Here is a 72,089-nt window from a genome sequence, read left to right as displayed (position 1 = left end):
ATAAATAAGCACATTCACTAAATTATTTTGTGTAGTGGTGTTGTTTACTGCAGACTCTTTCATGCATAGTGTATGTATGATCATGTACAGATGCTTGCAAACATTCAAGTATGTCTTTGTACACACGAATGTTTACAGAGGCGGCACATTTTATTTGAGTGCGGCTAGCTCCGCAAGCCTGGCGATGCCCCGGCATGCTAGCCACACTCCCTCGGCGTGCCGCGCGTCATCGGCGTGCCGCGCGTCATCGACGCGCGGTCACGCATCATCGGGTGCCTGCGCCCCTGCACGCGCGTCCAGGGCTCCCCGAGGGAGCCCTTGTGTCCCGCGATGTGGGGGCCGTCGGCAGGGGGTTCCGGGGGACCCGGCGGACCCGGCGAGCGGAGGGAGAAAGCCCCGATCGGAGGGCGCTCCTCCGCGGCTTCGGCGCACGCCAGGCACATCCCGGCGCGCGCCTGGTTACTGCTGTGGCCGAGACCGGGCAAATGCTCAAATAAACTCGGCCGCAGCAGTATAAATGCTAATTCACTGAATGAGTGAAGGCATATTTTAGAACATATGAATATCTATTAATCATCAGTTGATTCATGTTAATCCCTTATGACACACTTTGCATGGAAATGGAAGATGACATTCACTTAGCTCTTGTTCAGTATGAGATGTTTCAGGTGTATTATTGTAATTTAGATTGTCATTTCATGCTAATATTATTTACATACAAATTAATGTAATTACCCATATAACAGCCTACATTTTAATGTTATGTTTTCTTGTGTCTTAACTCTGTAAGACATTAAGTACCTTAATCTTCATTCATAGTTCATCATATTGGCATGTGATAATGTATGATTTTTGGTTACAATAACAGATCTGTAAGTGTGTATGAATATATCTGTAGTCTATCTCTGTATCTCTATCTATATATGTATACACACACACATTGTCTATCTTTCTGTGTGTGTGTGTATATATATATTTACTGATATATATATATATATATATATATATATATATATATATATATATATATCTCTGCCAGTGTTGTCTGCAAACAGGCCTTGTGTTAATTATATAGAAATGTTAGGACACTTGCTACAATTATTGTATCAGTATGAGTGAGCACCTAATTCAGTCAGCTGTATTGAACTTTGAATATGATTACAACAAGGCCTGCTTACAACCATCAATGCCTTCAGTTTTGCACTCTATATATAATATATATAATCAGGGTCAACATTACAGGCCTTAATGGCTGCAAAGAGGCCTTGTTTGCTGTTAAATACAACTTCTACACAGCTGATTCAATTAGGCCCTCAAGTATACTGACCCAGTAATGTTATAAACTTTAATGAACTTTGAATATAATTACAACAAGGCCTGTTTGCACACATCAAGACATTGAATTTAGCAGTGTATGTATATATATATATATATATATATATATATATATATATATATATATACATATATACATATATATACATATCAGAAGAAGAAATATATTAGCGCCAACCTATCACTATATAAAATCTCTATAGAGTAAAAATATAAATAAAAGTGAAATGGAAAATGTTATTACAAATAAAAGTAAAAAACCTATGCTGAGCACAGTGGATGTAGTAAAAAATTAAAATAATGAACCAATAAAATATATAATAAAATATCAAAAAAGAAAATGTCCAGATAAATATATGTACAAGATATACAAATCCCAAAATGTTCCAATTGCTATCCAAAAGAGTCTCTGCAGCCCGAATGAAGGGAACACCACTTCCTTAGGATATCTACAAAAACACAGAAAAAACAGGCGCACTCATAGCGTAAAATTGTATAACAATAAATTTATGGAGTAAGGGATAAAAATGCACACTCACAAACAAAGCTGAAAAAAATGCGTTTTTGAGAACAACTCAGCCCGTTCAGACGCAGGAACCCAAGGAGGAGGACTTCGGTGTGATGTCCGCGGTGTGTCTTGCCACAATAGCCCCTCTAGGTCCTGGCAGGGACCGAAAAAAGCCATGAGGGACACCGCCTTCCCCTCTCTCCGGTGCTACACAGAGCATACACTGAATAGAGTCTCGCGTGAATACATATATACATATACATATATATATATATATATATATATATATATATATATATATATATATTTATATATATAGCCTATAGGTAACCATGTTAAAAATGGTTATTGAGGCAAAAAGTGACACTGTGTGCTCATTTGCATGTCATTTCCCAGAATCCCTTGCTGCAGTGGAAGTGCTGTATGCTGGGTGATAATGGGGAAAGGCGGTGTTGCAGACCTGCCTAAGACATGCAGATGAGCATACAGCTATATTTGCATATATATATATATATATATATATATATATATATATATATATATATATATATATATATATATATATACATATATACACACACACATATATACACACAGTGTGTGTGTGTGTGTGTGTGTGTGTGTGTGTGTGTGTGTGTGTGTGTGTGTGTGTGTGTGTGTGTGTGTGTGTGTGTGTGTGTGTGTGTGTGTGTGTGTGTGTGTGTGTGTGTGTGTGTGTGTGTGTGTGTGTGTGTGTGTGTGTGTGTGTGTGTGTGTGTGTGTGTGTGTGTGTGTGTGTGTGTGTGTGTGTGTGTGTGTGTGTGTGTGTGTGTGTGTGTGTGTGTATACCATAATACTGCGTTAAGTTATAGTGAGTAAATAAAGTGACAAAAACCCTCCACAGGAAAGCAAATATGCAAATACAACTATATGCATGTCATTTCCCAGAATCCCTTGCTGCAGTGGAAGTGCTGTATGCTGGGTAATAATGGGGAAAGGCGGGGTTGCAGACCTGCCTAAGACATGCAGATGAGCATACAGTTGTATTTGCATATTTGCTTTCCTGTGGAGGGTTTTTGTCACTTTTTTTACTCACCATAACTTAACTCAGTATTATGGTATAGTCTATCCCATAGCCTCTTTGCATACCCAGTTAAAATCAACCCCACACTGATGAGACCCATTAAGGTCGAAACAGCTGTCTGTGGGTGGTTTTCTGGGTATGCACCTTAACCCTGGCTGTGCTCAAAGCTGTGACCATGCAGCAAGCTTAAGCCTATAGGGAACCATGTTAAAAATGGTTTTTGAGGCAAAAAGTGACTCTATGTGCTCATTTGCATGTCATTTCCCAGAATCCCTTGCTACAGTGGAAGTGCTGTATGCTGGGTGATAATGGGGACAGGCGGGGTTGCAGACCTGCCTAAGACATGCAAATGAGCATACAGTTGTATTTGCATATTTGCTTTCCTGTGGAGGGTTTTTGTCACTTTTTTTACTCACCATAACTAAACTCAGTATTATGGTATAGCCTATGCCATAGCCTCTTTGCATACCCAGTTAAAATCAACCCCACACTGATGAGACCCATTAAGGTCGAAACAGCTGTCTGTGGGTGGTTTTCTGGGTATGCACCTTAACCCTGGCTGTGCTCAAAGCTGTGACCATGCAGCAAGCTTAAGCCTATAGGGAACCATGTTAAAAATGGTTTTTGAGGCAAAAAGTGACACTGTGTGCTCATTTGCATGTGATTTCCTAGAATCCCTTGCTGCAGTGGAAGTGCTGTATGCTGGGTGATAATGGAGAAAGGTGGGGTTGCAGACCTGCCTAAGACATGCAGATGAGCATACAGTTGTATTTGCATATATATATATATATATATATATATATATATATATATATATATATATATATATATGACAAACAAAAAAGAAAAAAGCAGCGCCTCTATTAAGCCAAAACCATAAAGTGCATGAACTATATAAAATAATTAATAATTAATAAATTATAATAGTATATATTAAATAAACAATATAAACTATATAGTATAAAATATATATATATAATCAATTCAATCAAACTATAAACCATGAACTAATTAAATAATTATATGAATATAAATATGCAACATAAAATATCAAAAACAGAGAAAAAAGAGTATAAAAACCAGTCCTCAAAAATAAGTCCAGTATTGATGTGGGTTCCGGTATGGAGGGTCTCCGGCAGCTCTCGGTGTGGTCAAACCAAGTCCACAGTGAATCTAGGGGGAAAAAAGGAGGAGAGAGCGCACGCCCATAGCGTAAAATTGTATTTTAATGAGGGGAGGGGGAAAGGGAGGGTAAAAAATGCACTCACAAGGGTACAATAAAATAAAATTTTATATCACAAATGCTTGATTTTATTGTACCCTTGTGAGTGCATTTTTTACCCTCCCTTTCCCCCTCCCCTCATTAAAATACAATTTTACGCTATGGGCGTGCGCTCTCTCCTCCTTTTTTCCCTATATATATATATATATATATATATATATATATATATATCTATCAAGAGAGAGAAAGAGAGAGAGAAAGAGAGAGAGAAAGAGAGAGAGAAAGAGAGAGAGAAAGAGAGAGAGAGAAAGAGAGAGAGAAAGAGAGAGAGAAAGAGAGAGAGAAAGAGAGAGAGAAAGATAGAGAAGGAGAGAGAAAGAGAGAGAAAGAGAGATGTGTGTGTATGGTTAATTGAAGCTAAGTGTATGTAGAAATCTGTTCATTATAGCACTGTTGATGATTTCACACAGATTGTTATTATAATTAAAAGAGTAAACTTGTTTTTCACATTTTGATTGCCTAAGCAGAAAGTACAATTTCGATTCCTGTGAAAAGAGGGTATCTTAGACAATGAATCTCAGCCAATTATTGTAACAAATTTCTTCTCGGAGAAAAACTAGGTGTATAAATGTTCGGTTGTATTATAACCTTGGAAAAAAACGCAAAGATAACATGTAACTATTCACACATTCATCAGACATCCTTATGCGTTCAACTTAGACACTGTACACTTGAAGAGAGAAGAAATGGCAGGAGCTTCCACATTGCACAGCAATCCACGTAAATCATACAAATTTATGATTTATGAAGCAATCGAGTCAACGCCACAGAAAAAAGCTACCGTGGGGGAAATTTATGCCTTGATCATAAACAAATATCCATACTACAAAGAAACAGCCAATCAAAGAATTTTAAAACTTCTGTATGTTTCACTTTATCCGCAAATGAATGTTTTTAGCCTGTCCCTCATCGTCAAGGTCAACGATATGGCTGCTGGCATGTTGCTTCATCATTTAAACTTACCATGGAACCTGGAACATATCTTCTGTTAAATAGCATATTTTTGCCTAATACCAGTTACATTGAAGGCGCACCGACTGTCTCGTCTGCTGATATACCTGCACCGTCCATTCATCAAGACCAGATGCAAGATGGACATAACTACTATGATATGTATCAAAACTTATATGGCCAATACGAATGTGGATGTGAAAACAACCAACAACTGGACGTACCTCCGGACGTCTTGTTTGAACAAGCCACTGCAGATCCATATGACGGCCTCACAGAGATGTGTCTGATTCAGGATTCAACGGTTGCCTCAACCATGGATGATACTGTTGTGCCTTCCTGGAGCGAGTTGTTGCAGCCAAATCAGTTTTGACTTCTACAATAATGGTAAATATAAATTTCGTTATGCCTTTACCCAAATTATATATGTGTACATTAATAATATACACAATTTGTTAGCCAAATGAGTGGATACAGCTTAACATTGCGGACAGCCTTACATGTAGCGTGCACAAAGACATTATTTCCTATAACAATATACTACATGACGAACCATTAGTACACATTGGTGACGGAGTCCTAAATCATAGATTATAATCGCTTTTAAAGTATCATTTCAAAATTTTACACTAACTTTAACACACACACACCTCATTGTTTAGCATTCAACATATAAAAACAAAGTGTCGCCCACATATGACGTGGGAACGTGGTCATGTCCCAAGGCGTCCTTAAAAAGGTTACCAATGCAAGCCCCACCCCCCACCGATGTGCACGCGTGAAACAGTATTGGCTGTGCCCGTAGCTTATTGTTACGGTCAGTGCAGTGTGTCATGCGCGTGCGTCGGTGGGGCGGTACGTGCACAGCGCTGGAGGCCAATGTTCATTCAGTGGGAGGGGTGTTTGCGTGCATTTCACGGTGCCTTAACATGACGTCACACGTATTTTGTACGCTCATTGGCTGATCGTCCATTTTTTCCGTGGGCACACGTCCGTTTACAAAGTTTAGATATGTACGTGTGTAGAAGTGAATTTATTTCGCTTCCATATCATAACTTTCAGCCATGATATGCATACTGCTAGCAGCACCATGGAGGGACATGTATTGAACGCACAGCGTACACATCGTTTTGCGCATGCGCTAAGACTTAGTCCACACATTCGTGACGTGCGCACGCAACAGACGTTGTGCGCGCACATTATTATGTATACAGGCACCGGAACAAACATATCAGTAGTAATGCCAGCAACGCCATTTGAAAAATGAGATAGTTCTGTATCTTTAGTTTTATCCTTGCAGTTTAAACATATGCGTAACTTATGCGTGAATATCCACAATCATATAGAAATGTGTTAAGCGTTGTCATGCTGAAACATAGATAAATGTGCCATCTTTGAACATCATGTGTTTGCTGTATTTCACAGATGTCGAGGATGAATACATGGGACCAATGTATGATTTCAGATGGGCCAATCGTTATATTAGGTGATTGTGACAACTAGCGAACAACTATTATAATAAATATGTAACAATGCTTTCAATGATTGGTGCGCAGATTAACAATCACTACATAATGTTATCCAATTGTTCAAATATTTACTATGCACTTAATTATTATAACAAGAGACAGGGGGTGCCCAATGCTGCATCCAATTGACAAAACATATAAAGTAAAATACTTCAATAATAATAATTGGTTATTTAGTTAACCCTTTGGCCAAAGGCGTCATAAGCCTGCATACCAACGTCAAGGTATAACCAAAATAATGCAGGTCCTACACTACACTGTGAAACCTTTCCTTTTACCTCTGTGAGAGGGGAAAAAACCATAATGGGTCTTGTTCCTGCAGCAAGTGAAATGACCTTCCAAGTTAAAAGGGTGAAGGAGGAGGAGTGAGCTCTGGGGGGAGGTGCCACAGCCTCCAAAGAGACATAGGTTAACACAGATACCCAGCAAGCTCAAACTCCCCCACCCACCACAAATTGAATATATATTTATGTCAACCAGAGAGCTACTGAGCGTGGCAATTGTATATAACAAGAGACAGGGGGTGCCCAATGCTGCATCCAATTGACAAAACATATAAAGTAAAATACTTCAATAATAATAATTGGTTATTTAGTTAACCCTTTGGCCAAAGGCGTCATAAGCCTGCATACCAACGTCAAGGTATAACCAAAATAATGCAGGTCCTACACTACACTGTGAAACCTTTCCTTTTACCTCTGTGAGAGGGGAAAAAACCATAATGGGTCTTGTTCCTGCAGCAAGTGAAATGACCTTCCAAGTTAAAAGGGTGAAGGAGGAGGAGTGAGCTCTGGGGGGAGGTGCCACAGCCTCCAAAGAGACATAGGTTAACACAGATACCCAGCAAGCTCAAACTCCCCCACCCACCACAAATTGAATATATATTTATGTCAACCAGAGAGCTACTGAGCGTGGCAATTGTATATAACAAGAGACAGGGGGTGCCCAATGCTGCATCCAATTGACAAAACATATAAAGTAAAATACTTCAATAATAATAATTGGTTATTTAGTTAACCCTTTGGCCAAAGGCGTCATAAGCCTGCATACCAACGTCAAGGTATAACCAAAATAATGCAGGTCCTACACTACACTGTGAAACCTTTCCTTTTACCTCTGTGAGAGGGGAAAAAACCATAATGGGTCTTGTTCCTGCAGCAAGTGAAATGACCTTCCAAGTTAAAAGGGTGAAGGAGGAGGAGTGAGCTCTGGGGGGAGGTGCCACAGCCTCCAAAGAGACATAGGTTAACACAGATACCCAGCAAGCTCAAACTCCCCCACCCACCACAAATTGAATATATATTTATGTCAACCAGAGAGCTACTGAGCGTGGCAATTGTATATAACAAGAGACAGGGGGTGCCCAATGCTGCATCCAATTGACAAAACATATAAAGTAAAATACTTCAATAATAATAATTGGTTATTTAGTTAACCCTTTGGCCAAAGGCGTCATAAGCCTGCATACCAACGTCAAGGTATAACCAAAATAATGCAGGTCCTACACTACACTGTGAAACCTTTCCTTTTACCTCTGTGAGAGGGGAAAAAACCATAATGGGTCTTGTTCCTGCAGCAAGTGAAATGACCTTCCAAGTTAAAAGGGTGAAGGAGGAGGAGTGAGCTCTGGGGGGAGGTGCCACAGCCTCCAAAGAGACATAGGTTAACACAGATACCCAGCAAGCTCAAACTCCCCCACCCACCACAAATTGAATATATATTTATGTCAACCAGAGAGCTACTGAGCGTGGCAATTGTATATAACAAGAGACAGGGGGTGCCCAATGCTGCATCCAATTGACAAAACATATAAAGTAAAATACTTCAATAATAATAATTGGTTATTTAGTTAACCCTTTGGCCAAAGGCGTCATAAGCCTGCATACCAACGTCAAGGTATAACCAAAATAATGCAGGTCCTACACTACACTGTGAAACCTTTCCTTTTACCTCTGTGAGAGGGGAAAAAACCATAATGGGTCTTGTTCCTGCAGCAAGTGAAATGACCTTCCAAGTTAAAAGGGTGAAGGAGGAGGAGTGAGCTCTGGGGGGAGGTGCCACAGCCTCCAAAGAGACATAGGTTAACACAGATACCCAGCAAGCTCAAACTCCCCCACCCACCACAAATTGAATATATATTTATGTCAACCAGAGAGCTACTGAGCGTGGCAATTGTATATAACAAGAGACAGGGGGTGCCCAATGCTGCATCCAATTGACAAAACATATAAAGTAAAATACTTCAATAATAATAATTGGTTATTTAGTTAACCCTTTGGCCAAAGGCGTCATAAGCCTGCATACCAACGTCAAGGTATAACCAAAATAATGCAGGTCCTACACTACACTTAATTATTATAATGATGTTTCTAAGCACTGAAGTTAGATCTTATATTCATAAATTTTACATTTCTACTAACATTATATGTATTGTCATGTGATATATACTACCCACATTATCACTCAGCAAACACATTAATCTACTATATATTATATTCTCACGTGTGACTTGTCAAAGAATGTAAATGCTACATAACAACTCGTAGACATTGTATTTGAACTTACACAATAACAATAGGGAGGTGATAGAAACTTTTTAGTCGTGTGAATGTTATATTATCACCTAGGTTGTAGTGGTAAACTAAAAAAAGGTATACCCTATAACTCAGCGCAAAAAAATATATAAAGTGTAAATACAATATGTGAATAATAAGCTTATTGCTAAGTGAAAGCTGCCACGGGGTCTCTGCCAAACAAATTCCTCACAAACTCATTACAGACAATTATACAAAAAAAGCAATGACCCGGCGCTTCAGGCTACAACAATACCCCAGTCCAATGATTAGTCCATATAGATATGGAAAGTTCTTTTCAATATTCCAGCTGATGGAGCGATGGTGATCCAATTGCTGGCTGCTGGTTCCGAACTCCTCCTAGTATGTAATGGACAAAAAGGAAAAGACCAGTTACATTGAAGCCTCACAGACTATCGCGTCCGCTGATATACCTGCACCGTCCATTCATCAAGACGAGATGCAAGATGGACATAACTACTATGATATGTCTCCAAACTTACTGTATATGGCCAATACGAATGTGGAGGTGAAAACAACCAACAACTGTACGTACCTCCGGACGTCTTGTTTCAAGAAGCCACTGCAGATCCATATGATGGCCTCACGGAGATGTGTCTGAATCAGGATTCAACGGTTGGCTCAACCATGGATGATACTATTGTGCCTTCCTGAAGCGATTTGTTGCAGCCAAATCAGTTTTGACTTCTACAATAATGGTTAATACAAATTTCGTTATGCCTTTACTCAAATTATATATCACAAATGTCACAAATATTAAAACATAATCTGCATAATATACACAATTTGTTAGCCAAATAAGTGGATACAGCGTAACATTGCAGACAGCCTTACATGGAGCATTCACAAATAGATTATTTCCTATAACAATAGACTACATGACGAACCATGAGTACACATTGGTGACGGAGTCCTAAATCATTCATTATTATCGATTTTAAACCATCTTTTCTAAATGTTACACTAACTGTAACACACACAAACACCTCATTGTTTAGCATTCAACATATAAAAACAATGTGTCGCCCACATGTGACGTGGGAACGTGGTCATGTCCCAAGGCGTCCTTAAAAAGGGTACCGATGCAAGCCCCCTCCCCCAACTGACGTGCGCGCGTGAAGCAGTATTGGCTGTGCCCGTAGCTTATTGTTACGGTCACTGCAGTGTGACATGCACGCGCGTTGGTGGGGCGGTGCGTGCACAGCGCTAGAGGCCAATGTTCATTCAGTGGGAGGGGTGTTTGCGTACATTTCATGGTGCCTTAACATGACGTCACACGTCTTTTTTTCGCTCATTGGCTGATCGTCTGCTTTGGCTGTGGGCGCACGTCAGTTTAGAAAGTTTAAATATGTACGTGTGTAGAAGTAAATTTGTGTCGCTTCCATATCATAACTTTCAGCCATGATATGCGTACTGCTAGCAGCACCATGGAGGGACATGTATTGAACGCACAGCGTACACATCGTTTTGCGCATGCGCTAAGACTTAGTCCACACATTCGTGACGTGCGCGCGCAACAGACGTTATGCGCACACATTATTATGTATGTAGGTACCGGAACAAACATATCAGTAGTAATGCGAACACCAGCATTTGAAACATTACATTGTTCTGTATCTTTAGTTTGATCCTTGCAGTTTAAACATATACGTTACTTCTGCGTTAAGATCCACAATCATATAGAGATGTGTTAAGCGTTGTCATGCTGAAACATAGATAAATGTGCAATCTTTGAACATCATGTGTTTGCTGTATTTCACAGATGTCGAGGATGAATACATGGGACCAATGTATGATTTCAGATGGCCCAATCTTTATATTAGATGATTGTGACGCCTAGCGAACGACAATTATAATAAATATGTAACAATGCTTGCAATGATTTGTGCACAGATTCCAAATCACTACATAATCTTATCCTATTGTGCTAATATTTACAATGCACTTAACTATCATAATGATGTTGCTAAGCACTCAAGTTAGAACTTATATTGATAATTTTTTAATTTCTACTAACATTATATGTATTGGCATGTGATATATGCAATCAACATTATCACTCAGAAAACACATTAATCTACTATATATTATAATCTCATACATTTATACATTTATACATACACATTTGACAATGTATTAATGAACATGAAGATGAAGTGAGAGAATAAATAATGACATACATTGCAATGTTAATGATGTTTACCACATTTGGGTCATTTCATACAAACATGCATTGAGTGTAAACATCGCTCATGTGCATGAATGGATGTTGTTACGTTTTAATAATGACATGTTATGTAATGTAGGTAATGATTTTTCAACACACTGTACAATAACCAAAAAGTTTAGATAAACGCACGGACACAATACACAAAGGACATATTTCAATTGTGACAACTTGTTCATTACGTTCTCTTTAAACATCCTCTAACTATACCTGTATCGAGGTTTGCACATCTTAATACAGATGTGAATTCAAATAAATACCATGAGCAGTCCTTGGAGTGATATACATTGAAAAAGAAAACATCAATGAAATAAATCATTGTAATGACATGTTAATTAAGGTAAGCAACACACAGAAGTGACACTTTTCTATGTGATATTAAACCAAATATAGAAAACGTCAAATATGATCTTAAATACACAATAGTCTACACATCATTGTGACACACATGTCACACTACAAATGAACATTTGTATGTAACCATATTGCACTAGCTATTGACTATCAACATAGTAGTTTTCTTGTTTTTGCATAACAAAAAATAGAATGTACAGAAAATATAGATTTTGTACACATTATTCCCTCATGTACATACAAAACCTTTTAGTGGTAAGAAGTAGAATACAACCTGTTGCTGAATGACATACCGGTGCCACATGCAATTGTCCACACAGCAGAGAACAGAAAGGTGGGAGAACCATATTCATCTGTTTCCTAAGTGAATGGTATTTGGACACATGTATTTATCAGTAAAATGCATTAATACTTATATGTAGTACTATGAACATATAGGTAGTGGCTTACATGAAAAATATGTGTTAATCACATTACGACATGTCTCCACACCACAGGCTGTTTGCTCACTGTCAGCTGCTAAATGTACGGGATGCTCCTCCTCCAAGCCGTGACGTATGTCGCTTTCCAAATTATGGCGGAGTGCCAGATTGTGCAAAATGCAGCAAGCAATTACAATATCTGAAACCTTTAGCAGGCTTATATTGAAGTGCCCCACCAGTTCGATCTAAACACCTGAATCTTGTTTTAAGCTCGATGACCGATCTTGTAGATATGTGGGCTACATTATAACGTTCCTCTGCTTCTGATTGAGGCTTAGCCAACAGTGTCAAAAGCCAAGGCCTAATTCCATATCCTGAGTCACCTATAATGAAGCATGCACAAACATTCAATAACATTATATAATGTGTAAACATTAACTACGACATTTGCAACATACACATTACTGGTTTCTTAACACTTCATAATATGTACTCACCCACCAGCCAACCAGGTCCAAAATAGCCTTGTTCAAAAGCATGGAAAACTGATGAGTTTCTCAGGATAGAGGAATCGTGGCTGGAACCAGGGAATCTGGCTACCACATGCATAATCTTCATCGTGGCATCGCATACCACCTATACATTCAGGGAATGGTAGTGCTTACGATTGCGGTAAGCATGCTCATGCTGACTAAGCGGGATCAAGGCAACATGGGTGCAATCTATTGCACCTATCACACATGGTATCCCGGCTATGGTATAAAAGTCTTTCCTCACTTCCAGCCACTCTGTGTGCTCTGTAGGAAAATGAATATAATTCCTAGCGCGTCTATTCAGTGCACATTGAAACTGGGTAAAGGCCCGCGAGAATGTAGATTGCGAGACCCCGTCCACTATGCCCACAGTTGTCTGGAATGACGCGGAAGCAAGATAATATAATGAGCACAGCATTTTAACAAGGCCAGGGACTGCACGACCTCTGCCTGTTTTAAAATCTAAATCTACCCGTATCTCTTAATAAAGTGATAGGATTGCTGCTCAACTCAAACGATTCTGACTTATGATCTCCTCCTCACTCATCCCATCTAACATGGTTCTCTCTCTGTACAAACTTGGATGAGGCACAACTTCTCTCCTCTCTCTTCTCCTCTCATCTCCTTGCCCTCTCCCACTCCGCGTCCCTGTCCATGTCCCTGTCCCTGTCCCTTCCTTGCCCTGTGACATCCTGTCCCTCAGCTATCCTCTCCTACAATGGAATCCTCCTCTATCTCATGAACAATCGTATCATCTTCAGGTCTGTAGCTGTCAATGCGCAGGTAATTGCCCTCCTTTAAATACCTATGTGATGATGTCACGTGACTTGATGAAGTGCAAGGTGTTAAATAAACATATCCAAGTTGTGAACTCCAAACAGGTATAGAGTACGAATTGTACGGATAAATTATGTGTGTTCATCAGGCATCATGATTTTTAACTATGATGTAACGTTAAGCTTTGTACTACAATTTATTCGCAAGTATTTATGGAATGTGTAATGCATGTACCACTTATGAACGCAACACTCAGTCATCTCATTATGATACAATATGGAAAATAGCTGAAGCGCTCAAATGCAGGTATATCTCAAAATGATAATAAGCCAGACCACTGTACCAGGGTACTAACAATTGATATAGTACCTATTGTGTCATATAATGGGTACTATCCTCCTGAAGACATGTGGTGTGTGGTGCAACCCACTCACCATATGTCTCATTGGCAGGTTCCCCTGAAAAATATGCAAATACTCACATCCTGGTAGGGCAGGCAGGCAGGCTGTGCAGCTACTCAATGCAATACAGGGAAAAGGGAGACCAAAAAGCGCACCAGCACAAACGGAGCAGGAAGAAACCAGAACAAAAAAATGATTAAAAGGGCACTTTAATGCGGCAAAAGACCCATCCAATGCATTTCGAACGTCGCAGCGTTCTTTTTCAAGGATCCTTGAAAAAGAACGCTGCGACGTTCGAAATGCATTGGATGGGTCTTTTGCCGCATTAAAGTGCCCTTTTAATCATTTTTTTGTTCTGGTTTCTTCCTGCTCCGTTTGTGCTGGTGCGCTTTTTGGTCTCCCTTTTCATTATGATACAACCATGACATTGACGTTGAAAAACTACATTGCAACATGTCTAATTTAGCATGTTATTGTCACATGTTCACATGAACTAATTATTTAGTGCATATGCATAATTTCATGCTATCAGGATAATTGCTATTGATTATGTTTCAATCGTCTAAAAATGAGGTACTATTATAGATCTGTGTATAACTTTGCATGTTTGAGGAGGTACCCGGGCGCTATCTCTGTGGAGCTTGTCGGATATACAGAAATGTAAAAATGTAAAAATGTAAAAAAAGGGGGGTATGATACTGCCTGAGAGTGGTTTTCATGTGATGTCCTCCTGAGACTCGAAACCCCAGCAGGATCTATCCAGGACCCTTGTAGGCAATAAATACAAAAAAGGATGGGGGAGCACAGTTGTGGGAAACATATTACATTGCCTGTTTCCCACAACTGTGCTCCCCCATCCTTTTTTGTATTCATATAACTTTGCATGAACTGATTATAATGCATCGTGTACAATGTAAACATGCAATGTTATTGAGTGTCCAATTGCCGACGTCATAAAAAGAGGGATGTCACAAACAACATGTAAACATACAAAATAACAGCTATATTTTCGTTTGATCATGCGTTACACATTAAAAGCATTCTATAATGTATACCAACATTAATATTCGCTGGATCTGTTAGATGTGTCAAATCTGTTACATCATATAATAAATTGAAGCACACTTAAGTAACATGTTTCATATGATGTGACCTCTTCCTTTAAGAGTTTACTATAGGAGTTTCCCTTGACACATCATAACATTAAGACTAATGTGACACGCAAAACATCATAACATACTGCACCGACACACTTTATTCGAGCAAATACCCAGTATGTACCTGGCAGATACCTGGAATGCGCCGCTCCTCACCTCTGACAAGCCCCGTTGCGTTTGCCTCCCCAGCCTGGGTTCATGCCTGGCTGACGGGCGGCTGATCTGTTAAATGATAATGATTAGGATTTAATAGGCTGCAATGCTTCGCGTGTCTACCAGATGGCATAAATTCATGAATTGTAATGCAGTATATATATATATACTGTGCAGTATTGCAGCCAGCGGGAATAAAATGCTTCAATCCCTGCCTGGAAAATACCTCAATGCACTCGGGCAGAAAACAGTCACAAACCTCAATACACCCGGGTATACCCGAATTCGTGGGACTAACCGAGCTCGAATAAAGTGTGTCGCCAGTGTAGACAAGTACAATGTTCTGCCAATAATAAACGTAAGCGGTGACACGATGAAGTGAATAACATCGACACTAATGCCAAACACATTTTTATTTGGAGCAATAGCACGTAAACACTCCTATAAAGTTATAAGTCCCCGCTCCATTGACTCCATTGATGTAGAGATGAGCTATTTTTTCAAAGTGCCGTCCCGGCAACCTTGCCGATCCTTCTCCCCTCCAACTTGCCAACTTTAGTTGGCGGGACAAATTGCCATAGAAATCTCCATTTTTGAGTGCCGATCAGCACCGATAAGCTGATCGGGGCTACTAGAATCCAGCCGATTTCAAAAAGTGGCGAAAAGTGCAGATAAGTAGCTTATCGCCACCCGGCTGCCAATAAATTTTTATCGGGAAGACAAAATGCCGATTTTGGCTACTTATCGGCGCTTACTGAATCGCAAATGCAATTTTGGTGGGAAAATGGCGATAAAAGCCTTATCGGCGCTTACTGCATGAGGCCCTAAGGCTCCTGGCCTGTCTACGCAAACTACCACACTCCGGACACGCTTCTTCTGCTGCGGGTGCGTGTTACTAACATCCCACCTCAGTAAAGGGATGGGTCTGGTCTGCGGGCAGCACTACCGTGACATTATGCAGAGCCCAACCGACACAGACCAGACTGGCACAGATCAGCCCACGCTAGATCAAATCCTGTTTGCCCTGATTCTACAGAATCAAACCATGTCTACTCAAAACACTGAATTGACCCAACAGATAACCACTCTCTCTTTCTCCGGGAGCCTCCTTCAAGTACTGCTCCGCCGTTCCAGCCTGAACCTGCAGGTGCTGACGCTCCGGAGACCAAGATTCCCGTGCCTAAGCCCTACGATGGAGACCCTCAGGCCTGCTGTGGTTTTCTCAACCAGTGCGAGTTCAAGTTTGAGATGGCTCCCCTGCAGTTCTCTTCAGGTCGTAAGAAGGTAGCTTATGTATATTCTCTTTTGACTGGTAATGCTTTGGCATGGGCGTCCCCTATCTAGGAGTTACGTCATGAAATAACCCAAAATTATTCCCGCTTCAGACAAGAGTTCCAACAGGTGTTCGACACTCCTACACGTCAGGACACAGCTTCCTCCTCTCTTCTTCATTTATCACAGGGACGCCGCTCAGTGGCCATATGTGCCCTGGATTTCCGGACTCTAGCGGCGGAGACACGTTGGATCGACGAGGCACTCATCGCCGTCTTCTGGCAAGGCTTAACAGATTCTGTGAAGGATGAACTTGCCGCTCAACCCAGACCAGGAGTGTTAGAGGAGTTAATTTCTCAAGCTACTCGAGTAGATCAACGCCTCCAGGAACGACGCTTAGAACGTTAACGACCTCGCTTTGCACCATTTTTCGCCCATTTTCCGAGGGTCCCTTCAGCTCCTAGACCGTCTTTTTTGGTGTTCCCAAGCGTTGGAACCACCCGAACCCATGCAATTAGAGGTCCAACAGACGCATTCCCCGATACAACAACACTGCAGGAACCGAGGGCTCTGTTACTATTACGGATCTCCGGAACACCTAATCAAGAGCTGTCCTCTCTGTCCGATAAACGACCACACTCAGTGAGTAGAAAGGGGCTCTCCCTGGGTGCTATCTCTCCTCATCCCCTTCCCAAAGAGGGTCTTCCCAAGAAACTTAGAATTCCAGTTTCACTCTCGGGCCCACTTTCCACACCTACTTACGCCTTCATTGACTCTGGAGCAGGAGAGAACTTTGTGGACCAGAACTTCTCTGAACTTAATAACGTTCCACTTACCAGGAAGAAAGTTCCGATTGGATTAGAGGGAAACGACGGGTGACCCCTGAACCCTGCATTCATCTCCCTAGAGACGATTCCTCTCACCAAGTCTTCGCTCAACAGTCATACACTGGCGACACACTTTATTCGAGCTCGGCTAGTCCCACGAATTCAGGTATACTCGGGTGTATTGAGGTTTGTGACTGTTTTCTGCCCGAGTGCATTGCGTTATTTTCCAGGCAGGGATTGAAGCATTTTATTCCCGCTGGCTGCAATACTGCACAGTATATATATATATATATACTGCATTACAATTCATGAATTTATGCCATCTGGTAGACACGCGAAGCATTGCAGCCTATTAATTCCTAATCATTATCATTTAACAGATCAGCCGCCCGTCAGCCAGGCATGAACCATGGCTGGGAAGGCAAACGCAACGGGGCTTGTCTGAGGTGAGGAGTGGCGCATTCCAGGTATCTGCCAGGTACATACTGGGTATTTGCTCGAATAAAGTGTGTCGCAGCAGTATGTAGACCCTGACCATGGATGTCATTCATTCTCCCGGGACTCCAGTTACCCTAGGTTTACCTTGGTTACAACAGCACAACCCCTGTATTGACTGGAGGTCTCGCCTATCCAATGGAGATCAAGGTCGAAGGAGTCAAATACACTGGTCATTACCTCTCCTACACTCCACGCAGGAGTCTCGGTGCCACTTCTCTTGAGATCAGCCCTTACTCCGATTTCTTAGACGTCTTCAACAAGACCCAATCCGAAGTGCTGACATCCCACAGGCCTTACGACTGTCCTGTTGACCTAACTCCAGGTGCTGTACTCCCCAATTCCAAATCGTATCCTCTCTCTCTCCCTGAGACTAAAGCTATGGACGAGTACATACTGCTGCGGCAGACTTTATTCTAACAAATCACCTGTTTGTCCCTGGCTTGTTCCTGGAATGTGACGCTGTTCACCCGGAGCATGCCGCGTTCTCAGCCACGGGTCATGCGCGGTTGATGTGTTAATTGAAAATCGTTCAGGATTTAATAGGCTGCAATGCTTCGCGTGTCCGCCAGATAGCATATATTCATGAATTGTAATGCTATATATATATATATATATATATATATATATATATATTGTATAACAACAACCCCTATAACCCCTAACATACTGTACACATACAGTACTGTATATGCACATCAATGATACTATAGGCTGGCGGGGGCGAGATGTGTTTGCAGCAGAGAGAGATCCGCTACTCTCTCTGTGCAAACATCGGCACATTAAAAATTATTTAAAATACATTTTTATTCATAGTGTAGATGTGCAGGGGGTCTCCGGAGCTAAACCGCATTGGACCCCCTGCTTCCTGAGATACAGGCCCCTTTAGGAGGTGCCGGTATCCCTATGCATTTAAAGGTCCCGATCACGTGACCGTGGAATGTAAACAAAGCAGAGGGATACCGGCACCCCCTAAAGGGGCCTGTATCTCGGGAGCAGGGGGTCCCCGGACCTAAAACCAAAGCGGTTCCGCTCCGGAGACCCTCTGCACATCTACAGTATGAATAAAACACACACATCAATAAAGAATCGTTCCTTACCTTTGCGGCTATGGGCTATGGTAACGAAGCAGCATGAATGTATTTTTAATAATATTGTACAGTGAGCAGGGGGTTCCCTGAGCCAGAAATCAAAGCTCAAGGGACCCCCTGCTCCTGCACAATATTATTAAAATACAGAAATGCTGCTTCATTACCATAGCTGATAGCAGCAAAGGCAATGAAGGGTTAAGGCAGAATAGCATGTTTATTGGGGACATTTGCCCCCAATAAAAATTGCAATAAACAACATACAGTACACGCCCTGTGTATTTAAAATACATAAACAACAATAAATACATTAAATGCATATTTTTAATGTTTCTGTTAAACCTCCCTGCCTTGACTGTAATCTATGTAAGGCCCCCTCCCCCTATTGTGTCTGTTAAACTTCCCTGCCGTGACTGTAATCTGTGTAAGGCCCCCTCCCCCTAATGTGTCTGTTAAATCTCCCTGGCCTGTGTTTCTGTGAGTGCAGTGTATGTAAATGTGGGAGGGGGATCCCGATGTGCATATAATGCAGCGCCTCACTGCCAATGGCCCACCCCGTGAGGCCTAACCACCCACACCCACTACCCACTACCCACCTGCCCATGGCCCCTCCGCTGCTGCAAAACAGAGAAAAAAATTAAAACATCCAAAGTAATGTCCCCTAACCCCTTAATCACCATAGCGGATATTAACCGCTAGAGTCAATAAGGGGTTAACCCACCCTCACCCACCACTCCGGATGCCTACATACCCTCCCACACTAACCCCCCACCCGTGAGGCCTAACCACCCTCACCCACTACTCACAAGGGAGGCCTACCCACATACCCCCCAACCCCCATTACCCACGATAAAAACAATACAGTGACCCACAATAAGCATCATTATATTTATTAAATACATTACCCACCCTCTGTGCCCCCCCATAAATACAAGATTTATCCTTTTACAAACAGGGCTCATAACGCAGCCCCGGTGGGCTGGCGGGGCACCTGACAGACCTACAGGGTACAAGCAGCCCTTTTCAAACAGGTTCTGGAGGCCTGCTGGTTGGTCCCGCCAGTACCATGGACCCCAGGTGGTCTCCTTGGGTCACCATGGGCCACAATTGGGTCCCCACGGTAGGCCCACAGATGTCTGGGAGCCCCGGGTCAGACCCACAGGTGTCTGCGGGGCCTCGGGTAGTTCCCACGGGGGTCTGGGGAACTCACGAGTGCTCACTACGGGTCCGCGGTGCCCCCACAGAAGTGGGACCACACATCATCATCCCCGCACCTTTGGGTCGGCGGTTCCTCCACAGATGTGAGGCCACTGCTTCATCCCCGCAGACTACGGGTCCGTGGTGCCCCCACAGATGTGAGGCCACTGCTTCATCCCCTCATGTGTCACCCGTGAAACCACCAGCCTGATACCCGTGAGATACCCGAGGAGACCCACAGGCTGTCTCCAGAGGTCCCACGCAGAACCACGGAACAAACCCTGAATGTAAAAAAAATAAACCTGGCATATACATTCAATACATACACCCCCCCTAACACCTACAGTACAATAATGTGCAAAATAACTATTATCCAGATATGGATAATAGATTATGTGCCCATTATTAAAAACATTAACTAGCATATTCAACTAAATAAAGTACTACTGACCTCATCAATAAGAAGTCTCCATCGCCAGCGACATCCTTGTTTTGCCCACAAAATACATAGCAAATACAAAGCCAATACATTGCAAGTACATTCAGATATCAATTAACCCCTTAAACACCTTATCAGATAATAACCGCAAAGGTAATTAAGGGGTTAAGCCACACTGGCCCGATACCCACCCTTCACCCATGAATTTGTACAGTGGCTTCATCATGCAACTTTATATACAGTATATATATATATATATATATATATATATATATATATATATATATATTCACACAGAGAGAGAGATATAAATATATATATACAGTATATACACACACATGATGAACCAATATACAAATAAATGTAGAAGGGTTATCAAAACCATACTGTACTACAAAAAACTCTTCTCCATACAGACATACTACATTACAATGAATTTCCTTTAATAAGTAACTGATCTTACAATCTAAATCATCAATTGCCAATGAAAAAACTCACATTCCAATCAATACATTGCATTTACATTGTATAAATGATGCATAAAATCTATGCACCATATACATTCTGCAAATGAATGTTAACAATATCATTGCAAGCAAAATACAAATACCTCCAAACAAGTAAACTATTTTAACCAATCAAGTAAACAAAAATCAATTAGCAATCATTATTTACATCCCTAAACAATTGACATTCCAACCCGAACAATGAAACAATTAACTAATTCACGCCTGGAGCAGAACAATTTAGCATGTGAAAAAATATAAGTACCAACCAGAATACAAACTTTAAAACCAAGGCTAACCCTGAACACAAGCACACAATACAATATCAACAATTACATCTATCTAATTTTAAAATACTTTAAACACACAATAAAGCATAGCAGCATAGACAAATTAATTTAAAACACATCAAATCAAGCTTTTAAAACAACATCATTTCTTACCCTGTACTGCACCGACACACTTTATTCGAGCAAATACCCAGTATGTACCTGGCAGATACCTGGAATGCGCCGCTCCTCACCTCTGACAAGCCCCGTTGCGTTTGCCTTCCCAGCCTGGGTTCATGCCTGGCTGACGGGCGGCTGATCTGTTAAATGATAATGATTAGGAATTAATAGGCTGCAATGCTTCGCGTGTCTACCAGATGGCATAAATTCATGAATTGTAATGCAGTATATATATATATATACTGTGCAGTATTGCAGCCAGCGGGAATAAAATGCTTCAATCCCTGCCTGGAAAATACCTCAATGCACTCGGGCAGAAAACAGTCACAAACCTCAATACACCCGGGTATACCCGAATTCGTGGGACTAGCCGAGCTCGAATAAAGTGTGTCGCCAGTGTATGTATATATCTCTCTAGACATACATACATACATACATACATACATACATACAGTGGCAAGAAATGATATACCACAAAAAAAAAAACACATGTTAAAAAAGCTTTAAAAAAAATTAACAAGTTAATTAAAATAAATTTCTTAGTTCACTTACCATTACTTGGCCCCACCGACTCCCGTTGCGCACCTTACTAACGAACCAATCCACCAGGCATAGGAACCCATAAAATAATAAACCATAAAAAAATAAACATTACACTAAAAATCCAAATCAATCCACGGGTCTTCTAATTGTAATCCATCTTCATCTGTATTTTTCTTTCTTCTATCTTCTTCCGGGCGGGGTCTTCTTCCCGTCTTCGGCCACGCCCTGGCCTTCTTCTTCTGTAGGAGGTCCTTCCTCCTTGGCGTCTGGCTTCAAAATGAGACAACATAGGCGTTTAAAGGCCTATGACGTCACATTTTCATCATATGGTTCCCATGGCCCTGATTGGGCTGTGAAAACCATGTGTTTTGGCCGATAAAAATAAAAATGATGACGTCACTTAAAGGCAATGAAAGCACAGCCAATCAGAATGGCTTTGCTTCAATTGCCTTTAAGATGACGTCATTAAAAGAAACATGGCCGAGCTCACATGGTACGGTAGCCAATCAGAGTGTGGGAACTCCATCCCTACTCTGATTGGCTCTAGTATACCATGTGACAGAGGCTTGGGGGAGAAAGGATGTGACGTCATTGAAAGCCTGTCACAGGGTACTACAGCCAATCAGAGTAGGGATGGAGTTCCCACGCTCTGATTGGCTCTAGTACCATGTGACAAGCTTTCAATGACGTAACATCCTTTCTCCCCCAAGCCTCTGTCATATGGTATTCTAGAGCCAATGAGAGTAGGGATGGAGTTCCCATGCTCTGATTGGCTCTAGTATACCATGTGACAGAGGCTTGGGGGAGAAAGGATGTGACGTCATTGAAAGCCTGTCACAGGGTACTAGAGCCAATCAGAGAAGGGATGGAGTTCCCACGCTCTGATTGGCTACCGTACTATGTGAGGCCGGCCATGTTTCTTTTAATGACGTCATCTTAAATTCAATTGAAGCAAAGCCATTCTGATTGGCTGTGCTTTCATTGCCTTTAAGTGACGTCATCATTTTTATTTTTATCGGCCAAAACACATGATTTTCACGGCCCAATCAGGGCCGTGGGAACCATATGATGAAAATGTGACGTCATAGGCCTTTAAAAGCCTATGTCGTCTCATTTTGAAGCCAGACGCCAAGGAGGAAGGACCTCCTACAGAAGAAGAAGTCCAGGGCGTGGCCGAAGACGGGAAGAAGACCCCGCCCGGAAGAAGATAGAAGAAAGAAGAATACAGATGAAGATGGATTATACTTAGAAGACCCGTGGATTGATTTGGATTTTTAGTGTAATGTTAATTTTTTTATGGTTTATTATTTTATGGGTTCCTGTGCCTGGTGGATTGGTTCGTGAGTAAGGTGCACAACGGGAGTTGGTGGGGCCAAGTAATGGTAAGTGAACTAAAGAAATTTATTTTATTTAACTTGTTAATTTTTTTAAAAGCTTTTTTAACATGTGTATTTTTTTTTGTGGAATATCATTTCTTGCCACTGTATGTATGTATGTATGTATGTATGTATGTCTAGAGAGATATATACATACAGGGTAAGAAATGATGTTGTTTTAAAAGCTTGATTTGATGTGTTTTAAATTAATTTGTCTATGCTGCTATGCTTTATTGTGTGTTTAAAATATTTTAAAATTAGATAGATGTAATTGCTGATATTGTATTGTGTGCTTGTGTTCAGGGTTAGCCTTGGTTTTAAAGTTTGTATTCTGGTTGGTACTTATATTTTTTCACATGCTAAATTGTTCTGCTCCAGGCGTGAATTAGTTAATTGTTTCATTGTTCGGGTTGGAATGTCAATTGTTTAGGGATGTAAATAATGATTGCTAATTGATTTTTGTTTACTTGATTGGTTAAAATAGTTTACTTGTTTGGAGGTATTTGTATTTTGCTTGCAATGATATTGTTAACATTCATTTGCAGAATGTATATGGTGCATAGATTTTATGCATCATTTATACAATGTAAATGTTATGTATTGATTGGAATGTGAGTTTTTTCATTGGCATTTGATGATTTAGATTGTAAGATCAGTTAGGATTATTAAAGGAAATTCATTGTAATGTAGTGTGTCTGTATGGAGAAGTGTTATTTGTAGTACAGTATGATTTTGATAACCCTTCTACATTTATTTGTATATTGGTTCATCATGTGTGTGTATATACTGTATGTATATATATATATATATATATATATATATATATATATATATATATATATATATATATATATATATATATATATATATATATATATATATATATATATATATATATATATATCTCTGTGTGTGTATATATATATATACTATATATATAGTTGCATGATGATGCCACTGTACAAATTCATGGGTGAAGGGTGGTTATCGGGCCAGTGTGACTTAACCCCTTAATTACCTTTGCGGTTATTATCTGATAAGGTGTTTAACGGGTTAATTTATATCTGAATGTACTTGCAATGTATTGGCTTTGTATTTGCTATGTATTTTGTGGGCAAGACAAGGATGTCGCTGGCGACGGAGACTTCTTATTGATGAGGTCAGTAGTACTTTATTTATTTGAATATGCTAGTTAATGTTTTTAATAATGGGCAATTAATCTATTATCCATATCTGGATAATAGTTATTTTGCACATTATTGTACTGTAGGTGTTGGGGGGGTGTATGTATTGAATGTATAGGCCAGGTTTATTTTTTTTACATTCAGGGTTTGTTCCATGGTTCTGCGTATGACCTCTGGAGACCACCTGTGGGTCTCCTCGGGTATCTCACGGGTATCAGGCTGGTGGTTCCACGGGTGACACATGCGGGGATGAAACGGTGGCCTCACATCTGTGGGGGCACCGCGGACCCGTAGTCTGTGGGGATGAAGCGATGGCCTCACATCTGAGGGGGCACCGCCGACCCATTGGTGCGGGGATGATGATGTGTGGTCCCACTTCTGTGGGGGCACCGCAGACCCGTAGTGAGCACTCGTGAGTTCCCCAGACCCCCGTGGGTACCACCCGAGGCCCCGCAGACACCTGTGGGTCTGACCCGGGGCTCCAAGACATCCACGGGCCTACCGTGGGGACCCAATTGTGGCCCATGGTGACCCAAGGTGACCACCTGGGGGCAATGGTGCTGGCGGGACCCACCAGCAGGCCTCCAGAACTTGTTTGAAAAGGGCTGCTGTTACCCTGTAGGTCTGTCAGGTGCCCCGCCAGCCCACCGGGGACTCACGTGGGGCTGCGTTATGAACCCTGTTTGTAAAAGGATAAATCTTGTATTTATGAGGGGGCGCAGGGGGTGGGTAATGTATATAATAAATATAATGATGCTTATTGTGGGTCACTGTATTGTTTTTTTTGTGATACTGGGGGTGGGAAGGTATGTGGGTAGGCCTCCCTTGTGGTTAGTGGGTGAGGGTGGTTAGGCCTCATGGGGTGGGGGGTTAGTGTGGGAGGGTATGTAGGCATCCCAAGTGGTGGGTGAGGGTGGGTTAACCCCTTAATGACTGTAGCTGTTAATAACCGCTGTGGTGATTAAGGGGTTAGGGGACATTACTTTGGATGTTTTCATTTTTGTCTCTGTTTTGCAGCAGCGGAGGGGCCATGGGCAGGTGGGTAGTGGGTAGTGGGTAGTGGGTGTGGGTGGTTAGGCCTCACGGAGTGGGCCATTGGCAGTGAGGCGCTGCATTATATGCACATCGGGATCACCCTCCCCCTCCCACATTTACATACACTGCACTCACAGAAACACAGGCCAGGGAGATTTAACAGACACATTAGGGGGAGGGGGCCTTACACAGACTACAGTCACGGCAGGGAAGTTTAACAGACACATTAGGGAGAAGGGGCCTTACATAGATTACAGTCAAGGCAGGGAGGTTTAACAGACACATTAAAAATATGTATTTAATGTATTTATTGTTGTTTATGTATTTTAAATACACAGGGCGTGTACTGTATGTTGTTTATTGCAATTTTTATTGGGGGCAAATGTCCCCAATAAACATGCTATTCTGCCTTAACCCTTCATTGCCTTTGCTGCTATCAGCTATGGTAATGAAGCAGCATTTCTGTATTTTAATAATATTGTGCAGGAGCAGGGGGTCCCTTGAGCTTTGATTTGTGGCTCAGGGAACCCCCTGCTCACTGTACAATATTATTAAAAATACATTCATGCTGCTTCGTTACCATAGCACATAGCCCCAAAGGTAAGGAACGATTCTTTATTGATGTGTGTGTTTTATTCATACTGTAGATGTGCAGAGGGTCTCCGGAACGGAACTGCTTTGGTTTTAGGTCCGGGGACACCCTGCTCCCCGAGATACAGGCCCCTTTAGGGGGTGCCGGTATCCCTCTGCTTGGTTTACATGCCGCGGTCACGTGATTGGGAACTTTAAATGCAGAGGGATACCGGCACCTCGTAAAGGGGCCTGTATCTCAGGAAGTAGGGGGTCCCCGGACCTGAAACCAATGCGGTTCAGCTCCGGAGACCCCCTGCACATCTACACTATGAATAAAAATGTATTTTAAATTTATTTATTTATATTCATGTATTTAGATTTATTTATTTATTTAGATTTATTTATTTATTTTTTGGGCGGCTGCTGTGTTTGAATTTTTTTTATTGTGGGTAGTGGGGGTGGGTGAAGGGAGTACTAGCCCCAACGGTGGTTGTTTAGGGCTTGCGGGGGGGTAGCGGGAGGGGTTAACCCCTTCATGACCGTAGCGGTATTAACTGCTACGGTCGTGAAGGGGTTAAGTGCACCCGCAACCTCCCCGCAAGTCCTAAACTCACACCAAGGGCCAAATACCCCCTTCACCCACCCCCGCTACCCACAATAAAGCGGGCACGGTGGGTTAACCCCTTCATTGCCTTAGCGGCTATCAGCTATGCTAATGAAGCAGCATTTCTGTATTTTAATAATATTGTGCAGGAGCAGGGGGTCCCTTGAGCTTTGATTTCTGGCTCAGGGAACCCCCTGCTCACTGTACAATATTATTAAAAATACATTCATGCTGCTTCGTTACGATAGCCCATAGCCGCAAAGGTAAGGAATGATTCTTTATTGATGTGTGTGTTTTATTCATACTGTAGATGTGCAGAGTGTCTCCGGAGTGGAACGCTTTGGTTTTAGGTCCGGGGACCCCCTGCTCCCGAGATACAGGCCCCTTTAGGGGGTGCCGGTATCCCTCTGCTTGGTTTACATGCCGCGGTCACGTGATCGGGACCTTTAAATGCAAAGGGATACCGGCACCTCATAAAGGGGCCTGTATCTCGGGAAGCAGGGGGTCCCCGGACCTGAAATCAATGCGGTTCATCTCCGGAGACCCCCTGCACATGTACACTATGAATACATTTTTAATGTGCCGATGTTTGCGCAGAGAGAGCAGTGGATCTCTCTCTGCTGCAAACACATCTCGCCCCCGCCGGCTTATAGTATCATTGATGTGCATGTACAGTACTGTATGTGTACAGTACTGTATGTTAGGGGTCATAGGGGACGGCTTCAAAGACAACAGCTCGCAAACGCCCCCATGAGTTTTTACACGGCATTGCAGTATTGCAGACAGCGGGAATAAAATGCTTAAATCACAGCCGCGAAAATAACGCAATACACCCCGGGCGAAAACGACACAAAACCGCGCATAACCGGGATATTCTGAAATTCGCGGAGCTAGACGAGTTAGAATAAAGTTGGTCGCCACTGTACGTGAGAACCTCAAGAATGGATTTATACGAAACTCCTCTTCACCCGCTGGGGCCGGGTTCTTTTTCATCAAGACGAACGATAATACACTTACACCTTGCATAGATTACTGGGGCCTCAATCGGATCACGATCAAGAATTGGTATCCACTTCCCCTCATCTCAGAATTGTTCGACCGACTTCAGGGAGCCAAGTTTTTCACGAAACATGAACTTCCAGGTGTGTACAATCTGATCCGTATTCGGGAGTGGGATGAATGGAAGACCACCTTCAATACGCGCACAGGTCATTATGAGTACCTTGTGATGCCCTTCGGTCTCTGTAACGCCCCGGTGGTCTATCAAAATTTTATAAATGAATTTTTTTGCGATGTACTTAACGCGTTCATAATTGTTTACTTGGATGACATCCTCATTTTTTCAAAGAACCTCCAAGACCACATCAAACATAATACGCTCGTGCTCTCCAGTCTCCGCGCCAATCATTTGTACGCCAAAATGGAAAAATGTCTCTTCCAACAAACTTCCACTTCCTTCTTAGGATACATCATCTCGGATAAAGGATTCTCCATGGACCCCGAGAAACTTAAATTCACCACTACCCAATTCCCTCAAGTCTATTCAATGCTTCTTAGGTTTTTCCAACTATTATCGGAAATTTATTCAAGGTTTTTCGACTATTATTGCTCCCATTACAGCTCTTACCAGAAAAGGATCTGACCCTTCATCCTGGTCTCACGAGGCAGTCTCAGTCATTCTTCGCCACCCAGATACTAGTCTTCCCTTCGGTTGACACATCGGATTGTGGAGCAGGGGCGGTACTCTCGAAAAGATCTTCCCCTCAAGATAAATTACACCCTTGTGTTTTTTTTTCAAAGAAATTTTCTTCGGCCGAGAAGAATTATGACGTGGGCAACAGAGAATTACTGGCTATCAAGATGGCTCTTATGGAATGGAGGCACCTGCTGGAGGGGTCTAGGGAGCCTATTTCTATACTTACCGATCACAAAAATCTTTTATATATCATGTCGGCACGTCGTCTGGGTCCCTGCCAAGGCCGCTGGGCACTATTCTTCTCTATGTTCAATTTCACCCATTCTTATATACCTGGAACCAAGAACATGAAAGCTGATGCTCTCTCCAGACAGTTTTCTCAGAGGAAAAGTCTGAAGCAGTCCTCGAGACCATTCTACCCAAGAGACTTATCATCTCAGCGACCACATTCGACATTCTGGACAAGGTCATCGAGGCCCAGAGATACATACCGAGTGTTCTAGAGGTACCGGAGGGAAGGCTCTATGCTACTTCCAATTTTCACCCCAAGATATTGGAATGGAGTCATTCTTCACATTTGGCAGGACATCCAGGCTTCAAGAGGACATTTGACCTTATTCAACGCACCGTCTGGTGGCCTAATATGGCAAAGACCATTCAGAAGTTTAGCAGCGCTTGCCCCATTTGCGCCCAATGTAAAGCCCTTCGACAAAAACCCTCTGGATTGCTGATGCCTCTCCCTATTCCTGAGTGCCCCTGGTCTCACATCTTGATGGATTTTATTGTGGAACTGCCCAGATCCAAGGGCATGAATACCATCTTGGTGGTAGTTGATCGCTTCTCCGAGCAGGTACACGTCATTCCCCTCAAGGGTTTGCCATCCTCACCCGCCCTGGCTGATATCTTTTCGAAATACATTTTTCGCATTCACGGGATTCCCAGTTTTATTGTTTCCGTCAGGGGTTCCCAGTTTGTGTCCAGGTTCTGCCGAGCCTGCACCAAGAGTCTTTGCATTTCTGTGTCTTTTTCTTCAGGCTATCACCCACATTCGAAAGATCAGACTGAGAGAGCCAACCAGACCTTGGAGCAGTACCTGCGCTGTTTTGTGTCCGAGACTCAAGATAAATGGTCTGAATTATTACCTTGGGCTGAATTCGCCATCAATTCCTCTAAAAACTAGTCCACTCAACAGTCCCCTTTTTTCATAAATTGCGGATTCCATCCCAGCCGTTTTCCCATCTCCATTCCCTCCTCTGGAGTTCCGGCTGCTGATGAACGGATCACCATACTTCAGTATTCTTGGATCAAGATTCAATCAGTTCTCCGGAAGTCTGCCGAGAGGTTCAAGTTACAGGCGGATTGACGTCGCCAAATACCCCCCAGATATAAACCCGGGGATAAAGTCTGGCTCTCTGCCAGAAACATCCGACTGTAGACTCCGACTCCCAAACAAGCTCCTAAATTCCTTGGCCCTTTCAATATACTGGAGCAAATCAACCCTGGGCTTTCCGTCTCCAGCTTCCTCCTGTCATGAGGATACCCAAGGTGTTTCATACTTCCTTATTAAAGCCATTTGTGTGAAATACTCTCTTTCCAGGTAAACTCCGTAGACCCAATCCTGTGTCGGTCCAAGGACACGAAGAGTACGAGATGCTACGGTCCTGATGAGCGCACTTGGCTTCCTCACGGACACATCCATGCTCCGGTTCTTCTGGATCGTTTCCGCAAGAAGTTCCCGCTGAAACCTTGGAAGGATCGTCCTGGGGCCGACACTCAAGGTAAGGGTACTGTAAGGAAGCAGGGTTCTCTCACCCACTCTTTACCTGTGCCAGGTACTGCTCCTGCTCCCCCTTCCTCCTCTCAGCATTACCCTCCCCGATGCCGGGCTCTGTGTCAGCCGAAACACTCACACGCGGCCGCCATTTTGGCCGTGAAGTGCGCAGGATGGTCTTGCTCTGCGCGTGCTCCCGGCCATAATTTATTCACTGCATAGGCAGTGCAGCCACGCCCCTGGCACTTTCTCCAGCCATACTCACGCCCCCCTGCTTCCCAGCTGATGCCGCTTCAACATCTCAGCGTGCAACTATCAGCTCATGTTCCACGGCACACCTTTGCTCCACCTACCTCTCTGATTAGCTCTCCCACCTTTATTACCCCAGTCCTCCCCTGGAGTCATTGCTCTGCATAGCCTCAGCTTACCTGGTGTGGATTGTGTTTTTGATTCTAAGGTTTTGATCTGGCTTGGCTTTCGACTCCTCTCCTGGCTCTCGACCCCGGCATCCTCCTCACTATGCTGTTTCCCTCCACCCTCGACCTCGGCTTGGCCTTCTACTATCCGGACCTCTCCTTGACCCTCAGCATTGGCACCCACTATGAATACTCTCACTCCGGATACGACAGGTACCACTATACCAAACTAGGTCTCCTGGCCTGTCAATGCAAACTACCACACTCTGGACACGCTTCCCCTGCTGTGGGTGTGTGTTACTAACATCCCACCTCAGTACAGGGATGGGTCTGTGACACCGTGATTAACTGTGTGATTTGTGCAGTAGTTTGCAATTAGTTTGTCTTTTGTCCATGTCTTCATATTTTTTTGTGGCCACAGTCTGTTTGGAGACCAGGCAATTTACACCTTTTTACCAGAATCATTCATTAAGCAAAACGAGATAATGAAATAAATTGTGGTTTATTCACTTAAAATAGGGAAACACACAGTGGAACACAAAATACATAGGAAATACACACTTACTGGGGATCTGGGCTACAAAACTAGACTTTCCATTTTTAAATGAACGAAAAAACAAAGTCTTTAATTGACTGAACTTAGCCCGAAATGTCCTGAAACTCAAATCGGCATGAAGTTCCTGACGCCACCGCTCTCTTTCCACCGTCCGATGTTGGTCCGGGGTTTTCTTCCAAATTTTTGTGAATCTTGGTATTGATGTTCATTTATTCTCACTCTAAGTGTTCTGATGGTCCTTCCTACATATCCACTACCACATGCACATCTAAGCAAGTACAGTAAATAACAAAGTTGGTATTACTGTACATGTTATAAAAGAACCAATCTTATATTTCTGTTCTGCGTGTATATTTCGAATGTGTATAATGGGTGTCACATATCTTCAGAGATTGCAATCTCCACACTTGAAGAAGCCCTTTGGTATATTTATAATAGTATCTTTGTTGAACAAAAAAGGCTAGTTGAGACATGACTACCTATAGTCTTTGCCTTTCTAAATATTATCTTAGGGTTGGATTTGGTATATAAACCTAGAACTTTGTCTAATCTAAAAATTTCCCAGGGTCTATATAAAATAGACCTAATTTGTTCAGCTTGTCTTAGAGTGAGAATAAATGAACATGTGAGAAGTATCAGAAACAGAGATGAGAGATTCCCTGTTGCACGCCACTTTATGAGCTGTTCTCAAGGATAACTGATTACATTCTCATTTAGTGCCATAGAACATGTGCACACCAGTATTAGAGAAGGGGACAGGCCATCCTCAATTGCAGGGAGATGCATTGGATTTTTGCCCTTGGGACGTTGGCGCTCAAGGGCATGAATTTAGACTGGGAACTGAAACATTTTCTGAAATAATGAGACTACCCCACCTGCTACTGTTTATTAGTCACTAGCAGACTTGGTCGATTAGAGATTGTTTCAATTTATCTTAGATAAATAATCTCTAACACATATATATGATATGACCTTCTGGACTGTTTTTCTAATGGGTAAATCAGACCATGATTATTATCATGTTTATTTGTTTAAGGACCCATTTTGCATATTCTTTATATTTATTTTTATTTTATTTTGATTATTTTTATTTTTTATTGTGTATTTTTGGTTATTGTAACACTCTAATAGGGCTCATTGAAAAACCAACTATATACCAATTTGATGCGTAGTCTATTCTTTAAATAGATTAAGGCAATATATTTAATAAATATTTTGATTATATGTAGAATTGGGATTATTATAGGACTTAGTTAACTTGCCCTGTTGAACTATATTAACAAATATCATATATAGAATTTATCATTATTAATATCATGTTTAATTCAATATATTTTATTGTTTTTTATTATCTATTGGAGATTCTGGTGTCTGGTTGGTTCTTCATTAAATTGCCCCTCAATTTTGATTTTACAGATGAGATACATCCTTTATCTGTATGCATGTGGATATATATTTGGTGACTTATTTTACCATTATGGCAGTAATATTTTCATATATGTATATCATGGGTCACATACAGTAAAGAGAGGTTTTATTGATTTATCTCTGTTATCATACCCAAATTCTAGATAATATTATGTATCTTATCCCTTGTTTCATAATCCTTGATATCTCCATTGTTTGTTTTATTGGTGTTGATCAAAGAAAGATCAAAAAGATTCCTCCTACTAATAGCACTCTATGCCATATATCAACTAATGGACCTAATAGCCCGACAGTGAATTACTGCAAGTCAGGTCTAGTGACCCAGAATCACCGGAGAAACCAAAAAATAATACAATTTTATTAATTCTAAATTGAAGTTAAAAACACATATACATTATTAAAAAAAAAAATCCCCATAGTAGTGTGGCAAAAAGAGCAGTTCATCCAGGTAAATATATCTAAATAGATAATATCCCAAAAATACTCAAAATAAACATCCAAAGTATTTATATCAATTGTTGCTCAGGCTAGCCAAAAGTCTGAAACAAGTATGGCTTGCAAATATCAATGAACTCTATCAGATAAATGTCATCATCGGAGACAGACATAGAATATGTCCAATTGATCACATGCCTCAGGGATATCACTCCAGAGATTAACACACATTCCCAGCTAGCTCAAACTCCCACACCCACCACATGATGAATATATATTTATGTCAACCAGAGAGCTACTGAGCGTGTCAATGGTATACAACAAGAGACAGGGGGTGCCCAATGCTACATCCAATTGACAAAACATATATGATGAAAAGTATAAAGTAAAATATATCAATAATAATAATAATATTAAATACTTGGTTATTTAGTTAACCCTTTGGCCAAAGCGTCATAAGCCTGCATACCAACATCAAGGTATAACCAAATTAATGCAGGTCCTACACTACACTACACTGTGAACCCTTCCTTTTACCTCTGTAAGAGGGGAAGAACCATTATAGGTCTTGTTCCTGCAGCAAATGAAATGACCTCCCAAGTTAAAAAGGTGAAGGAGGAGGAGTGAGCTCTGGGGGGAGGTGCCACAGCCTCCAATTGACTGCTACCAGTCAGACATTGATTAACACACATTCCCAGCCAGCTCAAACTCGAACACCCACCACATGATGATTATATATTTATGTCAACCAGAGAGCTACTGAGCGTGTCAATGGTATACAACAAGAGACAGGGGGTGCCCAATGCTACATCCAATTGACAAAACATATATGATGAAATGTATAAAGTAAAATACTTCAATAATAATAATATTAAATACTTGGTTATTTAGTTAACCCTTTGGCCAAAGCGTCATAAGCCTGCATACCAATGTCAAGGTATAACCAAATTAATGCAGGTCCTACACTACACTACACTGTGAACCCTTCCTTTTACCTCTGTAAGAGGGGAATAACCATTATAGGTCGTGTTCCTGCAGCAAATGAAATTACCTCCCAAGTTAAAAAGGTGCGTTAATTTGGTAACACATACAATACAGTAATGGGCAAAATTACTATTATCCACATATGGATAATAATGCATTTGCCCATTTTAAATACATATAACTTTCAATAAATACAGTAAATACATATTACACTTAACTTTTCCAGGCACCCACGATGAAGGCCGTCTTCATCCTCATCTTCATCCTGCCCATGTCCCTCCAGTGCTGCAAAACATACTGTACAAGAATAAAAATAGCCCCTAACCCCTTAATCACCTTAGCGGTCATTAACCGCTACAGTCATTAAGGGGTTAACCCACCCTCACCCACTAACCCAGGCGGGAGGCCTAAAAACCCTCCCCCACTACCCATCCCATGAGGCCTAACCACCCTCACCCACTAAGCCACTAACCCAGACGGGAGGCCTACCCACATACCCTTGGGGCCAATACCCCATTCCCCCACCCCCAGTACCCACAAGAAAAACAATACACAGCCCCACAATAAACATCATTATATTTATTCTATACATAACCCACCCCCTGTGCCCCCCCATAAATACATGATTTATTATTTTACATACAGGGTTAATACCCCAGGCCCACGGGAGTCCCCGGTGGGCCTGACGGGTCCCCTCACAGACCTACAGTAGCCCAGGACCATGTTTCAATCAGGGTCTGGAGGCTTGCGGGTGGTCCCCGCAGGTGCCATGGTCCACCAGGTGGTCTCCGCGGGTCACCGTGGGCCACAATGGGGTCCCCACGGGTAGGCCCGTGGCTTTCTGGGGGCCCCCGGGTCAGACCCACAGGTGTCTGAGGGGCCTCGGGTAGTTCCCACAGGGGTCTGTGGGCCCACGAGTTGTCCCTACGGGTCCGCGGTGCCCTCAGGTGAGGCCACCGGTTCTTCCCAGCAGGTATCCCCCGTGGACACCTCCAGCCTGCTACCCATGGAAAGCCCGAGTAGACGTCAGGTGGTCACCAGAGGTCTCCCACAGACCAAAAAGAACCAACCCTGTATGTAAAAAAAATAAACCTGACCTATACATTAAATACATTAATCCCCCCCCAACACATACAGTACAATAATGTGCAAAATAACTATTATCCAGATATGAATAATAGATTATTTGGCCATTATGTAACACATAAAACATGCATAAATCAAAACATGCATTCTTAATCATAAAATCACCTCATTGCACATTACAATTAATCCAGCAGCACTTCTAAAAATAAACCAACAAACCAGCAGCTACACAAATGTATATGAAATGTCACACAATTGCATTGAGTGTGTAAATGATGCAATTAATCTGTGCATCATGTAACACTATGCAAAATATATGTAAAAATAAAATACACTATGAACAATGTCCCCTAACCACCAATGCCATCATGAAAATCAAATAGAAACTAAGCAACATAAATACATTTACCATCAATCAATTAATCAATTTCCTAAACCAATTACAATACAATACAAATCAATTATACAATTCCCTATTCAATTCCTAAAGCCAAACCATTGGCAAAAGAATTGTAATTGAAAGTAACCACCTTCATTCTAATCTAACTACCATTAAAAATAACCTGTAACTAAATACAAATTACATTATTCACACCAATGTAAATAAAGCTGCTAAATACATTAGACATACATGAAAAGAACATAAACGTTAGCAAAACAATCAATTATTATCCCTGTATGTCTATCCATATAGATAGATATACATAACCTACAGGGGCAATAATAGAGCATAAAAAACAATGCATTTACATCCAAAAATCACATATAATACACCCATTCATTGTTCATGAATGTATGTATATCCATAGGGACATAGATATATTCAGGGGCATTAAATGGGAATGAAAAAATAAAAGACATGAATAAAAAATCACAAAAACCTGTAAAAGTCAAAATAATAAACTTTTCTTTTGTTTACTTACCGAATCACCACTCACCAAAATTCAGGCGACCCAGAAGCACTGGAACCAATCCAAAGGCAACCATAAAATAATAAACCCTTACAACCCACAACGGTGTCTTCTTGCTTCTATTTGTAATCCTTTACGTCAGTCGGGGAAGAACCTAGGGGCACGCGGACCCGTAGGGACCACCCGTGGGCCCACAGACCCCTGTGGGAACCACCCGATGCCCCTCAGACACCTGTGGGTCTGACACGGGGCCCCCAAGACAGCCGTGGCCTACCCCTACCCGTGGGGACCCCATTGTGGCCCACGGTGACCCACGGAGACCACCTGGTGGACCATGGCGCCTGGCGGGGACCACCCGCAGGCCTCCAGACCTTGTTTGAAACATGGTGCTTGGCTACTGTAGGTCTGTGAGGTGACCCATCAGGTTCACCGGGGACTCCTGTGGGCCTGGGGTATTAACCCTGTATGTAAAATAATAAATCATGTATTTATGGGGGGGGGCACAGGGCGTGGGTTATGTATAGAATAAATATAATGATGTTTATTGTGGGGCTGTGTATTGTTTTTCTTGTGGGTACTGGGGGTGGGGGAATGGGGTATTGGCCCCAAGGGTATGTGGGTAGGCCTCCCATCTGGGTTAGTGGGTTAGTGGGTGAGGGTGGTTAGGCCTCATGGGATGGGTAGTGGGGGAGGGTTTTTAGGCCTCCCACCTGGGTTAGTGGGTGAGGGTGGGTTAACCCCTTAATGACTGGAGCGGTTAATGACCGCTAAGGTGATTAAGGGGTTAGGGGCTATTTTTATTCTTACAGTATGTACAGTATGTTTTGCAGCACCGGAGGGACATGGGCAGGATGAAGATGAGGATGAAAACGGCCTTCATCGTGGGTGCCTGGAAAAGGTAAGTGTACTATGTATTTACTGTATTTATTGTAATTTATATGTATTTAATATGGGCAAATGCATTATTATCCATATGTGGATAATAGTTTTTTTGCCCATTACTGTACTGTATGTGTTAGGGGGCGGTGGGAATGTGTGTTGTATATTGCTATGTTTATTGGGGGCAATTGTCCCCAATAAACATGCTATTGTGCCTTAACCCCTTCATTGCCTTAGCGGATAGCCGCTAAGGTAATGAAGCTGCTTTAATGTATTTTTATTAATAGTGTGCGGGAGCAGGGGGTCCCCTGAGCTGAACCACATTGATTTCTGGCTCAGAGACCCCCTGCTTCCCGAGTTACAGGCGGTTTGGGGTATCGGTGCCAGTGTCGCCGCCATCTTTATAGAGCCAAGTCGCGTCTTGGATGCTATAAAGATGGCGGTGACATTGGCCTCCGATGCCCCATACTGGGTCCTGTAACTCGGGAAGCAGGGGGTCTCTGAGGAAGAAATCAATGCGGTTCAGCCCAGGAGACCCTCTGCTCCCGCACACTATTATTAAAATGTACATGAATGCAGCTTCATTACCATCGCAGATAGCCGCTAAGGTAAGGAATTATTGTTTATTTATATGTGAGTTTTGACAGTAGTGTAGATGAGTAGGGGGTCTCCAGAGCTGAACCCAATTGGTTTCAGCCTCGGGGACCCCCTACTTCAGGAGATACAGGCCCCGGTTTGGGGTGCCGGTATCCCCTGCAAAATGTAAATATCCCGGTCACGCGACGCGGGAGCTTTAAAGTGCAAGGGATACCGGCACCCCATAATGCGGTTCAGCTCAGGAGACCCCCTGCTCATATACACTATTATTAAAATGTATTTATTTAGTGTACGATCGCCTATAACAGCCTTGCATGGGGATACAGAATCTCCATGCAAATGTTACAAGCGGCTTTTTTTCTATCAGCTAGCGTACGTGAAGGTTAAGAACGCTAGCAAGGGGAAAAAAAGCAACCAATACGCTGTGGCTATTTTGAGCAGGTACGTTAAAAAATGGGCTCAAGGCCTTAGTGAATCGCGTCCCCGGCCTCAGTTTTTAACGGACGTGCATTTTTGGAACATCAGAACTCAAACCCATTGAGTTTAGTGCATAGGCCCCAATGTATCCATTATAGAAAAAGACCTCGGCGGGTCATATAAACGGAAAGGAGCTGCTGCAAATACAAGCCTGTCTGCTGCCTGAGTGGTATGGATGTCGCCACTTCGAATGACGTCTTAGACGTGACGTCCTACGTTAGCCATTAACACAGGGTTGGTCAAGCAATATAAAACCATCTGTGAGCGCTATCTTCACAATTAATGATTTGATAACACTGTATTAATGTTAATTATTATTATGAGATATCACAAGTTCATTTCGCCTCCAGGATCGGTTTGAGCTGCAGGTTCAGACACCGCCTACTTTAGTCAATTGTGGGCTGAACCAACACATTGAGAGTATAAATACCTACCGGATAGATAATTGTTTTAAATTCCTCCCCCTGAAGAAGCATGGTGGACACGTGAAACGTGCGTCGGGAACGTAAGAAGTCATGTCTGTGACGTCATTCGAAGTGGCGACATCCATACCGCTCAGGCAGCACACAGGCTTGTATTTGCAGCAGCTCCTTTCAGTTTGTATGACCCACCGAGGTCTTTTTCTATAATGGATACATTGTCTCTGTGACTATACTACGATTCACTTTGAATAATATTAAGTATCCATTAATGCTGTGTATTATATGTTTACCCTAATGAACCTGCGGGACTATTCTTTGAAGGGATACCACGGTATGATACTGACACACCAGTATGAGACATACGGGTATAAGTACTAGCATACTTTGCCGCCCTGCAATAGATATTATACCCACCAAGGGTTAACATATATTTCAGAGACATATATTATATTTTCTGTGAATAATCAAATTTTCACATACGACACAGGGGACTATAATCCTGTGTCTACTATATAAAACTTGTGTGGAATCTTGATGTATTCACTACCAATTTGATCGCCCTTAAACAGATATACACCAGCTGATTTCCTTCCTGTAATAAGATACATCAGGGTCTCTGGAGTGATATCCCTGAGGCATGTGAGCAATTGGACATATCCTATGTCTGTCTCCGATGATGACATATATCTGATAGAGTTCATTGATATTTGCAAGCCATACTTGTTTCAGACATTTTGCTAGCCTTAGCAACAATTGATATAAATACTTTGGATGTTTATATTGAGTATTTTTTGGATATTATCTATTTAGATATATTTACCTGGACGAACTGATCTTTTTGCCACACTACTATGGGGATTTTTTTTTTTTTTTTTTTTTATGTATATATGTTTTTAACTTTAATTTAGAATTAATAAAATTGTATTATTTTTTGGTTTCTCCGGTGATTCTGGGTTACTAGACCTGACTTGCAGTAATTTACTGTCGGGCTATTAGGTCCATTAGTTGATATATGGCATAGAGTGCTATAGTAGGAGGAATCTTTTTGATCTTTCTTTGATCAACACCGATAAAACAATTGCATTATCCTCCTGAGCACCTGCCTGTTTTTCCCATTACTTTGGTGATTGCGGTTTAATTAATCTTATTCCTATCTCCATTGTTTGGTCTGATTTTGAATATTCACATCTAGAATTATGCTAACTTCATAGATGTGTCTAACAATGTTCGTGCAAGCAGACGTTAAAGCACTTAAAATTTATTCATGTGTGACATTATCCTCTTTGTATCGATCAACCTCGTAGGAAACTAGTTTGTAGCTTTTAAAGTTAATTTGTTTTTTTTGTATCATTATTTGATTTTGTATGTATTTTGTATTTATCTATGCCTGTTAGTCTCTGAAGTTGGCTACTTTGCTGTTACTTTTGATCCTTCGCATACACGGGATACATTTTCTGTCATGGCAGCTGATTTGTCCGTCTGATTTTCACGCCAATTTATAGCGCGTCACTCGGCTCCAATAGCAAAGAGCTCAAAAAGGGACTACAACTCCCAGCAGCCCCAGGGTCTGGAACCCAGGTGATGCCAGGGAGCCAATGGAAGAGCTAGATTCCCCTGCAGAGAGAGATACATTTCGCGCGCTGGGGAAGGACCGATCAGTTGGAGCTGGGATACAGACACGGGTGGGTATAGGTGCAGGGAGGAAAGTAGCCCCTGCACTAGGCCAGAGATCTCCCCTAGACCACAGATAGGCCCTACTCACATACCAGTTTGTGGCTGCTACAGGGACAGTCCCTTATGTAGGGACCCTGCCCCTTTAGTTTTTAGTTGTTCAGGGACACAGCCGCCAAGCTGTGCATCCTTGATAAGTGTGGTCTGGGACCAGACCCTTTCACTTAAGGCTCCAAGGCAGAGGCCTAGGCTCCCATGACTCAACAGGTAAAGGGCAGCACCAGTAGCGTATTTACAGCCTACACCTAGATCTCACTTAGGGTGGTGGTGGTGGGGGGGGGGGGGTAACTGTGTTACATTACATTTTAAAATATAATTTATATATGAAGAGTAAACAGTAAGAGTAAAGTATTGCACTCACATATGTGCAATCTTTAAATCACAATAAAAATCAAGAACTCCAGTCTCTTCTGCGATCAATTCCAAATGTACTTAATGAAGCACTGGCTCAACTGAAATTAGCCTCTGCCATAGCAAATGACCCCCACACACACACACACATATATATATATATATATATATATATATATATATATATATATATATATTGAAGCAAAAGGTGTTTGAGGGGAGGTACCTAGGACCCAGCACCTTCCAGGGTGTGTTCCCTTCACTCTCACCTGAGCCCTAATTAATGGTTAATGGTTAAAAGGCAACACAGACAGCTTCCTGTGCTCCTGCTGTGCTGATCTGAAGGCACACACACAGACAGCCCTGTGAGATACTGCAAAGGGAAGCTGCAGGTACAGTGTCTAAAGTGGGGAAAGACCTTAGGTTTCCCCCACTGTTAGTTAGGGACTAAGCTGTATTAGTCAGAACTCTGAAAAGGAGTTAGGTTTTTGTTTCTATTTTATGTTATAAGTTAACCCTGTTCCTGCTTTGTACCTGGCAAATAAACCCTCCTGTGCATCAGTACTACGTTTCCCTGCCTTTGATCTGGATAAAAGAGACTGTAACGTGCTGTGGACATCATAATTGGTGGAGAATGCGGGCAGTCCACAAGGCAGTGAAAGTGGAAAATGGAGGCATTTCTAACCTCGCTACAATACAAGCAAAAAGAAAATGCTGCTATCCTATTGCGGGGTTTGCAGGAGATGTCAAAAGCCAATAATGAGAGCTTACAACAGATGACAAAGTCACAAACTGAAAGTGCTGCGGCGTTAGTACAACAGATGGCGCTGTCCCTACATAAGATGCTGTCACGGCTGTGCTCACCACAAACCTGGGTCGGACCGCGTGGCTGAGGTGGGGTTGTAAAAGCACCGACCTTAGACCGCGCAGGCGGATCCGGATTGCGCAGTTCGTAGTCGTACGTAGCAGGATCAGGATAGGAGAAGACAGCATCGTCGGTGGACACACCAGGGTCAGGACTGGAGACATCAGGGTAAACGTTGTTCAATAAACTCACACGGCCTGATGTGAGTCCTTGCCCTCAGAGGGTAATGTCCTGTATGGATGGTGTCCTGTTGTTTCAGCAGAGTTGTCCCCCGATGGGTGTGGTGTGTGAGTGTCTCCTCTCCCCGTATCCCAAATGACCAAAAAGAAATGTGCAAACCAAAAGTCAAAATGAATTAAAAGGTCTTTAATGGGTTAACAGTGAAGACATGTGCATACACTATGCATACATGTTGTGGTGCTTAAAAAGTATAAAACAATATATGACACGATAACACAATGAACTAAACAGTATGTGATGTACTGAAGCAAACACAAAAAAAGACTCTCACACTAAACAAATATACAAAATCACTTGCCCAGCATCATCCGCTCAGAGCACTCCTGCACGATCTCCTCCTCCGTTTTTTGCTCCAACTGGCGCGTCCGGCAGCGGAACCGGAAAGGGGTATCTGAACCGGATGTCCTGCAGTGTGCTGGGTCCCTCTGTCAATGAGCTCCGGCAGGGAACTACGCATTTCGCAATAAGCTTCGTCAGGTTCTGGGCAAGTGATTTTGTATATTTGTTTAGTGTGAGAGTCTTTTTTTGTGTTTGCTTCAGTACATCACATATTGTTTAGTTCATCAGGCCGTGTGAGTTTAATGTATATCTGAGACTCCAGTATATGAGTCTGTATTTACCCACTCCAGTCAGCGTTGAGGGAGAGACACCACACAAGCCTGTGTGAGTCACTGGATCCATATATTCTATGTATTCTGTGATTAGTTAGTGGGAACCCACCATCCATCCCACCACCGTCCACTCCTACCCCACCCCCCTACTCCCCCTTCCCACTCCCCCCCTCCCCTATTTTCCCCCCAATCCCCCAATGTGGACATGATACACTAATATCGTGTTTTATTCTTTTATTCTTGTCTTAATACTGCATCCGGATCCACTATATTCGTGAGGTCCACGAGGTTCGCGCTGACCATCTTCACACCACTACTGCCACGCTGAGAAGGACACGGGATTCCCTTCTCCAAGGTCAAGCAGCAACCACAAAATCAACTAAAAGGGCCAGTATATGTTTTTCTACACACCCTTTTGCACCACAAACACCAAAACCATATTTTATATTTTATCATTTTTTAACAGAGTAAGGCGTTACAACAACTTTTTAAGCCACAAAATTTAGGGAGCGCCCCAGTCCAAATAACCTCTAAACGTTGTTCAAGCAGGAGTTCGGCAACAGGTAGTCAGGAGAGCCCCGCTTCAGCTTAGGAGCGCGGGAGTGGCTTCTGCGCGTGCGGCGACCATGGCCCATAGTACTGGTCTCAGGAGGTGGTAGACAGACCAGAGTAGCACACCGTCTAGCTGCACTGGTAAACCAGTGCTTCAGTGTAAGAGTCCTGAGCGGGCTGGGGAATCCTCCGTTTCAGCACAGGAACCAGGACACGGCCTCTCTAGATTATGGAAAGAGTAGGCCCCAGGAACCAGGAAGCTGAAGATACACAGGGAAACTTCCGCTTCAGTGCAGGAAACCAGGAGGCTGAAGACGCAGGGGAATCCTCCGTTTCAGCATAGGAACCAGGACACGGCCTCTTTAGATTAGGGAAAGAGTAGGCCCCAGGAACCAGGAAGCTGAAGATACACAGGGAAACCTCCGCTTCAGTGCAGGAAACCAGGAGGCTGAAGATGCAGGGGAAACCTCTGCTTCAGCACAGGTGACGTGCGTGAATATAGCAGCCGGTCACAGGAAACAAGGAGCTGAAGTAACAAGGAGAGTACTCAGCTTCAGCACAGGAAACAGGAACTGACCGCTGCATGAGACTAGCAGCTGGTCACAGGAACCAGGGAGCTGAAGACAACAAGGAGAGTACTCCGCTTCAGCACAGGAACAGACCGCTGCGTGACACTAGAAGCCGGTCTCAGGAACCAAGGAGACAGACAAGACAAGGCTTATGGCAGAACACAGAGACATCCAGTAAGGACTATGCTCGGCAGGGAGCATTGTGGGAAAGCAGTACTTAAAGGTCAGAGAACCAATGGCAGAAGGGGCGTGTGGCAGTATTGCTTTGGTGAGTGAATCCAGGCTGCAGTAAATATCAGTGGAAGTTTTCCAGGACAGCACAAGCCTGCAAGGTAAGGCAAACAGTAAACCGAGGAGCGGATTCCTTACAGACGCTAAAAGAAGAGTAACACGAGGCGCAACTTCGCCTACACCAGGAGCTCCGAGTATCGGGTGAGAAAATTTCCGCCCAGACTAGCGTGGCCCCACAGGTCGCTCACCAGGTAAAATCGCACCTTATTCAGAAAATGACAATGGACGATGACGTTGAGGCGTTCCTGTCAATTTTTGAGCGCACCGCAGTTCGCGAAGGGTGTCCAGTTGAGCAGTGGGCTGGAATAATTTCTCCTTTCCTGTGGGGGACTCGCAGAAGGCCTATTATGACTTGGAGCCAGAGCAAGCGAAAAACTATGAAATCCTGAAGGCTTAGATTACGGCACGGCTATGTGTCACTGTCGCAGTTCGGGCCCAGCGGTTCCACTCCTGGCGTTACGATGCAGAAAAGGCTCCACGCTCCCAACTCTATGACCTCATCCACTCTGCGCTGAAATGGCTCCAGCCTGACGAATGTAAATCCACCGCCGTAGTCAAAAGGGTCGTCATAGACCGGTTCCTGCGGGGTCTTCCTCGCACCGTCCTGAAGTGGGTTAGCCAGAATGACCCCAAAAGCGCAGAGCAGTTGGTCACTTTAGTGGAATGCCACTTTGCTGCTGAGGAGATGGCCCGGAATACAAGTCCCAACGAGTTTCCCGGTCGCAGGTCCCCGCATATCAGGAGGTCCGGTAAGACTGTTCCTTGGCCTAATGGGCCACAGTGACTCATAGACTCCCATAAAGGAGGTGGAAATCCCACGGCCCATAGAAGGGACTCTAGCCCCACTCCTTCCAATAGACTGGAGAAACCCCTCCGACCCAGTTTTGGGAAGTACACTGAGTGCTACAAATGTCATGAACTTGGACATGTGGCAGCAGTTTGCCCTATGAACCTTGACCGAATGAAATGTGACATTTCTGTGGGGTATTTTTCGGGCGGGGTTCCTGCAGTTAAGCAGACTGTGATAGAGAAATGTCATTAGAGAGGAATAGTATGTGTGAAGTCAAAATAGATGGGATACCTGTAAGTGCAATGCATGATACTGGTAGTACAGTTACATTGGTCGCAGCACGTCTACTCCAGTCTGGGTTTCTACCAGGGGTCTCCTTACAGGTAACCTGTATCCATGGGGATGATCGTACTTACCCGGCTGCACGAGTGTACACAGAAAACCTCATCGACCCAGTACATCATCAGGTCGGGGTAGTGCCGAATCTGATGTATGAGGTACTAGTGGGTCAGGATTTCCTGTGGTTTTGGGAACTGTGGGAAAGGAAGTCTGATTGTGTTCAGGATGTGCCCTTGAGGTCTGAGGTTCCTGATCCAGTAGACCCTGGTTCTCTGTTAGAGGTTATGGCAGGTGAAGGACCTGAAGTTGAGGACCCCCCAGAACTAGATTTTCAGGATTTACAGGTTGCTCCCGTAAAGTTTGCCTCTGCACAACTAAACGATTTGATGCTAGTAAACGCCAAAGCCACAGTAGTGAGCATAAATGGGGTACCAGTTAACCCTGAGGTTACGCCATCACCACCCTACTTTGTCTACAACAATGACTTAGTGTATAGGGTAGAAAGAGAAGACCCTGATAGGTTAGAGCAGCTACTGGTGCCAAAGCCCTTTAGAAGTCAGGTAATGGACCTGGCCCATAGCCATATCCTGGGAGGACACCTAAGGGTAAAGAAAACCACTGATAGAATAAAAGCGTGATTTTACTGGCCGGGTCTACACAAAGACGTAGAACCTTATTGTGAGACATGTCCAGAGTGTCAAATGACCTCACCAGTAAAATCGTTCCGTAGTCCGTTATTGAAGTTCCTTTTGAACGTATCGGAATGGATCTGGTAGGCCCATTACCAAAGTCAGCACGGGGCCATCAACACATTCTAGTCATTGTAGACTATGCCACAAAATATCCGGAAGCGGTTCCCCTCCAGAATACATCCGCTAAAGGCATAGCCAAAGAACTAATGTTATTGTTTACTCGGGTCGGGATCCCCAAGGAAATATTAACAGACCAAGGAACCCCTTTTATGTCCCGGGTTACGAAAGAGCTATGCAGGTTATTGAATATCAAACATTTACACACCTCGGTCTATCACCCGCAAACCGACGGCCTAGTGGAGCAGTTTAACAAGACTCTAAAACATATGTTACAGAAGGTCATAGACCGAGATGGTAAAAACTTGGATTTTCTCTTACCGTATTTGTTGTTTGCTGTAAGAGAAGTTCCTCAGGCATCTACAGGTTACTCCCCTTTTGAGTTGTTGTATGGGAGACACCCACGAGGTATACTTGATATGCTCAAAGAGACCTGGGAAACAGAGTCAACACCCCACCGTAGCATAATCGAGCATTTTTCCCAGATGCAGAATCGCATTGCAGCAGTGTTGCCGATTGTGCGACAACACGTGCAGCAACCCCAGAGTTCACAACAGAACTCTTATAACTGGAATGCCAGACTTAGGGTATTTAGATCGGGAGATAAGGTATTAGTGTGGTACCTACAGTAGAATGTAAATTTTTGGCCACCTGGCAGGGACCCTACAAAGTCCTAGAAAGAGTAGGAGAGGTCAATTATAGAGTTAGACAGCCCAGGAGGAGGAAGCCAGAACAGTTGTATCATGTGAATCTCTTAAAGCCCTGGAAAGAGAGGGAAGCATTGGTTACTGTAGTTCGGACTGTATCATCTAGGGAACCTTCTGTTACTGAAGTGAAAATTGCTGACACCTTGTCTGGCCCTCAGAAACAGGAGGTAAAGGAGTTTCTTGTGCGCAATGCCCAAGTTTTCTCCCCTGTACCCGGGAGAACCTCGGTTATTGAGCATAACATCCATACAGAACCTGGGAAGGTCATACATCTTAAGCCCTATAGATTACCTGAGGCTAGGCGACAGGCCATTAAAGAGGAGGTACAGAAAATGTTGGACCTCAAAGTAATCGAGGAATCATTCAGTAACTGGTCGAGCCCTATCGTGCTGGTTCTGAAACCGGATGGCTCGATCAGGTTCTATAATGATTTTAGGAAACTAAATGCAGTCTCCAAATTTGATACATACCCTATGCCACGGGTGGACGAACTGATAGACTGGGTAGGTGATGCCCAATACTTAACTACCCTTGATCTGACTAAGGTGTATTGGTGGCAGGTACCTCTAACACAGGCTGCTAAAGAAAAAACGGCATTTTCCACACCAGGTGGGCTATACCAATATAAGGTCCTACCCTTCGTTCTACATGGGGCTCCAGCAACCTTTCAGAGATTGATGGACCGGGTTTTGAAGTCCCATACAGACTATGCCGCGAGCTACCTGGATGATGTGATCATTCACAGTAATGACTGGGACTCTCACCTGGAAAAGGTACAGGCAGTTCTAGACTCCCTGGAGGAAGCGGGTCTGATGGCAAACCCTGCTAAGTGTGCCATCGGTTTAGAAGAGACCAAGTACTTAGGGTATACGGTTGCTAGAGGGCTTGTGAAACCGCAGGTGGCAAAGCTGAAGACAATTAGGGAGTGGCCGAGACCAGTAACTCAGAAACAGGTTAAAGTCTTCCTCGGCCTGGCCGGTTACTACCGTCGCTTTATACCAGACTTTGCCACCCACTCAACCCCTCTGTCCGACCTAACGAAAGGGAAGAGTTCGGTCATGGTGATGTGGTCTGACCACGCGGAGAAAGCTTTCCAAAGCTTAAAAGACACCATATGTGCTCACCCCGGACTTCACCAGGGATTTCAGGTTCAGTGTGACGCTTCCGATGTAGGGATAGGAGCGGTCCTGAAACAAAGTGTCGGAGTGGACGAACACCCCATCATATATATCAGCCGAAAGCTAACTGTCCATGAGAAGAGATATGCCATAATTGAGAAAGACGGTTTGGCCATCAAATTGGCATTAGAGACTCTAAAATATTATTTGTTAGGGAGAAAATTTACCCTAATAACGGACCATGCACCCTTAAAGTACATGCAACAAAATAAGGAAAAGAATGCTCGTGTAACTCGCTGGTTTTTGAGTCTCCAGGGGTTCCAGTACACAAGCCAGGCTCCAAACATGGAAATGCTGATGCATTGTCCCGAGAATACACCTCTCTATTTTCAAGTGCTCACCCGAAACCGATTGAGCAGAGGGGGGGATATGTGATATATTGAAGCAAAAGGTGTTTGAGGGGAGGTACATAGGACCCAGCACCTTCCAGGGTGTGTTCCCTTCACTTTCACCTGAGCCCTAATTAATGAGCTTCAAGGTTAAAAGGCAACATAGACAGCTTCCTGTGCTTCTGCTGTGCTGATCTGAAGGCACACACACAGACAGCCCTGTGAGATACTGCAAAGGGAAGCTGCAGGTACAGTGTCTAAAGTGGGGACAGACCTTAGGTTTCCCCCACTGTTAGTTAGGGACTAAGCTGTATTAGTCAGAACTCTGAAAAGGAGTTAGGTTTTTGTTTCTATTTTATGTTATAAGTTAACCCTGTTCCTGCTTTGTACATGGCAAATAAACCCTCCTGTGCATCAGTACTATGTTTCCCTGCCTTGGATCTGGATAAAAGAGACTGCAACGTGGTGTTGACATCACAATATATATATATATATCTATGATCTATGAATTGGACACCATGGCCCCGCAAGGACTGAATGAAGAGTTCACACTCAGCTGCTTTTTATAGTCCTGTTATATCCTTGATGTTTATGCAGTCATGTTAGCTGCCCACATATCCGTACTTGATGTTTTTAATACCCCTTTGTTTGATCATCACTTTACCCTTTCCCTCAATGTCTTTTGTTTCTATCACTACAGGGACTTCATACATCATGTGGTGTTCCCCTGACACTGTACTGATTGGCCTGGTCTATTTTGGACTAATGGAAGCTTGCACATGCGCAGCATTATACTCTTTGTTGGTTGCTATGGCTCAGAGACGCTCCTGGTGGCATTGCTGGCAACAGAGGACGCCTTTCTTCAATGAAGCTGTCACCGAGGCTTTCCTGCATGCGCATATACACGCGCACTCGCTATGTTTACATGTGCTCTGTTGTTCCAAGATGTCCACCACCTGTCAGCGCTGCAAAATGGTGATGTGGAGCTCCTTGTTGGACTGATTAATTGATTCCTAAGTGTCTACACAAGGTGGGTGGGGGTATATATTTCTTTCTGGTGCCAGTGTCCCTTAGCTTACCCTGAAGAAGGTTCTCACTGGACCGAAACGTTGGTTTACATTTTGTTGTTTGAATACAATCTTTTTGATATATACCGCTGAGTGCTGTTTCTTTGCTTTCCCTGCTGGGAAGGCAATCTGTTGCATATACTTGTTTTATGGAACATGCACCTTATGATTTGACTCTCTAGCTTGGAGTGCCAGCTGTGCTATATTTGTTTATATATATATTTGTTACTTAATGTGTCCAGTTTGTAGATAGTCCGGGCTTCCAATTGAAGGAGAGCTTTATTGCGGTCCCCACCCCTGGGGGACAATGGAACCTGTCTCTATAACATGGTCTTAATTATCTGGCACAGTTTATGCATATGACTGTCATTGCTATCTATACTGCCTGCATATGCTTACCCCCTATAATTGATCTGCAGACGTTGTTGGGCATGGTGGTGCAACATACTATCATGCCGGTTCATCTATGCATTCTTTCTGTTGGATCAACACAGCACATATTGACATATTAATATGTTTGCTTTTTTATTCAGTCAGCTTATCTCAGTTTAATTGTTCACATGTATTGGGTATCACTGCACTGCACTGTCATATTGGTGTTTTTATGGTGCAACAACTGTTTATGCTGGCGCTCTTGCAGGGACTAGCCCATGCTTTTTCATTGATAGACCATTCCTTGATTAACTCATGCTATTCCACCACTTATGTTGGCAGCTTTTTTATACATGATGCAGTGCATCAGACTTTTGTATCCTTGCTGCTATACTGCTTATTTATCTACCATGGGCTCTCATCACAGTTGAGCTTTGCCTGGTTTCCACTCCAGTTTGTTCATAACCAGTAAGCAGAGGTTTTTACAGCAAGATGCTTCGTTTATTATTTAATTAATTGTGCTAGTCTTGCATATACGCATTAGCTCTCTTCACTGTAGATTTCCCTCCACATCAGTAGGGACACAGGCTCAAAGCATCTATACATAGATTGTTTCAACTTAATTATGGGCTCCCATAACTGCCTTCATTCACCTGGGTCAGCCACAGCGCATTTGTCACTGTTTGTAAGCAGCGCCGTTTCATTCATTTATTTATTTATTTAATGGCGGTTCGCGCATGCGCGAGGGTCAATCATTCGTTTTGGAGGAGAAAGTCTCTCCCTGCCATAGCGCTAGGCTTACACATGCGCAGTATCATTTTTCATCACACAGTTGCGCCCCCCTCTGGCCCGGCACCACGTGACAGGGGTTTGTGCACTCTGACTCAACACTGCACACACACATGCGCAGTAATCACTGCCTACGTGGCAGGAGAGCTACAGTGTTCTAGCTGTCAACTGACAGCCTGGTTTCAAAGGGCAGCCCCTGCATACAGCATGTAAGTGATTGTTATATTAAAACATGTGTTGCACCTGTTTCTATTGGACACTTAGGGGTATATATATGTGTTATGTCTCACTCTGTTGGTTCATCACCTTGAGAAAGGTCCCGTGTGGAGGACCGAAACGTTGGTTTTTATGTCACACTAAATACAATTCTTTTTGACTATCTCCTGGAGTGCTGCCTCTGATATTCGGTCAAACGGTATCGTATAGCTTATATATATATATATATATATATATATATATAGTCTTCCAAGCTGTTGGAAAAAACAAAAGTTGCTGTCATCCTGTAGTGACCTTGCATGCTTCCACAACAGTATACATTAAAAAAACTTCTACGTATATATAATGCATACAAATGCAGCGGCCGTTATTCGAACACTTCACGCATTGTGTACCTCGGAATACCCATGTCATGGCGCATGATTTCTTCCAACCGTACCACCTTAAGACGTGAGTGCGCGCGAGTGCAGAAAATGACATTTTAGTGTTCTGGTTTTTAAACACCTGAAATTGACACAGTAGCCCAGTAGCCCAGTAGCACAGTAGCACAGTAGCACAGTAGCACAGTACTATACACATTACAATTCATTAATTTCATTGCATTTTATTCCACAAAAAGAAACAGAATCCATGAAATTCAAACAAAGCAACCACGATAAATATAGGTGCCTGGGGTGATTGGCCGCATTAATGCCACATGGAATACATCATAGCACACGAAACGGCTCCGTGATTTGTTCGAATAACAGCCACTGCATCTGTACATGCCGTACAAATATGCACACATATACACTAGACAAATATTTGATTTTGATTATAAAATTGTGTGTTGTTCATTGTATATTATCTGTCTCAGCTTCTCCGCTAATGAAATCACTCTCCTGGCTTCCTATCAAATCCTGCATCTCACACTCAATTGTCCTCCTCACTTTTAAAGCTGTACACTCTTCTGCCCCTCCTTACATCTCAGCCCTAATTTCTCGCTAGGCACCATCCCGACTCTTGCGTTCCACTAAAGCCAGGGTGGGCAACACTATCGCCATTCGCCACTTGTGGCGAATTGGCAGTAAAACTGTAACAAACAGGGCCGCCGTGACACTCTGTGTGACCCGCGATGGCCCCCTCAAACCCCCCCCTTCCCCTTCCTTGGTAAGGAGTGCGCTTCAGCGGTGTGACGCACTCCACACCCTCCCACACCCCCGCCCGCTCCAGCATGCACGTGACTTGCGTGTTCACTCCCCTGCGAGGCCGCTCCATGACACGCTCCCCCCCGAGAATGCTTTAGTGTGATGCGCTGATGCCCGCCACCACTGCCGCCGTCACCACTGCCACCCACCCGCCACCAATGCCGCCCGTCCGCCTGCCACCACTGCCCGTTCGCCACTACTGCTGCCCGCTGCTGCCGCCGCGCCACGATCTGGTAGGCATTGGTGGGGGATGGGGGGTGCTTTCAAGGGTGTTGGGGGGATATGAAGGGTGCTGAGGGGAGATGAAGGGTGCGGCCGATCTGTTGTCCTTGGAGCATTTTGGCCCTTTTCACTTTACAAGTTGTGCAGGCCTGTTATAGCGTAATGGGAAGCGTGGCGGCAAGCGCGAGTACGCCGGCAGTGGCGGTGCTAGTGCTGAAGGGAAAAGCAGAGGAGAAAGAACCATTGAGTAGAAAACGGTGGAGGCGGAGCACACACCCTGCCGGCAACCACGCACAGACTCCTGTTCCTTGCATCTGTTTTGTTGACGATTTTAACATTTTTCTCTGCTTTACCAAAAAAAATGTTAGATGGATAAGTGGGTGATTCGAAAACGAAGTGAACCAGCAGCAGGTGATAGTGGTGGGGTGAGTGAAGCAGACGAACTCAGTGATTCGGAATCTAGTGGTAAAAAGCAAAAAACAAGAGCATGGAAGAGCATGACACGAAACTTTCAAGAAATATGGGAGCTAAAATTCGTAGTGACGCAAGTAAATGAAAAGACAGTGTGCCTCCTGTGCAAAAACAGTTTCAGTGAGAATAATGCAGACAGTTTGATGAAGCACTTTCAAATAAGCACAGTGCATTCAACAATAAATTTCCAGTTTATGGCCCTAGTCGTGTCCGTGAAATTGCCCGTTTGAAATCACAGTTTCAAGATCAGAAGAGCATCCTGAAGCAGTTTCTTTCGTCGAATGAGCAAGTGACGTTAGCTAGTTATAAAGCAGACTGGATTTTGTCTCGTAAAAAGAAACCATTATCTGATGCTCAGATGTTAAAAGACATTCTGGTGACGGTGATGGAAACTCTGTTGGAAAACTACGAATTAAAGGTGAAGAATGATATCCTCCAAAAAGTGCAGAATTTGCAGTTAAGCCGTAGGACGGTTGTTCGCAGAGTGCGGGAATTAGCTAAAAACATTGAAGAGCAACTGCTTGAACAATTGAAAGACTGTTTGTGTTTTTCCCTGGCGCTGGACGAGTCAACCGATTGTACTGACACGGTACAATTAATATTTTGGATTCGGTTTGTGCTTTCCAATTTTACAATTCGTGAAGAAATCTTTGAACTTTGTAGACTGCGAGGCCATACTTGTGAAACTGATATACTCGAACATTTTATTTCAGCTTCAAAACATTGTGACCTAGATCTGATAAAATTTGCTTCTATTACAACGGACGGTGTAACCGCAATGATAGGAAGAAAATCGGGATTTGTTTCTCGTTTGAAGCAGCATTTGAGTGAGAATGGTGTGAAAAACATGTTGCCCTACTTCCATTGCATTCTGCATCAGGAGAATTTGTGTGCTCAGATGCTCGGAACTGACACTTTGAAAACTTTGATGGACAAGGTCGTGAAAATCAAGAATTACATCCGAAGTGGAAGTTCCCTCATCCATCGACAGTTTGTTGAGGCCTTGAAAGAATGCGGTGACTGTGATTTAGAGGATCTTACTGACTATGCAAATGTGAGATGGTTGAGCAGAGGAAAAGTTCTGGAACGGTTTACCTATTTGCTTCCTCAAATTCAAGATTTTCTTGTTGAGAAACGCCAGATAGAAAATTTTTCTAACATTGAGAACCCTTCATGGCAGTGTGATTTACATTTTCTGTGCGATATCATGGCTTACTTAAATGAATTAAACGTGAAGCTGCAGGGAAAGGGTAAAGTAATATGTGAGCTGGCACAGCATATTCAAGAATTCAAGTCAAAACTGAACCTCATTCACGTACAAACTCAGAAGGACGATTTGACCCATTTTGCAGAACCGAATAGATTTCTAGAAAAAAAATGAGGAGTGCGGTCTATTCGACGTGAAGCGGCAACTTTACGTAAACTGGATAAAAAACATGTCCCAGAAATTTGAATCACGTTTTTCTGATTTCAATGACTTCAAATTGGCATTTAAATTTTGCTTGACCCATTCCACTTTCATATTACAAATTCAAGCAAAGACATTTCCACCCTTCTGTCTTTGGACAAGCGCGGGCTTGAAGATGATTTGCTTTCTCTTCACAGTCTTGAACACTTGAAAATGTACTTGAATTCTTCAGTCACAGATATGTGGAAATCTATTCTGACTGACAACCATCACCAACTTTGAAATCAGCTATTTCAAAATTATTGTCCATGTTTGAATCAACGTGGGTGTGTAAATCGACGTTCTCTATGATAGGATTCATCAAGTCAAAACACAGATCTCGAATTGTTGATGTCAATTTGTAGGCTGAACTAAGATGTGCATTGAGTTCAGATATTCAGCCAAAGTTTATGCAACTTGTCAGAAATAAGGATTGTCAAATATCGCATTAAATTATCTAACATTTTCAATTTGAACCATTTTCATCGTTTGTGTCTGCCGCAGTTGTAGCTGAGTAGTCAAAGTGTTCATGTTTTGAATAAACTAGTTCAAACAGTGTGTGTTGCTTGAAATTTTTGCATGCGCAACAAAAAAACTCAATTTTTACAAGGTGTGGCAATTTTCACTTCTAATTCGCCACACCTGTGGCTACATTGAAAAATAGGTTGCCCACCCCTGCACTAAAGGATGTTTCTCTCTACCCCCTTTGTATCTAAAGCCCTCTCACACCTTAAACCTTTCTCACCGACTGAACCACACCTCTGGAATGCCCTTCCCCATCAATATCCAACTAGCACCCTCTCTATCCACCTTTAAGACCCACCTTAAAACACACCTGCTTAACGAAGCATATGAGTAGCTCCGTGGCTAATATTATACACCAGATACATAAACTTTGGCCTCTTGCAGAAACACATACCAGAATGCCCTCCTGCTGTCGCTGTACATTCTTCTTACCTACGAATTAGATTGTAAGCTCTTCGGAGCAGTGACTCCTCTTCATAAATGTTAATTTTATGTCTCAAGCAATTATTCCTATGTTCTGTTATTTGTATTATTTGTTATTTATATGATTATCATGTGTATTACTACTGTGAAGCACTATGTATATAAATGGTGCTATATAAATAAAGACATACTGTATATATACTGTTAAAATATATACAGTGACAAACATGGAAATTGCAGTCCCAAGTATGCTATAAAAGTTGAAACATATTTTATGAATCTTATCATTATTTACCCAAACTATATTGATACTGGAGAACATTGGAAGCATCCAAAATCAAGAACATACCAAGAAATGTGCAGATCTGTAAATTGTAAAAAAGAAAAAATATATAATTTCAATTATAATTATGTTATTCCAGTTGGGGAAGCATAACATTAAGTGAGATAATGCAGATGTATTAGAAAGTGAGGACACTGGGGCGCTACCTAAATGTGCAAATATAGTGTAACGAGGCGAGAAATACGCTGTAATAAGGTGACCCCACCACCTATGAAAGTCTGAGGATGGATCCTACAAGAAATTTTAAAGATGAACTGACCACACTCCTGACTCAAGGGAAAGAGAAAGGTATTTTAGAAGATAGAGAATACAACTATCTCATCAATCCTCATCCCGTCATGGCGGTATTCTACTTTCTACCGAAAGTTCATAAAGATGCAGTGGCACCTCCGGGGAGACCAATTATCTCGGGATAGGGTCTCTCACCTCCAATCTTTCACAGTATATTTACCACTTTCTCCAACCCAATGTGGATTAACAGAGATCCTATCTCCGAGATACCCTAGAGGTGCTAGATATTTTACCCACAATCACATGGGAACCTGATTTTGTCCTAGTCACATGTCATGTTACATCGCTGTTCACCATAATAGATCATGAGATGGGCTGTGAAGCCATTGGACGTATCTTAGACAATGATGAAGATCTCGCAGATGAGCAAAAGGCCTTTATACTACAGAGTATTATGTTTATCCTCAAACATAATGTTTTTAATTTTAATGAGAATTTCTCCCTACAGCGCCGTGGGACCACAATGGGGACTAGATTTGCGCCGAGTTATGCAAATATCTTCATGGGCAGTTGGGAATTGGATACCATCTGTTCCACGCATGAGTTCGGCGCAGACCTAGTCCTCTGGCATCGCTACATCGATGATGTCATCTTCATCTAGAAGGGCAGTGAGGAAAGACGCAAGGATTTCCTACAGTATATTAACAATAAGTCCTTGAATTTATCTTTTACGTCACAAAATATAGTAAAGAGACCATTGATTTCCTCGACCTTACAATTTATGTCGAGGATAAACTACTGAAAACTAAGACATTTTAAAAATAAGTAGATTGAAATAATTACTTAAAGAAAAGCAGTTGCCACCATACTAAGTTTAACAGTAACTCTAAGAAAATACGCGAAATTATTAGTAAACATTGGTATCTTCTCCAACAGGATGAAGTATTGAAAGTAAACACAACTTGTAGTCTACCGCTCACCCAAATTTTAATTTCAAATATTTCGAGTATGATAATACTCTATGCCAGCCGGTGCAAAGAGGATAGGGTAAACATACACACAAACACAAATAGAGGAGGTAAAGAATCCTCCCCAAAGATCCTCAGTTATTGCACACAAGGCTCGGTGATAAAGGGGCTTAATTGCCAAAAATGCTAGAGGTTCAATCAACCATACAATACAGGTAAGTAACCGCGTCCATCACTGTGGGCGGACAATTACCACTAAAACGCCAAATTGGCAAAATAACAAATCTTTTATTAATATTCAAAACAAACAACACATAATGCTTACTCTAAACTAGATAAAACCAATTAAAATCTGATGGTAACTGGTGTCGTCACACGGTTAGCAGTCAAGGTAGGTTACCAGTAGAATTTAATGTGAGAGGTACAGCACAAACAGTTAATATATAAATAAGTGCTATAAGGCAATTTCCACTCTCATAGCTAACTCCAGTGTGCATAGGTAAATAATGGTTAGATGCATGCATACAAGATACATATATATCTAGTGGTGTCCACGTTGTTAAATGTCCCTCATTTAGATATGTTGATGCCCAGTATCTAGTACACAGGACTGGTACACAATACCCAATCAGGCTTAATGCTGCACACTGTTATATCTCGGGATAAACGCTGTATGTTGCGGAGGCTCTATTTGTATATAATCATCACCATATTAGCCCTCCCACCTTGAGAAAGCGCAGGTCCACGCACGCACGAAACGTACGTCGGCATGACGTCACCACGTTGACGTCGCGGAGGAGAAGGCTAACTGGTGAGATCAGTCCATGTCATTTCGGCGGCTGCGGGATAAGTAACGCTCAGGACACTGATTCAAGTGCCGGTATCAATGTATATTGTATGTGAATGCGGGCTAATATGGTGATGATTATATACAAATAGAGCCTCCGCAACATACAGCGTTTATCCCGAGATATAACAGTGTGCAGCATTAAGCCTGATTGGGTATTGTGTACCAGTCCTGTATACTAGATACTGTGCATCAACATATGTAAATGAGGGACATTTAACAACGTGCACACCACTAGATAGATATGTATCTTGTATGCATGCATCTACCCATTATTTACCTATGCACACTGGAGTTACCTATGAGAGTGGAAATTGCCTTATAGCACTTATTTATATATCAACTGTTTATGTGCTGTACCTCTCACATTAAATTCTACTGGTAACCTACCTTGATTGCTAACCGTGTGACGACACCAGTTACCATCAGATTTTAATTGGTTTTATCTAGTTTACAGTAAGCATTATGTGTTGTTTGTTTTGAATATTAATAAAAGATTTGTTATTTTGCCAATTTGGCGTTTTAGTGGTAATTGTCCGCCCACAGTGATGGGCGCGGTTACTTACCTGTATTGTATGGTTGATTGAACCTCTAGCATTTTTGGCAATTAAGCCCCTTTATCACCGAGCCTTGTGTGCAATAACTGAGGATCTTTGGGGAGGATTCTTTACCTCCTCTATTTGTGTTTGTGTGAAGTATTGAAAGAACATCTTCCAATTCATCCACGTATAATTTTTATGAGAGCCGATAATATAAAAACAAAACTGGCTCCTAGTACCTTTAAAAGACCATCTCCAGCTACTCCCACCAGCTGGCTTCCTAAACCCCTGGTATTCTTCAAATGCATGAGGTGCAAAGCTTGTCCTCATGGTAGCAATGAAAAAAATAACTTTGAATCAACATCTATAGGAGAACAGTTCAAAACCAAAGATTTCATGAGTTGCACAACTACCTTTGTAGTCTACTTGCTCCAGTGTCCGTGCGGCCTGCAGTACGTGGGACGCACTATCAGGCCACTCAAAGTACGGATACTGGAGCATATGGGGAACATAAGAAAAAGTCTCCTCACTCATAGTGCTTTCAAACATTTTTTATTGCACCATATCAGTAACCCAATGGGTTTGAGTTTTAGAGCAATTGAACACATCCCAAGCAACTGGTGGGGAGGAGACCGATTATCCAGATTGTCCAAGAAAGAGACATTCTGGATATATAAATTGCATACGTTATCCCAAGCAGGTCTAAATATCGACATTGACCTTGTTTTTTTTTTATCTAGGTGACTTATACCAAGTCTCGCTCCTTTAATCACTGCAACTTCTAGTGCATGATGTGTGGCCTTCCATTCATTATTCTAGTGATCTCATTCCAATAATTTATTGGTTATAATAGTTGTAATTTATCCTGATGTACTTTCCTTACTTTTATTTCAAAAAAAGAAATTCCACATTGGATCGTCGTTTCTCTATTATTGCAGCTTTGTTGTTTAACCTGAATGTGTCTGTTACACTTATCCCTGTATAGCATCTCTCAATGCTCTATTTGTTTCAGCCAAGTATTTCCACCCTTATGGTCAGTCAGGGAATCATAATATACTGTAGACAATAGGTTTTTAAGAACCAGTATTTACCTAATGTTTATGTATACATTGAGCCACTATATGGTCATGGTGCTTTAGTAGAAATTTGTATATCATTGGGGCCAGCCTGTTTAGGCCAAAAGGGAATTATTTGATCTATCTCTAGTATATGCAAAGACTTCTAATACACTTTTAGAAAGTTATTTTTATCTACATTGTATAAATAACCACTCCAGCCACAAAAGCATTGGTTTCTAACATCTACTGCCATCTACTGGTGGTTTTGAGTTTTTACACAAGTTACCTTTTAACAAGTTTACCTTGATCTGAGCATGCTCCTGTTTATGGTCAGGCTGACAAGTGCGCATGCGCCGGTCTTTGGCCGTCTGTAAATCAGGAGCAGATCAGAAGGATCATGTACTTCAGTTTACGGTAATAACTACTGTTTATTTAATCATCCATATACAGTACATGTCTGTACTTAGTATATATTAGCTTAGACACCATCAGGTATACATTTATATTGTGAGCGCCTATGCACATATGTTGTGTCACGAACGTGGGGAGCATAGGAGCAGTGGCGTCAAGCATTCTTTTTAAAAAAAGCACATGTCACTGTTATTATGTATACGCAGCCTGCACCCACTGGGCGGGTTACAGCATTTGCAGGAGATTAGTATTATGTTCTTCCGGTATATTAAGGAACCGGAATCTAAACTTTTATGAACCTGAGGAAGGATTGTTATCCGAAACGTGTTGTTAAAGTAATTTGCTGGAAGACCCTTGCCTTGGACCTCCTGACGCGGAGAGAATAACAACTCTAAGCAGGAGCCGGACTGCATTTCAGACACAGGACTTATCCTTTTTTTGTGTAAGTCACACTTTTTATTTTTATCTTGTTTTTAACCTTATGTTTGTCAATAAAACTGTTACCCCATATACCACTCCTGCTCCGTCTTCCACTTCATGAATAAGAGAAGCTGCGTGTGAATCAACCTATCTGGAGCCAAGTATCTGTTTCATTATATGAGGGCACTCACATAAGCCCATGTGAGTGATTTTATATATTTTATATCCAATTACCACACTAAGTTATTTCCCGACATTCTGTTTTGGGACCTACCCCCATTGTTTTTACCTATCTGTCTGAGGAACCATTGGATGAAATACGAGGCCGAAGCATCGGAGATTATCTGCACATTCCTTCCAAAAGGGCACTCACACATGCCCATGTATATGATTAATATCTTATTTTGACCATACCCATATTCCCTACCAATCACCTATTATTTGGTTGTCTGGGACCAATCCTTGCCACTTTTACCTTCTCTCTGAGGTACCATCAGATGAGTTTTGCAGTGAGGATACCCTAGAAGATTCGCAGACACGGTCTACAGGAGCACCCACACTGATCCAAGCACCCCAGGAGGAAGATTTGACGTTCAAGAGTCGTGACTACAGCAGTGACGATATCAGAGACATTCATACTCTGCAACAGATGTGACTGCCACTCACATTTGGCCATGTGAGTGTATATCTATATGACCATTTCTAACACCCTTTTATAACATCTTTATTTGTATGATCATTATCAGACATCTAACATATTTTCCTTATCATTATTATCATTCTTTTCCATGTGCGCTCGCTGCTATCTTGTGTAAAATATAGCTGTGTTATCTGCAATGTAAAGACTTAAATGCATTAGAATATTTGTGTCTATAACATTTCCTGTGAAAACATACTGTAACAATATTAAAAATGTATACATGACATTTTTATTTGGGTGGGGGTAAAATACATGTAATTCTGTTGTTGCTAGGGGAGTTTGCAACACTTAAAATTATTGTGTAGCAAGCCTATCTGACATGAAAAAAGGTAAATGAGAGAAAAGCAAGGTCATAAAAAAAAAAATTATTTGAGGGAAAATACCGGGAGGAGATATGGACACAATTCTTGTCAAATTAAAAAAAATAGAAACATATTTCAATTCAGATTATGCAATATTCATAACATTTCTAACTATACAGTATACAGCGGCCTATCACTGTGCCACTTTTAAGGGAGAGGACTGCCTTTTACTGTATGCCCAAAATGTTGCCGTTTTATATTTTTGGTACACAATGCTTCCTTTATATTACACTATGTGGATTTATTTACCTTTAATGTAATAAAAGTAACTGTTTTTATAGATGGAGTGCAGTGGATTTAAGATAAAAAAAGCAGTTTGGCTTTTTGGTAATAGTTATTTTGTCCCTGTGGCTGTGTAATTCTTTCAATCAGTGTGCAAACCTTACCTAATAGTCATCTATCCCTAATTGTGCCTACCTCAAACTTTTCAAATACTTACCCAGGATATAGGAATCATGACATGACCCTGTATAGTGTAGTAGTAAGGAATTTAGCGGACGGCACTGTGGTCTTGCAAAAACAATTTAATAAAGCCAAAGAAAACACTGGAAATCCAACAACCCCATTCAGAATGTACTTGCACATCACACACCACCTGCCCAATAAGGCCCAGATCCACAAAGGTCCCTTCTTGATTCAACGAGGATTGGGTTGAGGGGGTATATAGAGCACTTGATACTTTTGTAAATACATGTAGATCTCTCTATCCTCATGGCGTTAAACCTATTCTAATTAGACTGTAAGCTCTCTGGGACAGGAATTTCCTTTTATTTTTCCCTTATTGTACTGTAATTCCCAGTACTGTATTGAGGTGCTATAGAAATAAAGATATACATACATAAATAACTATTGTTGTTTTTGCATATAATTGGCTTTGTGAATTGGTATTAATCTCAATGAGCATAAGGTCCGTTACTGATTTTGATAACATGATGTTTTGAGCCCTGACTTAATAGGGCTTTGTCGATTTTGCCTCTGGAAATGATTCTCTGCGGTTACAGAAAATCTCCATTCCACAAGGTGGTTCTAGGGCCACATGCATGCAATCTGTTGCATTTTATCCTGTTAGGTAGCCTTAATATTTGGCAAGAGGCTAACTTAAGGTCATGCCCCTCTATCCTCTTACTAGGAAAAACTATTTATTTCCTTGCTCACCTTTTCATGTACTTCAGTACTTGCAGTACAAAGTGTGAGAAGGTGGTTTGAGAAATTCTGCCTGCAACAGCCAAAAAAACTTGAAAACACCAGAGTCAATAAAATGTAAGGCTGGCATGGCATGAGTCTGTTCAGTCAGGGGATACAAGTCTCCTCTCATCCCCTCAAAATGTGCCATTATAGCATTAATGCTAAAATGGTATCTCTGTTCTAACTCTTCCTCAGTGAGCCGTCATTTCCCTAAATAGTCCGGGCTTCAGCTGTCTCCTTCTGACAGGCTATGTCGCCTCCTCTGCATTTCTCTCCCCCTCATTCTATTTTCCCCATGCTGTTCCCCGCTGATCTGCTCTCTCCACCAGCAGCTACTCAGAGCCACCCATGTTGACCAGCATTAGAGATAGTCAGAGTAATTTTAGGGTATACTGTATATAGTCTATAACTCTATATGAAGACGATAATCATCTTTGGTATTCTACTGAACAATTGACTTCACAGCACTCATCACATTTTGATGACTCACATGTGTACATACTTTTCGGTAGCTAAAGGCAGCTAATATTGTGGCGCAAAAAAACATATTTATTTGAAGCATTAACATATTCATGACTTGGTTGCTAAAAATAAAGCATACAGTATATTTTGCTGCTTATTCCCAAGTTTCGCTCTACCGCTCTTGGACTCTAGACAATTGTGTTTTGAAATCATTATATATATATATATATATATATATATATATATATATGTATATATATATATATATATATATATATATATATATATATATATATATATACACACATATATATATATATATATATTTTAGTGAGTAATTTGTTAATAACATTATTTTCTCTTTACTATTTTTGTACAAGTAGAACTGAATTTAAGGGGCCTATGCTATAAGCGTTCATAAGCAACTTATCGAGCACTTATCCGCAAAAATGCCTACTACGATTCTGTAAGCGTCAATAAGTGGGCAATAAAAGACAGAATCGACAACATTTTGAGCCTTCAGAAAAGGGAGCGGCGAAAAGCCACTTATCACCAGGTTCTGAAACTCGTGCAGTTCTAGTAGCCGCGATTAGGTTATCGAGGCCTATTGCAGCTCTAAAATGGTGTGTTTCACCCAAAATCCTCACAACAGGAAAAGTTGCCTGCTGAGAAGCGGCGAGATGGGACTTAGAACAAAAAAGCTTGTTTTTCTGCATCGGATTGATGTCAGGAGTCTCCGGAGCTGATAACCATAAATATCACCACTGGGGACCCCCGGCATGAATCCCATGCAAAAAAAATGCATTTACTGTACAGTCAACTTCATTACCTTAGCGGTTAACCGCTAAAGCAATGAAGGGGTTAACCATCCCACTACCCACCAAGGGCCAAATACCCCCTTCACCCACCCCCAAATCCCACAAAAAAACACTAATACCCACCTCCTCTACCCCCACATAATTGCAGCATGTGTCCGGGGGTCCTCAGGTGGTCCCAGCGGGTCCCCACTGGCCTGCGGTACCAATTGTGTGTGATTATTTTTAGCTAACATTGAAATAAATACACCCCCTCCCCCACAACACATACAGTACAATAATGGTCAAAATAACTATTATCCAGGTATGGATAATAGCTCATTTGCCAATTATTAAATCAAATATTAGCCAGCCAGCATAAATAAAGTAAATAAATCTTTCTACTAACCCCTTCCAAAAGTTGAAATGGATTGGAAAATAGACCGCTAAGTCCAAAAAAGGCACCGTCAGCTCACCAAGTGGAAGGCTTAAAACAGTTTAATAAAACTACATAAAAAAGAGAATAGGGACAAACAAAATACAAAAACAAACACCTCCTACGCGTTTCAGGCTCTAAGAGCCCTTTCTCAAGGGGGATAGTGGGGACTGTGAGTTAATCTCATATATATATAGCCCCTCCTGTGCACTTAACTAGCAGCTGGAATGAATAATCACAAGTGGTGATTACGTTAATTGAAAAAGGCTTAACACTACGTCACCTCATACACAGTATCATAGAAACAGCTAGTCCAAACAATATATCAAGTAATATGTACAAAACATAATATATAATTTGAAATGATTAATGCCACATTTATATCTTAAATAGAAAAATGAAACACATGTAGCAAAAATACATTAAAAACTAAGCTCTAATAAAATGCTGGCAGATGTTAAAAAGGGACACAACAAAATTAAAGAAAAAATAATAAGGGAAATATGATAAGAAATGACAACCAGGGGCATCCAAATTTTATATGTACACGAGAGAACATATGACATCAACATATACTGTAGTGGTCAATTTGTCAGATATTTTATCTTAACAGTACATGACAAGGACTCAAAAGGCTCTTTATGACAAAATAACCTTAAAACAAGAGATTGTAGAAGCTGAAGACCACTAGAGTACATATTAATACAGTATATGATATGAATGGGTTAATTAATTCAAAGGAAATATTTCAGATCCCATTCCGTATTTAACCCTTTGGGGATTAATGTATCGAGTGTAAAAATCCAGTGGGCCTCTCTGCGGTAGAGTGTATTAATCTATCACCGCCTCTGTAGTGTACAGGAACCTGCTCAATAGCTATACATTTAAAATTGTTGAGAGACCCATCCTGGCATACACTGAAATGTTTAGACACAGGGTGTATCTGATCTTTTTGAAGAATAAGTCGCATATGTTCAAGTATTCTTAACTTAAACATGCGTGTCGTGAGACCTATATACTTCTTTTGACACCCACAGATCAACATATAAATTACAAATTCTGTCCTACAGTTAATGAACAAAGAGATGTTATAAGATCTTGTGTTATCTATATTAGTAAATACTGTAGACTTTAAAACATATTTGCAAATTTTACATCGCCCACAGGCAAAACATCCAACTAGTTTAGGAAAGAATTATTTTTTAGTAGGTATTCTATTTTTCTTTATTACACTTGGTGCTACTATATTTCCTATTGTTTGTGATCTTTGGAAAACAAACCTAGGTCTAGTGGTGGTGATGCTTCTAAGTAGGGGGTCAATGGTCAGAATTGACCAGTGTTTGTTAACAATGTTTCTAATTGCATCTGCTTGTCTACTGAATTTAGTGATGAAATATGGGGCATCCATATTAGGTTTGTTAGTATCATTTTTAATTTGAGTTTTAGACTTTCTATTGCCAGTCTGTTCTATGGATCTACATATCATCTCATTTCTGTTTTGTTGAAGTGCATTTTGGTAAGCTTCTTGTAGGATGTTTTCTTTATATCCTCTGGCAAGAAAACGGTTGGTTAGTTCAATGGATCTCAAATGGAAATCTTCTAAGTTGGAGCAATTCCTCCTTAGGCGTATAAATTGCCCATAGGGTATCCCTTTAATAAGGCTCCGGCTATGTGCACTGCTTGCATGTAGTAGAGTATTTTTTGCGTTGTCTTTGCGGAAAATATCTGTATGTACCCGTTGATCAAGACCTACGTAAAGTTTCAAATCAAGATAATGTATAAAATTGGAATGATGATGTGACGTGAAGTGCAAATTCAAAGAGTTGGTGTTAATGTGATAAATAAACAAATGCAATTCCTCCACCGTACCACTCCAAATGATCAATAGGTCGTCAATGAAGCGACGGTAGAAGTGTATGTGCTGTTGGAAGGGGTTACTATCTCCAAACACGTGGGTCTCTTCCCACCAACCCATGAAAAGATTCGCATAGGAAGGTGCGAAGCATGTGCCCATGGCAGTCCCACGCATCTGGAGATAGTAAGTCCCTGTGAATAAAAAATAATTGTGTGTGAGTAAAAAGTGTATGCAATCTAATAAAAAAGCTATGTGCAAAAGGGAAAGTGATGGATCTAGTTCTAAAAAGCGTCTCGTGGCTGAAATACCGTCTGTATGTGAAATAATGGAATATAAAGAAGAAACATCTAAAGTGACCCAAAGAAAATCCGGGGACCAGTGATAATGTTTAAATAAAGTGAGAAGGTGTGAGGTGTCCAATAGGTGAGAAGGTAAGGTGTGTACAATGGGCTGTAAATAATAATCAATGTAAATAGATAAATGTTCACCCAGTGCCCCTATACTTGAAACTATTGGACGCCCAGGTGGTGAGTCTAAGGATTTGTGTACCTTAGGCAGGTGATGAAAAACGGGGATAATCGGATGCAAGCAGTGCAAATAGTCCCACTCCTTAGGCAATAAAACACAGAGATCTTTACCAACTTCTAACAACTCATTTAGCTCAAATAGAAATTTGCTCGTGGGGTCAGAGGGTAAAATTTCATATGATGTTTTGTCATTTAATTGTCTAAAGGCTTCCCTTTGATAACATATATAATCCAGAACTACGACTGCGCCCCCTTTATCGGCTTTCTTAATTACGATGTTCTCATTGTTTTTAAGGGTACATAACGCTTTTCTGAGTTCTGGATGTATATTGTCACAGTTGTGTGGTTGTTTGGTAAATTGTATACCCTTTGACAACAAGAGCAAATCTCTCTGTACTGCTTGACTAAACAGTTCAATGGCTGTGCCTCTAGCATTGTCTGGACAGAATTTTGACTTATTCTGTAATCCTGAGGGCTTCCTACCCAGAAAATTCAAATAGGGGTCATATGGTGGTGTATTCTCTTCTAACAATCCCATCATATCATTAATAAAACAATGTTCCTTAAAAGTAAATTGATTATTTATGTCAAAGAGCTTAACATGAGTTCCCTCATCTTGACCGTTATCTGTATTGGGTATTTCAATCATTTTCTCTACATTAATTTCCTTCTGTTTAAAAAATCTTTTCAATTAAAGTTTTCTAATGAATTTAAACAAGTCGACTGTTGTAGAAAAAAGGTCGAAATCTTTGTAAGGGGAAAATGTTAAACCCAAGTCTAAGACCTGCAACTCTGATGTAGTTAGTACATGTCTAGATAAATTGATCACATTGGTTTCATCAATATTTATTGGCGTCTCTTTTTCGATGGTTGTCCCCCTATATTTGGCCTTGGATTTATATCTCCTCTTTCTCCGTTTTTTGACCTCGTTTGGCATTTAGAGATAGTATTGGGGTTACTAATGGTGTGTCCTGTTATAGAGATCTCTTCAGTAGAAGAAGTTAAAGAATCATATTCTGAAAAGGACACACCATGTGTACCTGATTCATTGTCTGTGGTGTCAATGTCAGTAGTGTCCCTATCTAGTAGTCTCATTTTCTGTTCTTGTGCTTTCTTCAAGATAGATTTAGTTGGTTTATTTTGTCTCTGCGCTATATAATCACCAGATTGTTTTTTTCGGTATTTTTGGAACAGGCTGTGTTTTTTGCCATAGAAAGACTTGATTTCGTTCATAATCAAGCCTATCTCGATCATATTTAATTTGTTTGGCTTACATAAGATTTTTTACTAACCCCTTCATGAAGGGCATCCTCATCAGCATACTGCAGGGCCATGTCCTCCATTTACTGAAAGAATACAAGAAAAAATACAATCTAATGGCCCTTAAACCCTTAATCACCTTAGCGGTTAATAACTGCTATAGTAATAAAGGGGTTAACCCACACTCCCCCACTACCCACCTTGGAGCAGCGAGGATGTAGAGGAGCACAGCAGCGTTTCTTGGCATCATACCAGCTAGTGGATCGCCAAAATGAGGGTAACTCCAAACAGGGATAAGTATTAAAAGGGTACTTTAATGGTCAGTGCAAAAAAACAATGGTAGGAACGCACCTACGGGTTTCGTCCGTAAAGGACTTTCTCAAGGTGTAAGGAGAGGTTCATAGATGCATCCTTATATCCATAAACATTTTCGCGCCAAAATCGCGGCATTTATGACGTCATCTCCATGCGACCGGTAATCTCGTCGCTACTATGACGCGCGCTAAACTCCTTACTCGCGCCCATAATGGAGAGAATGCATAAAGCGCCGTGATTTGCTGAAAAAGCCATAATATTGAATACGAAAACTTTAATCAAAAAAAATTGTCAAACACACATATTATACATAGAAAACTCATATAGACAAGACCAATGGATAGAAGATTAAGCTTGTCCCCTTAGAGAAGGAGGAGGGCAGACAAAATCAATCAATAACCCATGAAGAAATAAAATTAAATTAAAAATATACTTAATATGGAAGCTTTGTTAGGAGTAACCAGATCAGTGCCTACAATTGTACATACAGTACTAGATAAGTAATGGTAGAGGTTAACAATCCTAATCCCTAGCAACATAAAAAATATATAAATAAATGGGTTAAAGAATACTAATGGAACAGGGAACTCTCATTCCCAATCTCAATATATTGTTAGAGCTGGAATCATACACTGAAGGCAGTATAGATAAACTAGATATAACCTATAATTTAGCGTATTACTAATAGTATGCAATTATTTCTTTGTACTGAATCCAGCAATCAATATAAAAGGTGCACAGAAATACTCATGATAAGTTATGACACAAGTGATTAAAAAAATCAGACACAAAAGAAAAAATAATAAAAATACTTTTGAAAGGAACCATAAGACAGAACATGTAGTAAAAACTAATCAAAAAGAATAATTAAGGAGAAAGAAAATGGGGGAAAAAGGAAATACCGGATATTGATACCTATGGTATATGGTAATAATATATATATATATATCTCATGTGTGTTACACATGTTGATATTTAGATATGACCAGTATTATTAAAAGAGAATATAATCTCCATAATTATCAAAAAGTTTAAAAAGAACAAATAATTAGACCCTTGATGATGCATAATTGTGCTTTGGCATAAGCATATATAACCGAGACATCATACCATAAATGTATAGTCATTAGAAAAGACCAGAAACGCAAACATATATAAAGGAAACATCATCCTGTGATTATACATAATCATTAGAAAGAGAAGATATAAATATCCTTATCCTCAAATATTGAAGATAAATTGACCAGAGTGATCATAAGCACTTCAGACTCATATATGTATTAATAAACTGAAAAGAGTAACTACAGAAAATGCGTGAGATCCCAGTCAGTGTTCATACCGTGAGGCACCCTGGTCCGTAATGTGAAGATCCAGAATGCCTCACGGCGATCCAACTGCAGGGTTCTGTCACCCCCTCGGATTGAGGGAGTAACTATTTCAATACCTTGAAAAGAAAAATTAGTGGGACCCCCTCTATTGCAGCATGAAAAGTGTTTGGAGACAGGGTGACTAAGATCTCCTTTGGATATGAGCCTGAAGTGCTCCATCATCCTGGTCTTGAGACATCTGGTCGTACGGCCTACGTACTGGCACCCGCACCCACACGTGATCAGATAAACAACAAAAGTTGAGTTGCAGTTAATAAACATCCTATTTTTATGAATCGTTCTGTTCACGGTAGACGTAAAAGTATTACCTTGTATCATCTTTGGACATATTTTGCATTTGTTACATTTGAATGTCCCTTTTGGTAGGTTTCGGTGTTTTGCAATAACTTTGTTAAAGAGGCTTGGTGAGAGGGTATTGGCTAGAGTTCTAGCCTTTTTGAAGACAACTCTTGGACCTGATGAGACTATTGGTCTTAAAACAGGATCTAGGCAGAGAACAGACCAATGTTTTTTCAAGATATTCCTTATCTGTTCTCCATGTTTACTGTAAGGGGTAATAAAGAGTGGGCAATCATCCAGGGTGGGCTTCCTAGGGGACCGCTGGAGCAGGTCTCTCCTGTCCATGGCTGAGACCTCGTTAATTGTTTTAACCAGGTCATGATGATTGTAGCCCCGCTTGATAAAGCGATCATACTGTACAAATCCTTGACCTGGATATTGAAAGACTCATTAGTGGAACTGTTTGGAGTTACCCTCATTTTGGCGATCCACTAGCTGGTATGCTGCCAAGAAACGCTGCTGTGCTCCTCTACATCCTCGCTGCTTGTGTTTACCCTTAGAGGACTGCACGCTGGAACGGATCCACCCATCAAGGACACCACTAAGGAAGGTAAAGGGCCTTGGCCCATTATAGTATTACCCTCCAGTGCTGGACTGATTGAGTTATTTCCCCAGGGTGTAGTACACCATTATTAGGAGACCTATTTTGGGGTACCCGCGTGGGACCACCAGGCCTCTGGTTTCTCACCCTGGGATGTTATGGATTATACTCTATGTCCTTGAACCTGGATCCATTATGGTATATGGAATTATCACTATATCAATGAGCTATCTATGGTGATGCACCAAAACACCACTTATCTATCTACGAACAAACCACAATCATTGGTTGCACCCAAGATTTAAAGCTCCATTCTCATTATATGGAAGGGTAACTCCTGGGATTGTATTATACATATTTTTGTCCCCTTATGCATATTTTGGACAAAGGTCAGTCCTCCATTATAACCGTATTGCTATAATAAGTGATCTTCTTAAGTATTAGATTTTATCAAGAAATAATCACATATAGTGCTAACAGCAATATTTTAGGTTATATACAATGGATTCTCAAGATTCTGCACAGGAAGATTCACCTGAGAATGATGCCCTTGATTATGCATGTAACTATTTTAACCAAAATACTAGATCTGCTAAAGCTTCACTAACCCGCTGCTGGTGCCACCCTGCGTGCTGGACTGCTAAACCTGAAGCAAGCCCCGTCTCAAGAGTGACCTGAGACACCAGCTGCAGAAAAAGCGACCTGAAAACTCCAAAAAGCTTAAAGCCTTAAACCCCTACCTGGTGATGAAAATGGCCGGTCGCAGTGGAACGCAAGACACCCAACATGGCGCCGCAGAAGTAGCCTCACCGCATGGCTTCGTTGCGGAAGTGGAGCTCTTCCAGGCGCAGGAGCAGGTGAGGGGACGTCCTTCTCCGCGGGCTCGATGAGGGAAAATGGCGCCCGCCGGAAGGACGTCACCGGAAGTAGAGTGGACGCCATCTTGGAGGGGGCAGACAGACGAGCGAAACCGGAAGTCCTCGTCAGCCGGCGCCGGAAGACGCGTAAATCTCGCGGGAAGCAGCCAGCAATACGGCGCAACCAGCCACCCACCCACAGCCCGGCGGCGCAAAATGGGTGGAACGGCAAGCCGGGGCCCCGGACATGGCCCAATGAGCAGCCGAAGCGGGCTGGCAGCAGAGGCAGCGGGGGGGAAGGTCATCTGGCCACACAGAGGATAGAAGGGGATAGCAGATAGCAAAGCATGGCAGAGAGCACACCATATCAGAGAGAAGCAGGCAGGGCAACACCACTCATACTGCTCAGCTAGATTAAGGGGACACAGTTGTATAAACAGTGAGGGCTGGTCAAGGGGCAAGATAGTATCTAACCTCAGGGCAGCAGCGCGCAGAGGCACATAACATAGCAGGTACACGAGCTGCAGGAGAACAGTGGCAAGCAGTTACACTCTATATTTCACATTCTACTTTTTAAGTTAACGGTTGAAGTTATAAGTTATAGCCTAGTTAATAAAATGTTGTCGTTACAACATTAGACAGCACAGACAAGGGAGGGGGGGAGGGGGAGGGGTGTTGCCCCTCGCGAAGGCCTTGTGCATGAGTCTCCACATGGGCGCAGGGGAGAAACCCCACGGGCGGCCCATGAAAATCCCCACTAGGCCAGCCAATCAGGGCGGGATAGGGGGATGGAGGGCCATCCCGAACTCTGTCCAGGCTGCACGCCTGGGAAGGGCAAAGAAGGAGATTGGGGGAGCTAGTTCTCGCCCAGTCACCGGACAGTTATTAAAAGTTATAATGAGTGTTACGTTCTGTATTTTGTGTCCCCCCAGTGTGTCCCCCTTTGTATCCCCATGCCGCAGTTCCAGATCGCTGAAAGTAGGAATCAGATCCAGAGGCGCCAGCCATTGGGCAAAGAATACCCACGCACGCAGAGGTTTCAGGAAGAAATCCAGCATAGAGTGAAAAGGGCCAGAGGAGCACACGACTACAGCAAGAGCCCTCGATGCCGCCAGACACCTGGACGCACCTGGACTGGCACCCCAGCCCCCGCCATAGAGCTACACCCGAAAAGCACCAATGGGTAGGGACCTCACAGTAATATCACATAACGTGAAAGGATTTAATAGTCCCCATAAGAGACGCCTGGCCATGACAGATTACAAAAAAACAAACCCTGACATTATCCTTCTACAGGAGACGCATTTTTCCAAGCACAACTCCCCAAAATATACTGCACCGACACACTTTATTCGAGCAAATACCCAGTATGTACCTGGCAGATACCTGGAATGCGCCGCTCCTCACCTCTGACAAGCCCCGTTGCGTTTGCCTTCCCAGCCTGGGTTCATGCCTGGCTGACGGGCGGCTGATCTGTTAAATGATAATGATTAGGATTTAATAGGCTGCAATGCTTCGCGTGTCTACCAGATGGCATAAATTCATGAATTGTAATGCAGTATATATATATATACTGTGCAGTATTGCAGCCAGCGGGAATAAAATGCTTCAATCCCTGCTTGGAAAATACCTCAATGC

This window comes from Ascaphus truei, chromosome 1 (assembly GCF_040206685.1).
Source record: "Ascaphus truei isolate aAscTru1 chromosome 1, aAscTru1.hap1, whole genome shotgun sequence".
NCBI lineage: Eukaryota > Metazoa > Chordata > Amphibia > Anura > Ascaphidae > Ascaphus > Ascaphus truei.
This window is presented reverse-complemented; position numbering follows the sequence as displayed.